General features: G+C 36.4%; 2 protein-coding genes and 1 non-coding gene across 4 annotated transcripts; 2 read left to right on the top strand and 1 right to left on the bottom strand.

Annotated features, from left to right (window-relative positions):
* The first annotated feature begins 12,648 nt into the window (after positions 1-12,648).
* On the top strand, positions 12,649-44,145 carry LOC142358177 (short transient receptor potential channel 4-associated protein-like). Of its 2 annotated transcripts, none has more exons than XM_075409635.1 (9): positions 12,649-13,514; positions 20,974-21,155; positions 21,541-21,837; positions 22,077-22,568; positions 22,801-23,018; positions 26,910-27,109; positions 41,435-41,608; positions 42,440-42,668; positions 43,458-44,145. In XM_075409635.1, the coding sequence occupies exons 1-9, from the start codon at positions 13,184-13,186 to the stop codon at positions 43,969-43,971; spliced, it is 2,637 nt and encodes an 878-aa protein (XP_075265750.1). In that variant the 5' UTR covers positions 12,649-13,183; the 3' UTR covers positions 43,972-44,145. The 2 variants fall into 2 exon arrangements, with proteins under 2 accessions (XP_075265750.1, XP_075265749.1); XM_075409634.1 differs by having other exon boundaries at positions 12,650-13,514; positions 41,435-41,797.
* A 10,250-nt stretch (positions 44,146-54,395) lies between these two features.
* On the top strand, positions 54,396-58,332 carry LOC142358178 (uncharacterized). Its single transcript, XM_075409637.1, has 2 exons — positions 54,396-55,087; positions 57,984-58,332. Exons 1-2 carry the CDS (start codon positions 54,741-54,743, stop codon positions 58,258-58,260), a joined length of 624 nt encoding a protein of 207 aa, XP_075265752.1. The 5' UTR covers positions 54,396-54,740; the 3' UTR covers positions 58,261-58,332.
* Positions 58,333-61,447: 3,115 nt separating this feature from the next.
* Positions 61,448-61,519, bottom strand: Trnam-cau (transfer RNA methionine (anticodon CAU)). The gene has a single exon. It is a non-coding gene; the product is annotated as a tRNA-Met (tRNA).
* Positions 61,520-72,089: the final 10,570 nt, after the last annotated feature.

Raw genomic sequence — 72,089 nt, 5'->3', positions numbered from 1 at the left:
GTAAGGTCGTAGAAATTTTTCCGCACGTAATTCTCTTTAGCTTGAAAATTGTGAACGATGTTTATCTGACCAAAACCTCAACTAGACAGCTTCAGCCTGGGATTAAAGGTCAACTCGACGAACTTCGTGATGCTTAAGCCCAGGAAAACAAACTTCTTAAAACAGGTTACCGGATTGAATATAACAAAATCATGGAAAAAGTTTTTAACGGTGTAATAAAGAGTGTAAAAATAAGTTTCAACGGTGTAATCTAAAGAGTGTATAAATAAGTTGTTGTTGTTGTTGTTGTTGTTGTTGTTGTTGTTGTTGGGGATTTACAGTTTTCACTGAGAGGATTTTCGTCCCAGTGGTCGTCTTAGAAAATTTTCCTATTATTTTTGCAGATCTGACAGTCACAGCATAGATGCCAGCTATAGATGATATTTTCGTCGAATTGCTCGTTTACAAACTTCCACATGAAATTTAAAACTCGATTTTTTAAGGCCTTTTTTCGTAATAAATTCAATGTATTTTTCTAATCGATTTGCTAGTCTGCATCTACGGAAAAAGAAATTGTTTCTAGCCTTTTCAGTTCTCGTTTTGGGGAGCTTGAATAATTCATTTGTTCTCCCTTTTTCTGAATTTTGTTTCAGCATTGGTAAAAAGCTATCGTCTTCTGTCAATTTTGATAAAAGTAGAATGTCATTTAGTTGCATGAACATTGGTAGTGATAGTATGTTAAGAAGTCTCAGTTGATTTGGATACGGCATGACTTTTTGTCCAAGGATCCATTTGACTACTTTTTTTTGAAATCTTTCAAGCTGTTGTAGCTCACCTCGGTTCGGATTTGTGCATGCAGAGCCATATAAGAGTACTGGCAAAATTAGTGACTTGTAGAGTCCAAGCTTGATCTCCTGATCTTTGAAGAGCTATGTTTCGTCGAAGTAGGTAGAGTACATGTTCGCTTTTTTCAGTCGTTCTTCGATGTGTGTCTTCCACGTCAGGTCATGGGAAACCTAGATGCCGAGATCTTTGATGACTTTGGATGACTCTAGTTTAGTGCCCATAAGCTCGTAATTTTGTGTTTGACCTCTTATAATCAGCTTTGCACATTTATCCACGGCTAATTTCTTTTTATTTTCGTTTACCCACTGTTCAATACCATTGAGATTGTTTTGAACTTGCCAAAACGTTTTCTTAACTGCAAGAATTTTTAGGTCATCCGCGAAGATAAATGGGTCAGAAAAAACTAATACATCAGGTAGGTCATTGATGAATATGGAAAACAGGAGTGGTCCGAGAAGAGAACCTTGGGGTACCCCACATCTAAAGTTTCCGATCTTGTGTTGTATACCCGAACGAAATTTTTCCTATTGTCTAAGTAGTCAATGATAATTTCTAATAGGCAACCTGCCACTCCAATATTTGCAACTTTTTGTTCAAGCTCAAAATGCGGCACTTTGTCGAAAGCTTTGGAGAAATCTGTGTAGAATGCTACAATTTCGGTGCTTGATTCATTATCGAGTGCGTCGTGAAATGATTTCAAGAAGGATAGCATATTTGTATTAGCTGAGCGTTTTTTAACAAATCCATATTGGTGTTCTGTTAGGAATTTTTCGAAGTGGGCGTAAAAAGCTGAACAAATGCATTTCTCAAAAACTTTACTGTCAATGCCTAAAATAGAGACTGGTCGGTAATTTTCTACTTTCCGTCTGTCATCTTTTTTGTAGATTGGTGTCACAGCTGCAATTTTCCAGGAGTTTGGGATTTTTCTCAGTCGTTTTATCTGCTTGAAAAGTACATTTAAATTCTTACTTGTTTCGCGTGCCGTACGTTGGAAAAATGCAGGCGGTATGCCATTTGGGCCTCTCGACTTTGTGGCATCTAGCGAAAGAAGTATTTCCTAGATTGCTTTCTTTGAGATTTCGAAGTTTGTACTTTCAGAATTTCTCAATTTTACATCTTGTATACTGAAAGGAATTTTGGGTGAGAACACTGAGTGAAAGAACTCGTTCATCATGTTGACTTGCTCTTGCATTTTTGTGCTCTGTTGATTTTCTTTGATTATTTGTATTTTGTAAGGCTGGGTGATTTTTTCAGGCTCTTCATGTGCTTGAAGATTGTACCGGTATTTCTTGCACGCATGATTTTCTGCTGATATTAAATCCTGTCCAGTTCCGCTGATTCTATCAATTGGTTTTCAAGTTTAAGAACTTCTTGTTTTCGATAACTAGTGGGTTTTTCGGATAAGAGTCGTTTTTGGGTTTGTAGTCTCTTCATGTTGTAAGAAGTGAAACTTGATATCCAGGGAGGTAGACTTTGTCGGTGTCTAGTTCTTTTGGGGACGTGGACCTCGAATATTTGATCCATGTACTGGTAAAATTCTTATAAATATCTTCGCACATGTTGTTTATGTTAGTGAAGCAAACTGGTTTGAAGGGTTCAGTACTTAAAATATTATTTATGCTTTCGTAGTCAGCGTTTCCGAAACTTCTAAAATTTCCAAGAGTTCATTTGGCGTCTTGGCGTGGACATTCTAGTGTTAACTGGATTGATTTATGATCCGAGCAGTCGTAAATTGAGGAAAATTTCTCGTCGAGATGTGCCACCAAATTACAATTTTTGTAAAATGCTACATCTAGAGTGTTCTGCCCACAGGTGGGGGAAGTTTATGATTTGTCTGTAGAGGGATTCCTCTAACAATTCAATGACTTCGTTTTCTTCTTCATTTGTACTTGCTAAAGTTTTCCAGTTAACATCAGGAGAGTTTTTATCCCCACATAAAACAATTGTTTTTGATTTAGGAATAATTTTAAGGAGTTTTTGAAATCGTTAACCTCGTAACGGTACGGGCTAGTTCTTGGGGGGTTGTAAAAGGCACAAATAAAAATTTTGTTCTCAGCTAATTGTATTTTACAGACAAGACTGGAATCCGGTTGCTCAGAAATGACTGTTTCGATGATGAAGGAGTTCTTTACTGCTATGAGGGCACCTCCGTGGGTATTTTTGTCTTGATCCATTTATCTGTCTTGTCGTTAGATGCAAAAGTCATTTAGAAATAGTTCAGATGATGGAATGTTATCATTGAGCCAAGTTTCACAGAGACATATAACGTCGTAGTCTGAGTTTATTACAGCATTTGCAAACTTAATTCTCCTCTCTACGTTCACAAGGTTCCTTACGTTTAGTTGCAGAATGTTAACAAAACCTAGTCAGATTGACTTGGTTTCTACGGAGGCAATCTCCACTTTCGCATCGTCGATGAATAGTTCTAAATTTCGAATTTTGAGTTTATCTCGAGGAACTCCTTCTGTCAACAGTTCTCTTCTCTTTTTCAGAATCAGGTTTTTTTTAGGGCATCTTCTTTGCTGAGAGCTGGTAGCAAGTAAATATTTCTCTTTGCTAATTCCTCTCGATGTTCAATACTTTTGGCTAAGGCTAGCCTGGCTTCATGTTTGTTAGCGACCGTTACTAAAAGAGTTCTTGGTTTCTTCCGATCTCTCTTGAATTCACCTAGTCGTTAGAGTTCCTTCACTTCAGGTGTAACACCTATTTCACTCAGTATTTCATTTACTTCGTCAGTTGTGGGGACAAGATTTTCAGCTTTTGTTTTGTTATGATCTTCAGGGACCCCTTGTATTCTCAAACTTTGTTTGATGTTGTCGACGCCTTTCTCTTTCTTAATTAACTTTCCAAGTTTCCTATCTGTCTCCTGTGTGGATTACACGGAGACCACGGCAGCATACGTTTTATTATTTTTTTTTATTTTTTTATTTTTCACAAGTTGTTTTGATGGCGGTTTCTATCTTTTTGTCTGCAAGCTCAGTCAATCTCTTTTCCATGTTTTTGAGTTGATTGGTAAAGTCCAAATTTTCTATCTTCTCGGTCATGTTCGCCATTGTTCTGCATCTTATGAATTTATCTCGGTCGTTTTTGTCCACTCATTCATTGCAGAGAAGCATAATGTTGTTTCCAAGATCTATTATCCCGTTGAAGGAGGCCGAGGAAAGTCCTGTGCAAATTGTCGTCATGTGTATATGACAGTTGCAGGCAACGTATGTATAAGTTATTCCACTCTTTTTCCACCGTTAAATCTTAAAATTACACCACTAAAATTACACTTTAACATGCAATTCCAACCTTAATAGGGCGGGCACTAACGGTGTAAAAATATTATTTTTACACTCTTTACACTCTTTTCCCCGTTATTTTTCGGCAAAATCCTCTGCCCGGGAAGTGTCAGGTGATGATCGCATTTGAGAAACCGACACCGCAACCGACACAGTCTCCCAAAAAACCTTGCCAAGCATTGAAACCCCATCCACTGATTATTGAGCATTCTTGCCCAATATTGTTGAAAAGATTGATCAAATTGATACGAAAGTTTTGTATAGGAGAGCTCATTTTGCTCAAGAAACAAAAAGCGGACAAAATATTTTTTGATTGAATCAACAAAATAAAAGCACTTTGCTGAAAAACAAAAATTACAGGGATATAATGTAAGGTCGTAACGTGCGAAAATTTTTCCGCACGTAATTCTCTTTAGCCTGAAAATTGTGAATGATGGTTATCTGACCAAAACCTCAACTAGACAGCTTCAGCCTGGGATTAAAGGTTGTATTGGAAAACAGGCTTTGTCTTAAAGCTTTAACTCAACGTTGGTTCTGAAAGATACACGATATCAAACACATAAACAAATGCAGGAATAACAACAAGGAATGGTAGATTATTTATAACGACTATCACAACATTCTCCCCCGCTAATGTTGCTCCTCGTACTTCCAAATTATCTCGTCTTCGTCGAAAGTCTCAGGGATGATGCTGCTGTCTACAGTTGAGCGTAGGCGTTCTGGCAGACGCCTTACTCTTCCACTGCGACGAGTGCTCTGGCCTGCCGGCTCCCTTGGCTGGGAAATGACGGGCGGTGACTCCTCACCAGTACGTGGCATGCAAACATCTTGCTGCGATCCTGGAGCCAGCGTTTCCAGCGTTTGCGCATTGTTGTCCATAATCGACGTATCCGCTATTACATCGCTTCCCTCCTGCGGCTTTTCCGGGACATTCACGGGATGAGGCAGGGAAGATCTTCGTCGAGGGTTTGGCACCACGCTGCCGCGAGATAACATGGACGATGAAACTGTGTCGACTGCTCCATTACGCCGCCTAATTCTCGTAAATTGATTGTTTATTGGCTCCACAACTTCTGCAGGCTGAACTATAGGGTCGCCTTTTTGCAAACAAAATTCTTGACATACACGGGGTGACCCGGCGCCAGCCATGAAGGGAGATTCCATTTGGCAGGCGCCCTGAAACCAAAAAACCGCTCGTGAGGTGTTTCTTGTGTAGATGTACAAGTGAGTGCTCGGATTGACGCCAGCACATCAGGCAGTATATCTTCCCACCGATCGGGTTGCAGACCGCGAGAATGGAGTGTACAGACGACGCCCTTCCAAACCGTTCCATTAAGGCACTCACATTGGCCGTTGCCTTTGGGGTTATACGGTGTGGTTCGGGAGTGTGCGATACCCGTATCGGCGCAGAATTTATCGAAGTCGGCTGACATAAACTGTGTCCCCCTATCTGAGCGAATGAAGCCCGGTGTTCCACAAAGTGAGAAGATTGACTTGAGAGACCTTCTGAATGACTGTGCACAAATATCCTTTAAAAGTATTGCGAACGGAAAACGACTGTACTCATCAATTACAGTGAGAAGATAGCGATTTCCAGCTGGGGACATTGATTTTGGTCCTACCAAATCAGTGCTAATACGTTCGAATGGCCGAGTAGCCTTTATAATATGAGTTTTCTCGGGACGGTAGAACTTAGGCTTCCATTCGAGCCAGGTGGGACACTCAGAGCAAGACTGTCGTACTTCGTTCAAAGTAAATGGTAATTTGTGTCGGCTGACGTACTCCCTCATTCTTGTAATTCCAGGATGGCACAAGCGTCTGTGAAGGTTGTCCACTGTGCCGGAATTATCAATTGACGCAATGCGTGAGAGTGCATCAGCTGCGATGTTCTCTGACCCCTTCTTATACTCGATTCCATATGACAGTGTGGAGAGTTCTAATCGCCACCATATCAGCTGGTCATTCTTAACCTTGGACTTATTGCGAGATAAGATAAAAGCAACAGCCTCTTGGTACGTTTGAATCAAGTTATGGTAAGCTCTCGTGTATGGCATCCACTTACGGCTACACTCTACAATGGCCAATGCTTTACGTTCCGCTGCTGACTGTTTACGTTCCCCAGAACTGAGAGAGCGCGAAAAGAAAGCAATGGGCTGCGAGTCTTGCGTGAGCGTTCCTCCTATCGCAGTTGCTGAAGCGTCTGTCGTTATAATGAGCGGCGAACCAGGTTTAGGAACAGCCAAAACCTACTTCGCTATAGCATCTTTCAGTTTCCCTATAGCCTTGACCGCAGACTCTGGAAGAGGCAGAAGGCCTGCATTGAAAGCGTCCAGGAGCGGTCGGACTTTGTCTGAGTAATGCGCAATCCACTTCGCGTTGTAGGCAATGAATCCAATGAGCCTGTGGAGTTCCTGCTTAGTGGCCGGTAACGGTTAGTCCATAAGTGTCTTGAGTCTCTCAGGGTCAGGCCGCTTTGTACCCTTTTCCAGAATATGGCCAAGCAACGAAATTCGTTGTACGTTGAACAGACACTTGTCTTTGTTGAGAGTGATTCCGTATTTCTTCACTGTTGATATTAACCTCTCCAGATTACGGTCATGCTCCTCTTGAGTTGCCCCCGAAATAATAACATCATCCAGATAGGCTCGTGTCTTTTCTAGCTTCTCCTTGCGAATGATAGAATCGATCACTCGTTGAAAAACAGGAACTGCGTTAGTTAGCCCAAAAGCAAGTCGAGTGAACTGATACAACGCTCCATTTGCTTCGAAGGCTGTGAATGGACGATCTGACTCCTGAATAGGTACTTGATGATAGGCAGATTTCAGGTCCACGCGAGAGAAATATTTGTCCTGTGCAGCTCCGTCGAGTATTGTCTCCACTTCCGGGAACGGGTATCCATCGGGTTCCGTATAACGATTTATCGTTTCTGAATAGTCTATAACCATACACGGCTTTGATCCACGTCTAACCACAAATGCTTGGGCCCGCCATGGCGACGACGAAGGCTCTATGATGCCAGCTTCTAGTAGGCGATCGATCTCTTCAGTAAGATATTCTTGGTTCTCTTTACTCGCATAGCGAGATTTAGTTGTGATTGGTTTGGCCCTTTCCTTGGTTATGGTTGAGAACAGAATCGGTGGTTCAATGTCCAATGCTGGGAACATAACTGCAGCGTGTGTGCCCTGAGCTGCTTTCGAGAATGAGACAGGGCCACGATCCCCCTTTGTTTCCATCTGTACCACTGAGTGTTGCCCGAGAAGATGCATGCCGATTATGATATCTGCAAGAAGACTCTTGGCAATTTTAAGACGAGTGGAGTAGGTTTCCGCGTTCACTTGCATCGTCAGATCGATATGGCCAAGTATTGGTAATTTGGTCTTGTCTGCAAGTTGAGTAGCGGATGCTGTCATAGTTATTTTACCGTCACATTGACGTGCAGCTTCGTAGGAAATGAATGACTCCGATGCTCCAGAGTCAACAAGTCCGAGAAATTCCTTCTTCCCAACCTTCACCAAAGCGAAAAAGGCATCGGAGCTTCTTCCGGCCGCGAGAAGTACCGACGACAGTACCGAAACGGATGACTCTTCTGGCTGAGCTTGTTGTGTTACTGCCAGCTGGCTCCGACAAGCAGTCGCCCAATGTCCTTTCTTTTGGCATTTATGACAACTGTCGTTCCGAGCTGGGCAGTTTCGACGCGGATGGCCATGAAGTCCACAAAACTGGCATTTATTTCGAACTTGTCCTCCTTCATTGAGAGTACTAGTTGGCGGTCGACCTGTGGCGCACAACTCTGATGCCGCCTCCGCAGATGGCACAGACGAGTCCAGTCCTTCAGTTCCACGAAAACTTCGGTTGTAGTCTGATGACAGTTCAATAGCGCTTGCAAGTGAAATGCAATTCTCCAGAGTTGCATCTTCGTCCGTTTGCTCCAGAAGTCGCATGCGAATGATATCCGATTTCACGCCCGCAACGATGGCGTCCCGAATCAGGAGCTGTTGATGTTCCTGAATATTGACGGCTTTGCATTCGCACTTTTGCAGTAGAATTTTCAATCTATTGATGAAATCCGAAATAGACTCATCCGATTTCTGACGGCATGAGAGGAGCTGATGACGGGCATATATGATCCTAGTGGGTTTCTTGAAGTGCTTGTCCAGTATGGAAATGGCCTCGTTGTATGAAGGAGCGTGTTCCAAGATGGCAAAAAAATCCGAACTCACATGCGAAATCAAAAAGGTCAGTTTGTGTTCGTCTTCTGTGATTTCGTTGATATCCAATCCCTTGGAGAAACAGTCTTTCCACCAGCGCCATTGTTCTGGAGTCGGACTCGAAGGAAGTTGTGGCGGCTTGAACTTCATGGCATTCACAACGTTGAGTTAAATTGTAGTGGAAAACAGGCTTTGTCTTAAAGCTTTAACTCAACGTTGGTTCTGAAAGATACACGATATCAAACACATAAACAAATGCAGGAATAACAACAAGGAATGGTAGATTATTTATAACGACTATCACAACAAAGGTCAACTCGACGAACTTCGTGATGCTTAAGCCCAGGAAAACAAACTTCTTAAAACAGGTTACCGGATTGAATATAACAAAATCATGGAAAAAGAAAGACAAATATCCAACGCAGTTAAATGCCTAACAGGCGCGTTCTCCCTGGGGATGCACTCAACGAAAGAAGCAATCAACGGAACAAGTGCACTTGAAGTTCTCAATGAAAAACCTCCAAAACCTCTCAAGCCAATCCAGACCATTTTGTTTACCCAAAAGCCTTCAGTTCTATTGTTTACCATCAAACTATTTTTATAAAAGTCAAGATTACGGCAATAAAAAACGGCCTTGAAGTACCCTGGCAGCGAAGGGCCGTCATCTTTAGACGCATATGATTGTTTTGCACCATCTGATATTTTTAGACGGCACTTGCTTGCAGTCCCGAGAATGCATCAGCCAATGAGATCCTATTGTCACGGCAGTGTATGGTATAGCCATGCTCCCCTTGGTTGTCCTGGTGAGCAACTCAAAAATAAAACGCTGAAAATGACAGTGCAGTATGAAGATTGAGCATTTTGCTGAATTTCTTCAGGGCTTTATCCTGTCATGGCCAGCATTTTGGAGACCTAACAAATGCTCAAAAATGCCAATTGATTGTGAAGAAGAAGCTTAATTCAGGAGATCAAGAAAATTTCACGAGTCACTGATGTCGATATTTCAGATGGCTGCCATGGTGTGGCAGCCAGCTGTTCAGGTTTGTGTGACCGTTCCTTGCCAATACATTGCATATGTTTTCGGATCTGCTTCAAAAAAAAACAGGACATCTGTGAAAACATCTCAGGAAAACGCATGTTCATGTTCTGCTGCTCCTGATCAAACAATGAACGCCCAGAACGTTTTAATGGATTTATTGACAAAAAAATAAGTTTCTGTTGTCATCTATTTTCGGCGTGTCCGTCACAGACGTTGCACGAAGTGCTCAATATAAAACCAACCACGAGCTTGGACTCAATATCAGTTAAATAAAAGAGTCAATAAAATACGACACTGAATACTCTCCGTCGCTCGCTTCTGTCGAAGTTTTACAAATTGACGATCTCCTTGTACATACTTGAATATTCACCTGGTACATCATAGGACTATGTAAGACGAAGGCAATTTTCTAATTTAGACAATGGAAGCCTGGGAAAGGTAAATTGACGCACGTTAAATAAAACCAAATATCACGTTGTCGGCTTGGCATCAGAGATGGCATCAGGAGCTTGGGACACAATCAAGGCGTGCCACAGAAACAGTACGGTTTTAATTTGAAAAAATTGGAAATCCAGCACGCTTTGTGCAGTCGTTACTACCTTGAAGCTGAAAATACACCTACAGACTGCCTTTTTTCCGGACAAATTTACACTAACACATGCTCTCCCCCGGGGCAAGGGATTATGCCCTCATGCACTTAAGGAAATTACAGAAACGTTTGCAAAAAAAGCATGATGTATGATCGATGCCGAAATTGAGCCATCACTTCATTTTCGAGAAGTTGAAACCTTTTGAAAGAGTTCTAGTACTGATGACAGCGATGAACTTGATATCAAAGGAAACATTGTGAGGGTCTCGATTCAGCCGAATTATCTTCAAGGCGCTAAAATTTTTAATTGCTAATAGTTATGCCCAAAAGAAGCGAATGAAGAGTGCAAATATTACGAGGCGCTTAAAATTAAAAATATCAAAAATTAACATTGGAAATTGATTAAAAACAATGTTTTTGTGCGGGAGGGAAGGCTAATCGAGTAACTAGTATAGCAAGATTGCATCCTTCTGACGCGGCTCCTTGAGCTTAGCATTTTGTTGTAAGCTCAAAATACAATGCAATTAATTTTATTACGCTGCTGTTGCGTGTCGAATTGCTGGTTCACTATTCGTCCGTTGGGTGGAGTATACCCTCGGCCCCATATTCGCTGGCTGCTTTTCTTATGATAGCGTTTAATGAGGAACCTTTTTTGCTTTAGAAGATTATCACCTTACTTGGTTTTTAAATCTTTCTCTATGTAGTAGTAGTGCAAGATTTAGAGTAAGACTCATGGGTTGCCCTCAAATTTACAGTTCAGATTAGTTTCATCTTTTGTAATATGTTACAGTTTCCACATCTACAAATCATTCTCCAAGTGCATTTATTCTCTTCCATATAATGATTTGTGAGAAAATTCCTGTATATTTTCTGTGGGGTAATTTTGTTTAGGGTCTTTCCATTATCATTCGCAACTCTAGAAACGTAGATGAAGAGCAGTTTCGTTCTTCTTAAAAAGTTATCGTTAGTTTTATTATTTCCCGCTTTTGTGATTCGATATTCACCCCGTTCAGGTTGACGCGTTGTTTTTACTGCTTTTTCAATATCGTTAACAACTACATCATTATCCCATCAAATAATGGGTAATAGAAGCAAAAGATCGTGCATTTCTACATAAAGACTCAGTGGTATCAGGTTTACGGTCACTATGTGATTCCGATAGCTCTGATTTGAGTTGAAAATTCATTTTGTTGCATTGTGTTGAACTTTTTCAAATTTGTTGAGTTCACTTCTACTTGAATAGCCTCCTTTGAGAAGCATAGATGGCAATCTGCACAACATATCCAGTGTATGCATTTAATTACACTTTCCAGTCACATGAGCTTGACAAATTATGTTTTATTTGAAAGAGTGCGCTCACTGCTTTCCTAAAACTACTAGGGCAATTTCCATTCCAACTTAAGTTTTGCTGCATAATGAGCACCAAATCACGTTGAGACTTGACTGATTAGAGATCTTTCTCCTCTTGATTTTTGCCTTGATGTTCCCTTTTAGTCAATATTATGAGATTTATTTGTATTTAGTGTATTTTGTTGGTGTCAAGCCATATTTGAATAGTTTCTGTTGCCTTATTCATTTTGGCTGCGCGCTATTGCTTTAAAATCATCAGCGTAACCGTAAATTTCATCTAATTGTATCATTTCGGGCAAGTCATTGATGAACAGGAGAAATGGAAGTGGTCCAGGAACTGACCCTTGAGGTACACTGCTTGTGAAATTTTTGAGGGAAGATTTTTGGGCCGTTTATTTGAACAAATTGCTTTCGGTTCGAGAGATACGACTCTATTCGTCCCTATATGCTTCCACCAATAACAAAAATTTCAATTTTTCAAGTAGGAAGACATGCGAAACAGTGTCAAAGGCTTTGGCGAAATCAAGATACTGTACACTTAATTCTCAGGTTGCTTCATAATGGTTGTATTCAAAAATTTGATCTGGAAAAGTGATCAACTGAAATGTGGCAGATCGTCGCTTCCTAAAACCATACTGACTTGGGTGCAACTTTCTTTCAAAAAAGTAGTAAATTTTGTCAAATATTAGTTTCTCAAAAACTTTTTGCGGAACAGCAAAGGAGACATATTGGCAGATAACATGTCACATCAGCCTTACTACCTTATTTAAGGATTGGCGTTACCTGGCTTCTTTTCGAATATGTATGAAACCACTGTTTGTTTATGCATGTCTGGAAGAGTAATTTCATTGATCTACACAAAGTTTTGAGGCTTTTCTTTAAAATAAGATTCCCAATTCGATCCGGTACGATGGACTTGTCTGGATTTAGATCAAATAAATATCGCCAACTTGCTTTTTGCTAGATGTCAGTTTATTTAACTTTTCATTAGTATGCGTTGTGGTCACATTTTCAAACTTGCTAAATACAAACGAAATACCGATTGAGTAGTTCTGCCTTTTCTTTGTCAACGTACGTCTCCTCATCATTTAATTTCACTGTTGGTGGTATCAGGGCAGTCTTCCTGGTGCACTTCAGATATTTCTGAGTCTTACTAAACTTTCTCTCTTCAAAAACAGATTTCTCGAAATCTCATTGTTACTCGACTGTTTGATTTGTTTTTCTAGCCTTTTCATGTTGGTTCAATTGGTTCTTTTGAAGGCATACATTGAAGATTTTGTTACGGACAAAGTTTTAAATTTGGACGATTCAATTATTGTTTCGAATTGGTATGTTTGGTATGTGCATCTTCCACGTCAGGTGATCTGATACATAAGCCCCTGATCCATCTGTATACATAGTTATTTTCCAAATTTTCATGCCTCTTAATTATTTACGATGAGGGGGGTTGCTATATCTTATCTGACACGTAAGATGAGGGAGCTATAATAGGAAAGACGCATTTCTCAAATTTCATATTCATCGTCGCCCTAACAATTCAGTAGTCTCAATTCCACAGTTTCCGGGATTTATCTTTTGACAATTACGAGTAAAGGGCCCAATATTGAGAGACCATGGAAAGGATTTTCGTTGGTTGCTTCATTGATTCGAAAGTTTGATAAATTATTTGCACACTGCGTTAGACTTTCTAAAGTGTTCAACTATTGTAGCAGCTTACTGACATTTTCTGAATCAGTGTTAGAAACATAAAGGACCGCTTGTAATTACCGTAGTTTTGCATCTAAAACCCTCAAATTTGTTTGTTTTTTTGCCAACTGGTAATTAATAATTTCACAAATTGCTTTCAATATTAATTTTTATATCTGTTCTGAGATCTTGTTTCAGGAGCATGTCGCCTACGGAGCCAAGCAAATTGGTGTCCGTGCATCAAAAAATCTTCTTGAGAAGATTTAACGGTGGGGGTCCGAGCTCTCTTAGCTGTTTAGGATCTAGTTTTATACCACAGACAAGAGCCCCGATAGAAACTGGCTCGGAAGTTTTGGAATGCCTTACATCACTCAACACATCATTTTGGGGCGAATATGACAATACCTTATGTTTGGACAAAATGCACAAAATTTACGAACTAATCGTGGATGACAGAATCGGGAGAGATACAACGGATTCGAGTTATTCAACTTCTAAAGCGAGTCCTAATGTGGAAAACCTAGTGTCACTCGGTGAGTTTATTTTAATCGTTTTACAATTTGAAAGAGTGAGAATTAAGTCTTGCTCAATTTGCGAAATCGTTTTCCTTCTTTAGAGTCTGAGTTTGCTTGACCTAAAAGAAAAGAATTGAAATATATATCTTAACGAATTTGTACAAGAGTTAATTGCACGTTTTCGATTGAGCAAGCAATTGATTCAATGGTTCTTTTTCGAGTTTGTTTTTCGTAAATTTATTGAGAAATCAGTCTTCTATGACACACTTATGGGCTGCGAAATAAAGCGGCATACGAATTGAACGATTGTCAATTCTTTATTCCTTTTAAACTTGAAGATATTTTACCCAAACAATGGGATCAGTTTACTGAAAACAGAAGTCAGATAAGTCCCCAAGGGCCAGCAAGTTAAGCCAAGCCCCCTCCCCGCCCCCCAAAAATTAGGTAGCTCTACTATTTAATGTAGCAACTAAATCAAATTCATCACTGCTCCATGTTTTTTTTATTTTTCGTAAGTTTTTCTTTTCGAAACCAGCGATTCTAAGGCTTTGACAAAATTTTTGTTCGACGAGCCAGAGACTGATGGAACGAAAACAAATTGGCGTTAGCAAAAATCGCCAAACTCTTCCCGCTTCCGTAATTTCTGGGAAAGTTGATAGATCTCCAACTATTTCTTCAAAAATGTTATCCATCCAGTATGGTCAATCTTCGATATGTACACTTTCCGAGGTTCAAGAATGCAAAAGTATTTCTAAAACCATACAAAAAATGGCCATGCTTTTTCCATGTATTTTCTTAAACCAAATAAGTATTATCCTCATGTCTGCATAACAATGGAAACATTTTTATACTTCTGTTTGCTTCCTAACTCGATTTCCGAGGTAAATAAAATGCAATTTTGAAGGTATGCTGAAAATTCTCGTTTTACAAAGAAAATGAGGGAAAAGTTTGTTATCATTCCCTATTTTGCGAATCAGGCAATCTGGTAGCTCGGGAATTAACTCAAGCTTTAAATGTTAGATCATCTTAACGACTGAAAAATAGCAGAAGTTGGGTTGCTGAAAATTCCTGGCACTGCTATCGGATACTTAAAAAATCAACTCCGATAGTTTTGTACTATTCAAAACACTCCATGTAAGAAAACTGGTACCGCTTCTTTAGTAAGCGCATTATTTGGTTATAAAAATGTAATATTACCTGAATTACTGAAACCTTAGACTGGGATTCTGCCAAATGCAACCGCTGTAAGAGTTCGACGTTTCCCGTCTTGTATTTTTTGGTCAGGTCAAATTGTTCACAAAATGTTTTTACAAATATCTCAGAAACGAAACGGCTGGGAGAATAAAATGTGTTCCGAATGGAAAAATTTATTTCGAGCAAAAAAAACTAAGGAGCGACCGTACTCATCTTCGAGAAAAACACGGAAAACTAACATTTTTTGCAAGTTCTGACTCAACAAAGTAGATAATTTCTTTTTTTGAAAAAATGAACCAGCTAACCACACGTAACTAATTCGTATTATGTTGTTATGTACCCCAAAAACTTTTAACTGAATAGTTTTTTTGCTAATGCAACCAGAGTGACAAATTTCTTTTTATCAAGCTTGAGACTATTTAAAAAGGTGCAAAAAGACGCTAACGAAAATCTCCCCAACATTACCCGATTTTTAGCAATATCCCGCCAAGTCGTTTATTAATAGCCGCACAGCGATAGCTGGGGCTATTATTGGCCTTCTCTTGGTTTTTTTATTTCGTCGTCATGATTTTTGTTACGACCATATGACGTCACAGCCACTTTTTGTTCATTCGTTCATGCAATCTCAACTGAATTGCATGTGTGACGTCATTTTTCGCTCTTAGTGGAGCGAGTTTTTTGTTCATTCGCGTGATTAAATTTTTGGTCACACTTGACTTACCTCACTCTCAAAAATGACTTCCTCACTTTGAAATTGACTTTTTTTTAATTTAATTCAAAGAGATAAGGTCAAATGGGTGTGTGTCACTCTAAATGAAGGTTATTTGAGATCAGCCAATAGAGGCAGCAATAAGTTATACAGATTTTTAATCAAAATATAACAGATCAGTCTTCAATGAAAAGACGAATTTTTTTGGTCTGTCTTTTTACTGTTTTTTTAGACTACCGATCTACGAATCTATTGCGGCTATTTTCTGGCAATCTGCCAGCTATGTTTAGCCATTTTTTAACAAACAATTCAAAAGGGGAACCTTTTCTCCTAATTGCTGTCCAAAATAAACTCAATAGAGCAAATAAAAGAGGTTACCGTGTTGGAGTAGAAATTATCAGCAAAAATTTAAGGTTTTGGTATTTTTCTGCAATTCTTGATATCTTCCCAGAATATACTACGTCACTACTCAAGAATGTCATGGCTTAGCAAGGTTAATTAAAACTTGAAAGCTCGAGAATGTTTAATACTCTTTGCTTACACTTGCATTTTTTGCTTATATATATTATTTCTATAAAGCAATTGTTTGTAATTTATCTTTTCACAGATAATTTAAAGTTTTCCGGCCGTCTCTGCGTAATTAGATGATCTGATGTGCTCTCCGTTCAAAAATTGATTGTTTAATTGCTCTCAAACGAAGTTTGCAGCAATTATATTATTCCTGTCGGTCTTTTTTATGTGATTTGTTGCTTGACCGATTTTTCGGTTGACCCATTTGACTTTTCGTCCTCCGGGATAAGCTGGTAGCGCCCACTGGGCCTTAAGTGGTCTTAGAGCCTTTCAGCTCAGACAACCTCCTCTAGTGTTTGGTACTAGGTTACTGCTTATTTTCTAGATGTAATTGATTGATCTTCAAGATTTTATTATCACGAATTTAAGCATTTTTTTTTTAATAGGATGTTTATCGCTTTTATAGGAAGTTAATAGGATGGTTATCACTTTTGTAATGACTCCAGAATTTGCAATTTTTCGATGAAATTTAAATTCTTTTTCAAGTTTTCGGGAAGTTATCATGTTATCAAGGCAAGTTTTTGGATCTTTATGGTCCCGTGAAACTATTAAATGCATGAAATGGGAATACTTGATAATCTTTTGAGACAATGAAATGGTTTTGAAGACTTTAATATCTTGAAATTTGCAAGATTTTTTAAAATAAAATTTGCGATTGTTTTCAAAATTTGTGAATATTTTTGTCCTTTTCCGAGTTCAACGATCATTACTGGTCAACAAATCTTTTTAAGTCTTGCGGTTACTTGAGAAAACTCTAAAGACAAAAAATGGCTATGAACATTTCTTCACTGCGAAATTGGGAAACTTTTAAAGTTTGCAATATTTTCCAAATTTTTAAATTATCAGTTTCTTACTTGATTTATTTATTAACAAGGCTAGAAAACTAAAAGTTGCAGAGTCGAATCAAGCTAAAGCTAGCCTGACAGAAGGGTGGCTAGCTACTGATGAAGGCAACCGCTCGCCAGTCGTTTGAGAGGCATTGGCCCGACGTTAGTCGGTTATGTTACTATATGTCAAGAATGCTAAACCCAAACTTTGAAAATTTTGAATGACCATTATTTTATTTTTCTTATTCTTTTTCTGACACCAAATAGTATTTTTCTTATTGCGGCTCCATAGGTTAATATTTTATTTCCCTGGCGCCGCAAATCTTGGCTATGACTGTTTCTGAGGTAAAGAATGTAGAAAAATTAAGTTTGATATTTTTAAAGTTTACGTTTAATTTTGAGATTAAATGTCTAAAAATCTCTTTAGTGGCTTCAAAGATAATAGTTTTTCACAACATCTTTGACATTATCTTGAAAATTGATTTAATGAAGCTTACAATAGTCTTCAATGCGGATACTCGCGACGTGAAAACCACTGAAACTAAAGTTTCAAAACTGTTGCTCATCGAAAATTGTTTCTCACATTTTTCGATGTGAAATTTGCAAAAAGTTGCATTTTGTGAAGCTTCTAATGAAAATCTTTGTTTTTGTACTATGTTGTTATGTACCCCAAAAACTTTTAACTGAATTGTTTTTTTTGCTAATGCAACCAGAGTGACAAATTTCTTTTTATCAAGCTTGAGACTATTTAAAAAGGAGCAAAAAAAGGCTAACGAAAATCTCCCCAACATTACCCGCTTTTTAGCAATATCCCGCCAAGTCTTTTATTAGCCATTTTTTTACAAACCATTCAAAAGGGGAACCTTTTCTCCTAATTGCTGTCCAAAATAAACTCATAGAGCAAATAAAAGAGGTTACCGTGTTGGAGTAGAAATTATCAGCAAAAATTTAAGGTTTTGGTATTTTTCTGCAATTCTTGATATCTTCCCAGAATATACTACGTCGCTACTCAAGAATGTAATGGCTTAGCAAGGTTAATTAAAACTTGAAAGCTCGAGAATGTTTAATACTCTTTGCTTACACTTGCTTTTTTTGCTTATATATATTATTTCTATAAAGCAATTGTTTGTAATTTATCTTTTCACAGATAATTTAAAGTTTTCCGGCCGTGTCTGCGTAATTAGATGATCTGATGTGCTCTCCGTTCAAAAATTGATTGTCTAATTGCTCTCAAACGAAGTTTGTAGCAATTATATTATTCCTGTTGGTCTTTTTTATTTGATTTGTTGCTTGACCGATTTTTCGGTTGACCCATTTGACATTTCGTCCTCCGGGATAAGCTGGTAGCGCCCACTGGGCCTTAAGTGGTCTTAGAGCCTTTCAGCTCTGTTTCAGCTCAAACTGTTTTGGAGACCTATACTTATGGTGTGAAGGGCGGTTCTTGAGGTTGAAGACCTCCCCACTCTAACCCCCCACTATTGCCCCTACCCCCCCCCCCCCCCAATCAGCCCCCGGTGACCCCTTCCCGGCTAGCTACTGACGATCAACCGCTCATGGCTTCGATTCACGTCTTTCCAGACAAAGGGACCAGAAAAACTCCTTAAGGGTTTGTTTAAAAAGTTACTGAAAAATTTTTATTCGCCATAGAATAGTTTTCGACTTTTTACTATCACAAATTTTAGTAATTTTTTAATAAAACTTGCATTTTCTCAAGTTTTTTTGAAATTTTATGTCATTTTTCAGGTTTCGCCAGCCTTAAGAGCCAGACAACCTCCTCTAGTGTTTGGTACTAGGTTACTGCTTATTTTCTAGATGTAATTGATTGATCTTCAAGATTTTAATATCACGAATTTAAGCAATTTTTTTTAAAAAATTGCAATTTTAAGTTTGTCTTTTTGATTATTTTTTTGGCACCAGGGTTGTAGGGACCTCCTGGAAGGATTGATAATAATCTGTTGCAGAGTTTTTAGAGCTAATAGGATGGTTATCACTTTTGTAATGACTCCAGATTTTGCCATTTTTTGATGAAATTTAAATTCTTTTTCAAGTTTTCGGGAAGTTATCATGTTATCAAGGCAAGTTTTTGGATCTTTATGGTCCCGTGAAACTATTAAATGCATGAAATGGGAATACTTGATATTCTTTTGAGACAATGAAATGGTTTTGAAGACTTTAATATCTTGAAATTTGCAAGATTTTTTAAAATAAAATTTGCGATTGTTTTCAAAATTTGTGAATATTTTTGTCCTTTTCCGAGTTTAACGATCATTACTGGTCAACAAAACTTTTTAAGTCTTGCGGTTACTTGAGAAAACTCTAAAGACAAAAAATGGCTATGAACATTTTTTCACTGCGAAATTGGGAAACTTTTAAAGTTTGCAATATTTTCCAAATTTTTAAATTATCAGTTTTTTTACTTGATTTATTTATTAACAAGGCTAGAAAACTAAAAGTTGCAGAGTCGAATCAAGCTAAAGCTAGCCTGACAGAAAAGTGGCTAGCTACTGATAAAGCCAACCGCTCGCCAGTCGTTTGAGAGGCATTGGCCCGACGTTAGTCGGTTATGTTACTATATGTCAAGAATGCAAAACCCAAACTTTGAAAATTTTGAATGACCATTATTTTATTTTTCTTATTCTTTTTCTGACTCCAAATAGTATTTTTCTTATTGCGGCTCCATAGGTTAATATTTTATTTCCCTGGCGCCGCAAATCTTGGCTATGACTGTTTCTGAGGTAAAAAAAATGTAGAAAAATTAAGTTTGATTTTTTTAAAGTTTACGTTTAATTTTGAGATTAAATATCTAAAAATCTCTTTAGTGGCTTCAAATATAATAGTTTTTCACAACATCTTTGACATTATCTTGAAAATTGATTTAATGAGGCTTACAATAGTCTTCAATGCGGATACTCGCGACGTGAAAACCACTGAAACTAAAGTTTCAAAACTGTTGCTCATCGAAAATTGTTTCTCACTTTTTTCGATGTGAAATTTGCAAAAAGTTGCATTTTGTGAAGCTTCTAATGAAAATCTTTGTTTCAATGAAAAATTTCTTGAAAGATTTGACGGATCCATCTAATGGGTAAAAGAGATACTTGTAGTTTGGCAGGTTGCAGCCCTTAAAGTTTAAAATGTTCTACTGCGGAAAGGCATCTCAGTGGTCCGGTCTATTCAGCTATGTTTTTCTAAGAACATGACTAGTGTCGTTGTTCAGTATTTCCTGTGGATTTAGGTAAGGCCTGACAACTAATTTTGTGGAAGTTGTTTGTAGAAGTTGAGCTGAGATATGTTCATAGTTTCACGCCGTTTTTATTGGAAACATTAGCAAATAAAGGAACAATCAGTCATGGACACGATAAAAAAGGAACATCGAGTTCCGAGTCAGAATTATATAATAAATTAATATAATTCACAGCTCGACAGTGTAAATGATTGCAGAATTAGTTAATAATCAAGAAATCTAAAATATTAAATTACATGGAAAAACGAAAGTAATAGTGTATTCCAATTTGGTGTTCTTTAAATGGTCAAAAAACGCAGATTGACCGAAGATCGGGAAACAGAAAAACCAACCAGAAAAAGCCTCACTAAAGAGATTTTTTAAACTTCAGAATGATTATTTTTCTAAAATAATTTTCTAAGATAATTTGGTGGAGTTTTTGAGGGAAAAACTTTGTCGCGCTATGACAACTGCTGCTGAAGTGACCAAGATATCATAAAACTTTTGGAAACTTGTAGCTTAATGTCTTAAATTTTGGCAACAATTACTGGACTTGTTGCTAAAATTGGCCAAAAAGTTGCCCTCGAATTGTTCTCGAAAAATAAGTTGTTCTATTCTCAAGTCCATTGAATTCTGGACGAATAGAGCGTAAAATTGTTGCAGCACGTGTCCTTTTTGCATATTTCCAAAAAAGTCGAAAATTGTCATGAACTTGTTTCTATGAACTTGTGAAACGGTTGTCTTGATATTCATTGGAACGGAGATTATATGTAGCTGCTTTCTCATCTTTCGGTTGTGTTGTTCCAAATTTGAAAAGGACCATTGTCATTCTGTAATGATATGCTGATGATATAATTTCATGAGATTTTCTTTTGACTGACTTGTGATTGTTTATTAGCTGTGTTGTGGAAAATCAGTTTGAGTTTAAATTTTTTTCACAAATTTTTTTTGTTTCAGGTGGAATTCAAATTTTTCACAATTTCATTTTGGAGTATCCGTTGAAGTTTGAGACCGCACAGAAGTCAGAGGTTCAGAAGCGAAAAGATCAGGATGCGTATGACAAAGTGCGCTTCCTCGCAATACAAGCTTTGCAAACGCTATCTACCTCAAGTCCTCTCCGCAACAAAATTTTGTCACAAGTAGGATTATTCTACATTTTATCATGAGCTCATCAGCTCAGTTAACATCGCAGGTGCACTTGTAGAAATTGTGGTTATTTGTACCACAGAGAACTATCCGCAAATCAGAACAAATTCGATTTTTGGCTTGTGTAATGATAGTTGAATTATGGCAAAACTAAAGAGCCGCGTAACAGCTCAAAATGCTTTGACATGACATGACGGCAAATGGATTGGATAAACGAATTCGTATTGCAAGCATACAATACAAAAACTTGTCTATCTATAATTGCATGAAAAAGTGTCTCAGCGCTAACTGTCAAAGCCTTTTCGCGTTCACTTCTGTTTTTGACATTAATCAATTTTTTAGTTGCCTGCTATTATGCTGAACCAAATTGTGTTATAGCTGGCAAATAACGTAGACCTGATTCGGAAGCTTCTCGATTCACTGTCAAGCAGGCTTCTGGGCTATGTCTCAATGCTCCTCCTGGAGGATCTCATGGTGCACAGAGATCACCCTCTGGACCTGAGGAGTCTGGACATTGACAGATTGTTGATCAGTTTAAGCATTGACCAGATGAGCAATCTGTTCAGGGTTTTGTCTTACACCGTTGTGGATATGGGCTCTGAGCCCGAAGAGCTACTCTGTGCAATAGACAGTTCAAAGAGAAAATCGAGGAGAAATAGCGTCGCCTGTGAAAGGGTACGCATAAGTTAGGATTCTTATATACAAAGTTAGGATCGTTTAAAAATGCAAATGCAAACTTGGCTTTATTTAGGAAGTCTTCACGTTCTGTCAAGGATCTAAACTCAATGATTAGCTATAAAATCAGTCAAAGATAATTGAGTAGTTTTGTTACAACGTGAACAGGAAGAGGTGCAACTTACGTGTGACGAGGTGTATAAATAAATGGTAGACAACTCAGTCAATTTATGTTGTAGAACATAACATACCTGGCGTCAATCCCGCGACTGTTGGTGTCAGTGGTTGAAATAATTGTGAGGAAATTTGAGCCGAATAACAAGTTATTCATGGAATACCTCGGTGTTGCAATCGACATCTTAGAAGAAACGTCATCACCTGCAAATGCCTTAATTGCCCAGCTGCGAATGACACACATGGGCAATCATGACAACACAGGACAGTTCCCGCCTTTGAACACAAATCCAGAACAGCTCGTTAGCGCTATGAACAGAATCGAGATCAACAAAGACTTGACTATGAGAATTGAAGGTTGCATATTGGTGACGGGATTGCTGTATGGATCAATGCGAATGCAGACGATTGAAAAACTGAACCAGTACAGATTGATTCCTAGAATCAATGAGCTGTTCTCCTTTTTCTTTGCAGTTGATCCTGATACGGGGACGTTGACCACTGATCAGTATGGTTTCCTGGAAGGCGAATCGTTGATACAAAGTCTGAGAATACAGGTAAATTGCTAATCAAGAGAGGACCTTCTTCACAAGATTTTTGGAAGCTTTAGCGTAACAGCTGTAAGAAGCCTGATGTTAATTAATGGTTTTGAAAAAATGAGATGAGCTGAAGACTAGCTGGTCATTTTTGATAAATGCGTTACTCGGTTGCTCTGAAATCATAGAGAGTTCAATTACTAGACTCAGACAAAAACCAGCACTAAAAAGTAAGGTGGGTTGTTTGGTTCAGATCTTAAGAGTGATTCACAGTATGTGTGATCAAACTCTTAACAACATTTGCATGCTGACTTCAACGGAGTTCGAGAAGCTTCAGCGAAGCAGAGATCCCTACCAGGTGTTGGCACCAGTTGAGTTCTCAGAAAAGGCGGGACAGATGTGCCGAGGTGTATCAGGATTGCTCACGAAGATGAACGATTTGGCCAAAAAGGAGTTGGCTCCTGTTTACCGGTCAGTTAATGTTTCGTGGTCCTCGAGGTCTGTGATGAGTAAATTGTTGCATTTTTGGAGAAGTTTTCATGAGAGAGTAGAGATCTACATTGGCTCGTATGGTAGTCCACATTAGATACTTACTAAAGAGCTTTTTAATTGCCTTTTTTATGCATTTTTAATTGCCTTTTTTGTGTGTCTTTTTTATGCAAATTTTTTGCTTGGGCGTTTTGCGCTTTTTCTTCTAGAATAATCTTTGACTTCTCAAGTGACTTTTTCACGCACTTCTTAATTTTTGAGTGATTTCAATTGCTCTTACTCTGAAATAAAGTTTGTTGTTCGAACAAATCCGATAATTAGAGACGCGATGACAAGGACCTGATAGCCGAGTGGTTGATACCTCCATCGAGTGAAAGGAATCAGACTCAAGAGGTCGGGGTTCGAATCATAGCGTCGGCTGATGTTTTCTTACCCATATAGAAAAATTTATGTAGGCTATAGCCCATGAATTAAATTGCCTCGCCTGTCATTCGAGAGCAGTTTTTCCGACGTTAGTCGGTTCATGTCATGCTATATCGTTCAATGTTTCCCGGAAATTGATTAGCTTGTCGGCTATCGTTGATAGATTTCGATTGTGAGGCTGTTATTGGTCTCATCCTGTTTTTTAAGACTCGAAGAGGAGTATCCGTTTTCTTGAAGTTTTTTTAGAGGAAGTTCTATTTGTTCAGGCGGCCTTTTGACCTGCAAGCGAATGTTGCTAAATTTGTGTTGACTAATTGTTGCTTAGCGGGAGAAGTTCATGCGCTGCGTTGAGTGAATGACTTTGGACTTTGAGAAGTGGTTTTTGAGAGAATGGAGCATATAAATTAGTGTTTAACCGTTTTTCGTCCCTTCGACTCATTTGTTTTGCTTGTCGTTTGGTTTTTGTACAAATAGTAAACCATGGAATTGATACTTCCGTGCTTTGCAGAGCGTAATCTGTTCTTATTTTTCAATTTTTGGCTCTTTTTCGATAATTTGTTTTGTATATTTGAGTGGACATTTTTGTGACCAATGCATATCGAACGGTTTAATAATCCATGCATTGAACGCCTCTATTTTCGTCAAGAGGTGTTATCTGTTATAGAATTGTACATACACCTCCAATTTTGTTTGTTTTTGTAATTAATAGCCGCACAGCGATAGCTGGGGCTATTATTGGCCTTCTCTTGGTTTTTTTTATTTCGTCGTCATGATTTTTGTTACGACCATATGACGTCACAGCCACTTTTTGTTCATTCGTTCATGCAATTTCAACTGAATTGCATGTGTGACGTCATTTTTCGCTCTTAGTGGAGCGAGTTTTTTTGTTCATGCGCGTGATTAAATTTTTGGTCACCTTTTATTTACTTTAATTCAAAGAGATAAGGTCAAATGGGAGTGTGTCACTCTAAATGAAGGTTATTTGAGATCAGCTAATAGAGGCAGCAATAACTTATACAGATTTTAAATCAAAATATAACAGATCAGCCTTCAATGAAAAGACGAATTTTTTTGGTCTGTCTTTTTTACTGTTTTTAGACTGCCGATCTACGAATCTATTGCGGCTATTTTCTGGCAATCTGCCAGCTATGTTTTTCTGTATTGTTTTATTTTTGTATGGTTTACTTGAATTAGGCTTTCTTTCAACGTCAGGAATTGAAATGTTGTTTTGTCAGGTCAATAATTTTACGGCGTAAGGTCTGAAATTCAATAAAAATGACGTTTGATGTTTTGACTTTTTCAACAATTATTTCAATCATAGAATAATACTCGCTTTTCTATAATTTTCAATTTGATTTTCAGTTTTCAAAATTATGAAGATGCCTTAACGGCAACCTTCACAATCTAGCATTAAGCAGCTTTTCGTTTCTCAATTTTTATGCCGATTTATATTCAAAATGCATAGTTCTGTGAGTTAAAAAAATGCGGGCTTTTTTCCTTAGATTTTAAAATTTTGCTGTTTATTTCTTTGAACTTAATGCAGTTCTTGACGTCGTTGCTATTACGATTTTTTATTATGAATTTTCGGGTTGATTTTCATTTTTTGGATTGGTTTTGATATTTTTTTTAGTTTTGACTGATATTTATTCTTGCTAAATTTACTCTTGCTAAATTTCTATAATATTTATTTCTTGGTGCTTGGTTTTTGCAAAACGATTTCTTGGCTCCGATTTCTTTTTCCTTTGCTTTTTTGTCGATAACTTAATTTTTGGGATAGTTTAAATTCAGTTTAACAAAGTTATCTCCAAGAAGAGAGAACTATCTGTAAATTGTTTCAAAGTGCTGATGACTAAACAAAAAAAATTTCTTGAGATTTAGTTTCTGTTTTTTTTTCTAATGCAGTTGACTTTCTAAGAATGTTATTTGTCTTATTCGTTGTCTTATTCTTAGAATGTTATATATCTTTGGGGTCGCAGAGTTAAGTGCGGAGATTTGAATTTGGGATGGTTATTTCGTGATAAGGATTCGGTCGGTCATTTGTTTTAGCTTGCCAGTTTTTCTCCATATTCGAAATTTTGTCAATTTTTTAACGTTACAAGTTATAATATTATTGTCAATAATAACAATTCAAAATTTTGCAGTTTCTGGATTTCAAATTAAGTTCTCCCGTGTTATAGTGCGAACAAAATTTTTGTCATTAGATTGAAATCTATTATATTTTTTGTATGATTATTGTTTTCATGTTTGCTTGATTGACTGATGTCCATGCTGAATTTATAATTGTTGCGACAGGGAATGTAATTGAGACACTTAATATAGTTATCTCTGATGAGGCGATGAACGTTTTTCGGACAAATAATAGTTCAAACTGCAGTTACGTTTTTGTAGGTAAAGGCCCTACTCTTCGAATTGCTTCTGGAATTCTTTCGGTTGTTTTTTATTTCGGCGTCTTATCAATACTGAAAGTTAAAAGTGAGTTAGCACTCCCTACTTTTACGATTTGAATTTTCGTTTTTAGTTGAACTATTACTCCAACTTGTAATCAGAGTTTAAAATTTGTTTAGACCATTATCCCCAACTTCAGTAATCCTGCCTACCTGTGAAACTCGGATAATACTTAAGGGTAACTCGAAGATAGCCCAATGTAAATTTGATCAACTCCATCCAAGTCTTACAAGAAAAAAGTCTGGATATCACATTTTAATTACATCTTTTCTTCCTCTAATCTTTAGCACAAATACAAACTCAATCATAGTTGAACAAGCGTAAAAAACATTTCAAATTTTGAGACAATTTTCTTTTTACTTCAAACTTGGAAGAATTTCATCAACTTTACTTTGGACTTTTTGGTAAATGAACGTTGAGTTTCATAGGTAGGCGAGAGGTCTTGTAGAAGGGATCAGTGATGTAAAAATGTTTTCCAAGTGTAATTTTATTTTAGAGTAATATTGCCTCAAAAACTGAATTTTTACTTCGTAAAGTAGGAGTGCTAACTTACTTTTGCCGTTCAGTATATTTTTGTTGCGATCATATGATCACGCGTCATGAGGTCAAGAATGTGCCGTCATGCAAATTTGACATCATCGCTAATGCGTTCGGTATATGTTTTTAGGTCAATCGCGTGATAATTTTTTTGTCGTACTTGGCTTAACTGACTCTGCCTCTCTCTGTACTTCTGCACTCTCTGAGAAGGTCTAAATTGAGAAGATACCCTCTTTGAACTGAAACTCGATTGAAAATGAATAGAGGTCATCCATGCGTCAATTATAGGGCTATATTACTTTACTGCTTTTAAAATAAAGATAATTTGAAATCAGAATCTATTCTGAATCGCAGTTTCTTTGCTATTAGTCTTGTTTTATTTTAAAAAACTAGCGGGCCTCAACAGTTTATTTTGCAGCTATTGTCCAGCAATCTTCCAACTATGTATTTGTATTTCATTACTTGCAGGTTTTGGTTGCATCGAGCCATTGAGAGCTTCTTGCGTGGGAAGGCCCTCTTTCCGTACCAGGTATTCATGAGTGATGCGGGGCTGATCGAACACACAGTCGAAGGCATTCTGGATTTGAGTTACTCTGGTCTTCCTCATCGCAATGGAGAGGCCACATCTGCTGAAGGCAGCAGTGACACTGCAACCTCGGTTACTACACGTGAGTCTTATTTCTCCTGATATGCCAACTTTTGCAGGAGCTCAACCTGTGTTTTTACCTGAGCTCAACCTCTCGGTAGTGTGCCTTTGCCCATTATTACCCGAATTATCCTATCCAAAGCCTCAAGTTCTTCATGTTATTAAAAATATAAACTCAATGAGGTTTTGAATCCTCTGCATCTAGTTTTTGTCAAACCATATGTTTGGATTTCCGAGTCTTACCGGTATTGTTTTCGGCTTGAAGGAATTACATCAATCAGAAATTTTATTCAAAAGTTTTAAAGGAGCCTCAATTTGTTGGCCATGAAGTTGGTCAAATTGTTGGTCAAAAAACAAGAAGTGTCCCTTGTCTTTTTCCAAGCGGTAATGTTCTCTTTAAAGAAGTCCCTTTAAATAAAGAAGAAATTCTGTTAGTGAACTGACCCCGAAGATGGCCAGTCCTCTCTCAGAAACTGGTTTTTTGAAGCTCTTATCTTGACAGAAAATGATTCAAGTTTGCCTGAATGCCCAACAATGTGCCTTTACGTGTTGAAATATTTCAGTAATTCATAAGTTCTATCAATTTTTAACTGAGTGCACCATAAGATGTACAGCTTTGGCTGGCGATAGAGAGTCGTCTGCAGAGTGACGCAACTTTCTAAGGAAACTTTTTAAGTTAGTGGAATCATTTTCTATATTGAATTATTTCCATAAGTGGGCAATTTTTTCTCAAAAAATGTACAAATTAGAGAAAAAAAAATTTCTGAAACAAAATTGTTTTTTTTTTCTAGAGAAACAAAAATCTTTTCTATCTGTTGGACTAGTGACTGTCCAGTGGTGCAGATAGGTTACATCAAAACCGTTTTATACCGTTGTCATCAGTGACGGTTGATACCATTGCAAATAGAATAGATTCGACTCCTTAACTCGTGTTTTAAGCAGATATTCTTTCTTGAAACTCAAATGCTTTCGAGTAATTCATGCATTTTGTCTCCTTAAAATGTCTGCTGCCAAGACAAAATGTTCGCTGCCTGCGTCTAGTTCTTTTGACTGATTTGTCCTCTGATAACAGTCAATTCTTTTTTTTTGTTGCTTAAGTTTGTTTGCTTTCTGAAAAATAATCAAAAACTAAGTTGATGTTCTTCGGATCATTCTCATGCTAAACGAAGTTTGTAGCAATTATATTAGTCCTGTGGTCTTTTTTACGCAATTTTTCATCTTATAGGTCCTATGAATGCCATTCACTAAAATTGTTTTGAGGAGACGTTTTCATGATATGAAGAGGTGTTCTAAATCTTATGTTTAACCACCCTCAGTCACCCCCTCGCCCTCATCCCCCTCTCAACGCCCCCCTTGTCTACCCTCCTCCACTTGTCGATTCGAACCCCCCTCTTCTCATCCAGCACTCGCAACTCTACCCCCCCCCCCCCACCTCCACGCACACCACATACACACACAAACTCTGGTCATCCACCCTAATGCTAGCATCACTAAACCACAGCTGGATACTACCGGAGCCAACTGCTCGCCAGTCGTTTGAGAGCAATTCGTCTGACGTTAGTCGGTTATGTTTTGTTACTTCATCTGACCGTTTCTTTTTATAATGTTTTTTATTCAGGCCGCCAACCTAAAAACAGTTTTGTTCACACGCTCATGTCTCGCGTTCACTGCTCGTTTGCTGATTTTATGTGCGTGACTTCATATTTTGACTAATTGCTGGTAAATTATAAGCTAAAGTTCGCCATAACTCGCTCTCTAAAATATTTTGAGTCTTAGATTAAAGTCAATTAAGGTTTCTCTAAACCCCTTCGAGGTGAATAAAGGAGTAAAATAATGCTTGACGTTAAAAATAGCGTAATTATTTTATATTTTGTTTGGAAAAAAGGTAAAAGCTTAGTTTTTTAAATGGGTGGTATTTTTTGCCTTAACAACATCATCACCAACTCAATTTTGTATTTCTTGCTCTGCATTTTCTACAGCTTATAGTTTGCAGCTTTTCTGGTAGTCGTGAGTGTAGGTTTATTTTGTTAATAGCCGCCGTCAGCCTCTCATCGGTTTTTATTTAGGCGCTCTTTTTAAGATTCGAAGAGTAGTTTTGGTGGAGCGTCTTTGATCGGTAATTTTGGAGTGTATTTGAATCAGGAAGTGAAATGCGTGGAAACTATCTATGTCAAATTATGCCAAATTACCGAAGAGCTGATAAAAGAGAGAGTGCTTTTCGAAAGCATTTTTAAAACTTAACTCCAACTTCTCCTGTCAAAGGTGTTTCTCTCAATTTTCTAATCTGGTACTTGTGCGTTTGGAAGCTTTTTTGAACATCTGATGCAAATTTTGCACTTTTTGTGTTAATTTTAAGCTATATTTAACCATTTTGCCTTGTTTTAAGTATTTTCACAATGAAAAGTAGACAGCGAACTTTTCACTGAAATAAGTTATACAATTTTCTAATTTTTTTCCTGTCTTTTCTTTTTTAACTTGTTTCAAAATATTTCTCTGCAAATAAGGGGTAGATGACTGATCTAACAGAACTTTTAATGGAAATTTTTCTCCTAATAATGGTTGGATTTTAGAGAATTTCGTATGAATTTTTTGAAGAATATTTTCGGTATCAACCTTCCCAATGCTCGTCTTCTTTGTCCGTATGAACCTGTTACATTGTCAATAGGTAATATTTTGTTGTCAACTACCTGTTTTTCTGTATTACAGGGAGTTTCCAACAGTACTTTTGCAGGCGCAACTTGAATTAAATTTTATCAAAGGCTTTTTCAGTTTTTGGCAGTTAGTTTTCACATGTAAATGTGCCTGTTATGGTATCAAAATGTTTAGGCCAAGTTCAAAAGAGTGATATCAAAGGCAGAAGAAACGGCATGAACCGATGGGGCTCGGTCGGGAGGTTATATTGCATTAGGTTATCAATGTTCATTAGAGCGGTTGCTAGATGGCAGTAGTATTAAATTTTCTAGCCTTCAGTTTAGAAGCTGAATTAAGTACATTTTTGTAAAGTTTTATCTTTTTTAATTGATCTCGAAGAGAAGCAATTATTGTAAACGTGTGTGTCTTTTTAATGCAAAATTTTCGCTTGACCGTTTTTTGCCTATGTGATGGTTTCAAAGAAACATCAAGAAACTTAGAAGTTTTCTTTATTAAAGTTTCAAAGAACGGAAGAAGAACTTACCTGACGAACTTTATTGCTGTGTCGATAAGTAATGGCCACAAAACTAAACTCAATTCTAATTTTGTTTTGACGCTATCATTATCTTATTGACCTATCAATCATATCAATCATATGTCAGAAGCAAATTCTCCCACCAACAGAAACCTGATTTTAACATCCACCGACCTCCAACTAATGAACTCGATTGTACCCAAGCCATATATGATTCTCATGAAATGTTGATGAAAATAGAAAATCACCTCCGGGATTCGGAGTTAAGATCTATTCACATGCCAATCATGTAAAATATTTTTAGCTAATCTTAATTTTCTCGGTATATTTTCGCATAGATAACCACTATAAATACAAGCTAATTTTTGTATATTTTAAGTTCAAGATTTAATTTAAAATTCAGCTTATTGAATTCTTTGACCCGTGTTATCGACCACAACAATGGTGTCCAGACCAGCTACAGACAGACAAATTTTGGATCTACAGAATGCAGAATCAGCTACTGCGTGGATTATGTCTTTTGTGGCGAAATGTCGCGCAGAGAAGAAAGAGGACAAGGTCAACAACGACGGTACTGTACAGGACCTACAGGTAACCAATCTCTTCCTTAGTATGTGCGGGCAAGATGCAAGTATTAAACTTAGGAGCCTAATGAGTCCTAGAAATTTGATAGACACTCCGTATAAAGACATCAGATTGGCGATTCAAAACTATATTTCTCCTAAAGAGAGTAGTAACGGCAGAAAGGGCTAAATTCCTGTCCGTTATACAAGGTGTAGGGGAGTCAGACGACGACTTCCTAGCACGTCTTAGAGAAGAAGCACGCTATTGTGACTTCGAAAAACTGAAAACAGCGGCCAACCCCGAAGAGGAGCTGGTAAAAATAAAGTTTATCTCAGGTTTGAGGGACCCTGAAGCAAAACTTAGACTACTAGACGGTATTAAAGCAAAACCAGCAATGTCGGTTACTGAAATGACTGAGAGCTTACAATTCAGAAGTCAAGCAATGGCTTTTGCAAGTTCTTCATCAGGTAATAAGCCCTTTAATGTGAAAGAAGAAGTTGGGTTCAATTTCAAAAAGACCTTTCGAAAACCAAATGAAAAAATTACGGCTAATAAAAACAACAACATGTTCACTAGGTGTGGAGGTCAGACACACTCTAGTAGACCCTGTCCAGCGCTAAGTAAAAAATGCAACACCTGTGAAAAGGTGGGACACTTCTCAAAAATGTGTAGAAGCAGACCCCAACCAAATTCAGGTAAGTACAATAAACAGAATAACTTTTGCGAAGAAGAAAATGTTTCTTCAGAGCAAGCATCTCAAGCATCGGAGATGGGAATGTTTTATACTAAAGAACAAATCTTTAGCATGTCTGTGACATGGGAATATATCTCAATAAATAACTGCAAAGTAAAAATGCAGGTAGACACAGGTGCAGATAGCACAGTGATATCATCAAAAATATGGACTGAGCTTGGTAAACCTCAGTTGGATGGTAAGATAAGACATCTTGAAGCTTATGATGGTCATCAATTAACGCTTCTGGGATCACTTACTTGTGACGTTGAGTGGAACGGAAGCAGGCTCACTCAAAAACAACTTGCAGTTGTGCAGTCTGATAGAGAATTTGGACTACTTGGTAGAGACCTTCTACCCAAGCACGGCGTGAACAACATCACAGCCGAGCACCTACCTGCTGTGAAGGGTTACAAAGCTCATGTGAAGTTGATACCAGGAACACAGCCAATGTTCTGCAAAGCCAGAAAAATACCTCTACCTCTTCAAGACAAGGTCACAGAGAAGCTGGAACAAATGGTCAGACAAGGCATCCTTGAACCGGTACAGCCAGGAGGAGTCACTAATGCAACTCCAGTGGTGTTGCAGAGAAAGAAGAGTGGAGAACTGAGACTTTGCGTGGACTTGAAAGTGCACATCAATGGCAAGGTCATGGATGAGGACTACCCAATATCGGACATGGAAACGATCTTCCACAACCTACATGGGGCCTTATACTTTGGCAAAATTGACCTCTCAGATGCCTACTATCAAATTGAACTTGACGAAGAAGCTAAAGATATATGCACAATCAACACATCTCAGGGACTGTTCGAGATGTGCCGACTACCTCAGGGATTGAAAAACTCTTCTTCAATCTTCCAGAATTGCATCGAATCAACACTCAAAGGAATTAAAGGTGTTGTGATCTTTCAAGACGATGTATTGGTGTATGGAACTACCAAGGAGCAGTTCGACAAGAAAATGCTTGCAGTCAAGAGTCGACTACGTGAGAAAAACTTTGCTATTAATGAGAAAAAATCCAACTCAAAACCAGTCGATAGCGTTAGCTTTTTGGGATACTCCATTTCAAAGGAGGGAATAGCACCAGATCCCAAACATGTTGAAAAAATAAAAAATGCAAAAGCACCAACTAACAATAAACAACTCGAATCGTTTGTTGGGCTAGCTAATTTTTACAAGAATGATTCCTTATTTTGCAACAAAAATGCTACCCTTAAATAACATGAAAAATAGCAATTTCTCATGGGACAAAATGCAACAAAAAGCTTTTGAAGACATAAAAAATGAATTATGTGCTAACCCACTAGTACAGCCATATAGTCTACAAAAAGAAGCAACAGTTACTACTGACGCCTCTGAGAAAGCCATTGGCGGGGTTCGCAGGAAGGACATCCAATCATATATGTATCGAGAAAATTGACTCCAGCGGAGCAAAACTACTCGAACATAGAACGGGAGGCACTGGCAATTGTGTTTGTGGTCACAAGACTAAAACAATTCCTTCTTTGAAGACGATTTACCCTACAGACTGACCACAAACCACTCAAATATCTCTTTGCACCAGACGAGGAGATCCCGAAGACAGCATCAGCGAGAATCACAAGATGGGCAATAGCTCTAATGGGTTTCGACTATGAGTTGAGGTACACACCAGGAGAGCAGATACCCCATGCAGATGCTTTGAGCAGAATGGATTTTGGCGAAGACGAATCGGACAACAATCGAGTGTGCTTCGCAATCAATAACATCTACTTCGCCCACAGTGATTTGGTGACCCAAGCAGAAATCAAAACTGAACTTGGAACAAACAGACTCTTCCAGGACATAGTGAAACGAATCAAAAGCGGCAATTGGAAACAATGTTCAGAAGCGGAAAAAGGATTCGAACAACAGAAAGATGCACTTACTTTACATAATGGAATCATCTTCAGAGGTGTTGTTCCTTTCATTCCACCCAAACTACGACACTTGGTTTTGGCAAAAGCGCATGAGACACATCCCGGAAAGAATACAACTGAGGCATCAGTCAGAATGATAGCATGGTGGCCTGGCATTACCCAAGACTTCAACACTTTGTTAGTAAATGTAAGAATTGTCATTTCAACAGGCCTAGCCTGGGAAAAACGGTCTCTACGTGGCCAGAAGCCGACGTTTGGGAACGGCTCCACATGGACTGGGGTTATGTTAAGGACCAAGGCAATATCTTAGTAATTATTGACGCGGGTTCTGGTTGGATAGAAGCCTTCCCCGCGGGAAATAGAACATCAGAAACAGTTAAAATATATCTTAGTCAAATCTTTGCAAGATTCGGAATACCAAAAACTTTAGTTTCTGATAATGGTCCAGAATTTGTAAGTGGTGACCTTAAACAGTGGTGTGAATCACGGAATTAAGAAATTAGAATCACCCGTCTATCATCCAAGAGCTAATGGACTAGCTGAAAGAGCAGTTCAGACAGTGAAGCGGGCACTTCAAGCGTGGAGTCCCAACCTTAATGTGTCATTTGGAGGATTCCTGCAAAGGGCACTGATGACACATCGCAACACTTCAAAGACGAGGAGCAAAACTCCAGTTGAACTCTTGTTGGGACGCAGAGTGAGACTACCAGCAATAGCAGATTTCGACTTGTGCGAACCCATTCTATTCAAGGCCAACGAAGACACAAAGACAGTTCCTGCTACCTTCATCATCAGGAAGGGCTTGAACACATCTTTCATACAGCCCGAAAACTCAGCACGGACTATTCTAGTGAGCGACAACCAAATTGCGAGACTAGACGAGGACAATGTGAAAATTGAACCAGCAGTGGAGGAAAACATATCTCAATCAAAACAACAACTTCAGAGTACAGATGCGGGACCTTCACTTCAAGATGAAGCTTCTGCAGCCACATCATCTGCAGAGCACCAACAACCCGAAACCTCAGAGCCTTCACGAACATCAACAAGAAACAGAAAACAACCCGACAGATTTGGAGAACCTATACTCACAAACTTGCTTAAAAAAGGAGGAAGGATGTGATGGTTTCAAAGAAACATCAAGAAACTTAGAAGTTTTCTTTATTAAAGTTTCAAAGAACGAAAGAAGAACTTACCTGACGAACTTTTTTGCTGTGTCGATAAGTAATGGCCACAAAACTTAACTCAATTCTAATTTCGTTTTGACGCTATCATTATCTTATTGACCTATCAATCATATGTCAGAAGCAAATTCTCCCACCAACAGAAACCTGATTTTAACATCCACCGACCTCCAACTAATGAACTCGATTGTACCCAAGCCATATATGATTCTCATGAAATGTTGATGAAAATAGAAAATCACCTCCGGGATTCGGAGTTAAGATCTATTCACATGCCAATCATGTAAAATATTTTAAGCTAATCTAAATTTTCTCTGTATATTTTCGCATAGATAACCACTATAAAAACAAGCTAATTTTTGTATATTTTCAGTTCAAAATTTAATTTAAAATTCAACTTATTGAATTCTTTGACCCGTGTTATCGACCACGACAGGCTATTCGAGTAACTTTTACGCCCTTGACTTTCTGCGCTTTGCATGATCTAAAGATCTCCCTCGTTCACAATTTCAAGCAGCTGAACTCAACTCAATTAGCGGCAACTTAATTCTAAAAGTCAAATGATAAGTGCGCCAAAATCTTAATAGTGGTATAGATTAACTTCTAATGAGGTTATTTGAAGCCCCCTAGTGATTTTCTTAGTCCGATTTAGGCTACCCCGCGAGTGAAGCAGGTTGCAATTGATTAGAGCTCCCACTAGTTGTTCGAGAGCAGTTCTTTCGACGTTAATCGATATTTTTCTGTTTCAATGATGTGCGTTTTTCTGTTTCAATGACATTTACCGCTGTTTTTGAGGAGGATTCTGGTAATCATTTATTCCTCCTAGTCAGGATATTGATTGAGTGTGCAGTTTTGAGTCCTCAAATGTTCCTTGGACCATTCAATTTCATGAGGTGAGAGCCGTTCTATTTTTTTAAATTTTATGAACAAAATAACGTTAATTCAATTCTACTTTTGTTTCATTCTAAGAAATGATGGAATTGACTGATCGGCTATCGCGGATAAACGCTTTTTTTGAAATTTCTTTTTATAGCTGCGAAGCTGTAAGCTGAGCGAAGCTATATTGCGGTGCTCTTGGTTTTTTACAATTCAAAGAATTTGAATTGTATTGGGGCGCTGTCTTTTTTTCTTAAGATCTGTTCACACATTTTCATGTTTTTTGAAGTCAAATTGGAGTAGTGATTTTGGTCACGCCGAAACAGGAAATGGAGCGAAAAAGCGAGTGGCTTTGCGGCGTGAATTTTTTTTGCTCTAATTTTAAAGTAGAGTGAGAAAACGGTGTTTGAACAAAAATTCGGTTTCTCGGTAGTGGTTTTTGTTCACATGCGGCAATTTCACTCTGATTTTTACTGTTCGTTTTTTTGGATTGGATTTTTTCTAAATGGTTTTCCCAATCCATTCACAGCTCATTCTAGGCCTAGTTTTTTGTTTGAATTAAATTTTCATTTCTCTCTAGTGATTTTTTTTGTTCACATGCGGCATTTTGACATTGATTTTGTTTTTTTCTTATTTTTTGATATGATTTTTTTGAAAATGGTTTTCTCAATTCACTCATAGTCCATTCTAGGTCTAGTTTTTCTGTTTAGTCAATGAAAATTCCTTGAATTGTACGTCAGGACTTGTCCTGCTATGTTTTTTGTTTCGTCGTCTGACGCTCTTTTTTTCGTTTTACATTTGTTCACACAGCAAAGCTGAAAAAGTCAAATTTTCTGAAAGACTTCTTCCTCTCACTAACGGCATTTGCGCGCGTGACGTCATTTCTCACTCGCTTTAGCAAAGGTTTTTAGTAGGTTATTTGCGTGATTAGATTTTGATCATACGTGACTTACCTCACTCAATAAAATGTCTTTTGCACTTTAAAATTAAGTTTAATTTAGATCTGTATCTGTTTCTATCTCTATTATATGACACGCAGGTCTATTCTTTCGCAGCTATTCCGGCAATCTGCCGGCTCTGCTTGAAGTGGTGAAACGGGGTCAGTTTTCAGCATCTCGAAAATGTTATGGATACCCTCATTTTTATACTGCAGAGGAGTAAATTTATTAATTTTTCATTGTCTAAGCCTGTTTTGGGACAGCGGAGATGGTCCTTGTGCATGTACAGTATTGATTACGAATTCGTGTTTTAGCAAATGTCTGATAGCTAACCTTTTTCAACTCTAAAGCGAGCAATTATTTCGGCAAAGTTTTGCCTTTTTTCTGACTTTCATGATTATGTTGTCAACCGTCACTTTGGATGCTAACTGCAGCTGAGAGTAATCTAACGAAAACAACAAATTAGACTAATTTTCGTGTTGCCTATTCGAATTTTTCTTTGGCTGTTTGATTTCCTAATAGTCACGAAAATATTTTAGCTGTAAATTATCAGGATCTGATTTGTAATTATAAGTAGAAACTCTGATGAAATTGATGCCTTATCAATGAGTAAATCGACAAGACAAACTTTTTACTGAATTACCGAAAGTAAATGTCTATTTTACATAGATAGCAATTTATGGCAGTTATCACAACTATATTAGTCAAGCTTAAATGATTAGTCTATGGGGAACAGGAAACATTTCAAAGCAAATACAACCCTGCTAATGCGCCTTACCAAAATTTCTCAAATGATCCATAAAATTGAGGAGTAGAAAATTGTGTTTAAGAATGACGAGCGATTCTGTAGTTGTACGACGATTGCATGCAGATTGTTGTACATGTACTTTAGGCCACTATTTGCACTCTCAAAACCTTAGATTCTTGTGCTGCATTTGTTGCTGCCCTTGAGATATAGCGACAGTCAAACTTTTCATCTAATAGCACAGTACTGCAACATCATTGTACACATCAACCTCTTTGCGATATACGAATCGAAGTTAAGAACCGACAATATACAACAGATTTGAGCGGTATTGAAACAAGTCGAATCGGTATTGCGAGTTACAACTTAATGTTCCGACCCTTCTCTTCTTTAAACCTCGGCTCAATTTTCAGCACATTGAACATATCAGATAAACAATTGAGGCAAAACAACAGTTAAATAAGTCGGAAGAGATTAGAACTAATCTACGTCATCGTTATTACTGGGAAGCAGAATGAGGAAATCTCCAAAGCACGGCGGCAAAATTTACTTCCGAGAAAGTATCTTAAGCAGGAAGGAAAATGTTTGAAACCCAACTCCTGGAATTGTCGAAACTGTGGAAAAGTAACTTTCTTTTATATACAAATGATTATACGATCTTCCAGCATATAAAAAAGAATTTCTCTCTACAATGAGAATGAAACAATATGACAGGTCAAAGCAAGCTACGTTTGATATTAAAAAGAACAATAAATTTTTAGCTGATTCGTTTGTTGCACAAGCCATTCCAATTTATAATAGTTTTCCTTCTAATGTCATTAAAACAACATCGAGAGCGTCCTTGAAAAAAAGAATTGAAAAAACAGTTTTGGAAAGAAGTTTTGAAGGACCCAAAAGTAATTGATATGCAAGATGTCATTGAAAGCATTCGATTTTCGTTTTTAATTACATTGTAGATCTTCACGTTGTACATAAAAAAATGTGCAAAAAATATTTAGCTCGCTTTTACTAAAGATATCTACCTTTCGTCTGATAGTTCTTTTCTGCTGATCATTTGACTTTTCGTCCAGAAAAACGGAATATGCATGACGGCATAAGACGGTGAGCAGCTGTTCGAGAGCCTTACCTCTCTCTAAGTGTGCTATTCACCGAAGCTGCGGATGAGACTTGAATTAATGCATGGTCTGAGGTGTAGTTTTTTTGAGGTTTAGACCCCCCATCTCTGCTGTAACCCCATCCCACTCATCCACCCCCTTCTACAACCTCCTTTTACCATCCGTAACCCAGAAAGCTTGACCACTCTTGAGATTACCCTCGACGCGCTCACTTCCCCTCCTATCGTACTCCCTTTGTGAACTTTTTCCCCTCTCAGTTAAATTAAAGCTAGCTTCCCTAAGCCCTAGCTTGCTACTAACCAATCCAAACGCTCGCCATTCGTTTGAGAGCAGCTTGTCCATTAGTCGGTTATGTTTAATAGCCGCACAGCGATAGCTGGAGCTAATATTGGCCTTCTCTTGGTTTTTTACAATTCAAAGAATTTGAATTGTATTGGGGCGCTGTCTTTTCTACGACTCGAAGAGGAGTATTGGAGAAGTCCCTTTTTTTTTAATCAATTTTATTGGAGTGATTTTTGAAGCGGGAAATGAAACGCGTGAAAAAATTTGGAGTGATTTTGGTGCTGAACAAAAGTGAAGAGCTGAGCGAAAAGAGAGTGGTTTTTTGTTCATATCGCTGTTTTCTAGAGAGCGAGAAATTGAGGTGTGAAAAAAATTTCTGTAAGCGAGTGAAATTTTTTGTTCACGTGCGGCATTTTAAAGCGATTTTTTTCCATTTTTTTTTGGTAAAGAGGTTTGGTTATGATTTTCTTTAAACTTTAGGCTGGTGCTGGTAGTGATTTGAAGGTTTCTGGAAAGTTATATGAATTTTATGCTAATTCGGAGGTTTTTCATCTATTTTGCTGATTTTTGGGCTAATTTTTGCGATTTTTTGTCTTTTGTTTTGTTTTACTGCCTCAAATGGGTATTGAAAAGACCCCTATTACTTGAGAAGTTTTTAGTTAACAAATAGTTGCAGTTTTGTGGATATGAAGCAATTTTTTGCTGTGAAATATGACAAAAAATAGCGAAAATTGGAACTATTTTTCTTAATTTTTTGCAGTTTTTCGTTTTTTTTTCTGTTCTTTAGATAAATTTCTCAGCCTATTATGACTTGCCTATTGCCTTGCGATCATCTGGATACCATATTGGCTGAAAAAATTTTCCTTTGGATTTGTGTGCTTTTGAAATTTTAAAAAAATGAACTTTTTCCAGTTTTTTTAGTCAAAGTTGTTAGTAAGAGCTTATTTTTTCATGATTTCGCATCAAGTATTTTTAAAACTTCTCATACGTGGTTTTGAGTAGGTACTAGGTTTGTTGAAGATGTAATTTTGACAAAGATAGTTATTTCGGAGTCTCAATTTATGATAAAAATTGATCACTTTTTTTATCATATTTCAATAGATTTGATTTTTTTAAACTTTTTTGTTTGTATTATATTTTTGTTTCAAGATAATCTTAATTTAGTGGAGGTACGGTTTGTCTGATGAGTAGTTGGATGCCATTTAAGTCGATTTCCACTTCGAGTTGTTTCCCGAATTCTTCCGGCTATGTATGTTTTTTTTTAAGATCTGTTCACACATTTTCATGATTTTTGAAGTGAAATTGGAGTGGTGATTTTGGTCACGTCGAAACAAGAAACGGAGCGAAAAAGCGAGTGGTTTTGCGGCGTGAATTTTGCGCTCTAATTTTAAAGTAGAGTGAGAAAACGGTGTTTGAACAAAAATTCGTTTCCTCGGTAGTGGATTTTTGTTCACATGCGGCAATTTCACTCTGATGTTTACTGTTTTTTCAATTTTTTGGGATTGGATTTTTTTCTAAATAGTTTTCCCAATCCATTCACAGCTCATTCTGGACCTATTTTTTTGTTAGAATCAAAATTACATATCTCACTAGTGGTTTTTTGTTCTCCCTAGCAGCATTTTGACATTGATTTTTGTTTTCATCTGATTTTTTTCACCCATTAATTCCCATTAATTCCCATCAATCCCCATCAATTCACCCATTGTCCGTTCTAGGTCTAGTTGTTTGTTAAGTCAATGAAAATATTTTGAATTGTACGTCAGGACTTGTCCTGCCATGTTTTTTATTTCGTCATGATTTTTGTTACGACCATATGACGTTACAACCACTTCAAATCTGCTTTTTGTTCATTCGTTCATGCAATTTCAACTGAATTGCGTGCGTGACGTCATTTTTCGCTTTCTTTTTTACTGTTTTTTTAGACTGCCGATCCACGAATCTATTGCGGCTATTTTCTGGCATTCTGCCAGCTATTTTCTTTTTTGTTGAGAGTTAGAGAGTTTCTATAAACAGTAAGAATTGAAAGGTTTGACAAAGCTCGCTAATTTGTATAGTTGTCACCTTAGCGAAGTTTTTCTGTGTTTTACTGTTGTTCACTTCTGACATTCACTGTTTGTTATGGAAATGACTAAATTTTTGAAAGTATTTTGACTCTTAGAGTGTTACATCGGTCTGAAATCGAATGCCACTAATCCCAATATCTCCTCGAAAAAGACAAATTTCGACCGCCAATTTAATTGAAATATGTTCAATTGGCTTTTCAATAACACTATTGTTGTCTATCTACTTGAGTTATATTGATCGCCCAAAACTGATCAAAAAGAACCTTCAAGTATGTAGTTCCCCTCGCTTATGTTGATGCCAAAAGATCATCAAATATTGATTCTGAAATTTTAATAGTTTCCTCGAGAAAAATGTCTAGGTTTTTCTTCCGTTTCAAGCTGGGTATTTTTTCAGTTTTGTTGAATCCGAAAAAAAATTGAGATTTTTATCGGCAGTTTCTTGCACCATCTTGACAACATTTTTCCTTTTTCACGTCCGATCAAAATTCGGTTTTCTATATTTCATGGTTTATATAAGTTGTCATTGAATTATCTAGCGAAATTTGGCTGGGAATTTATATGCAACAGAAGCTGTTGCAATTTCGATTACAGCGTTGCTGCTAAAGATGAAGAGATACTGATCAGTATAGGAAAGCTGCCAAAACGCTTTTAGCAAAGTGTAGCTTATCAATTAACTGCTTTTATCTGCAGAAAAATAATGGTACAATTTAATTCATATAATCTGCGGTTGAGTATAATTGTGCGTGTTAGTTTGCGGTGGTGATTAATAACTGATTTCAGAGGTCGGGCACAGCTATGAGGATATGATACAGTGCAGTTTCGACCTGCTCGCCCAGATGGTCAAGTTCAACGTCTCTTCACTGCAGATCCTATCAGACCGTCTGTTCACCAACAGAGCTCAACCCCAGCCATGTTTTGCAATGGAGCAACCCTTTGACACCCCATCTACCAGTGGTAGTTACAATCCCAGTAGCAGTAATAGTATTAGTAGTAGTAGTAACAGTAACGGAGGCAATCGACCTTCAACGTCGTCGTCTTCCGCCTACGGGTCTCAGAATCGGCCGACAGTGTCATCTTCGAACGTAGTGTCCTATACGGCTTCCTTGAGCCTAGACTCGCAAACCAACCCTATCACGCCACGGGGTAAAGCTGTGATTATACATTTCATCACTTATTTAAGCGGCTGCTATAACTTGAATGTAATATTAACTGCACATGGTCGAATCGCGTTAAAATGTTTATGAAATTTGGACGTGGCGTTCTTCTTGAATAATTTTTGGGATCAAATAATTTAATATGTCAGCTTTTGAACAAAATGATGCCATCGTTCAAGACGAAATCGATATTTAGGTAAATTTGAGGCAATTAATTTTTTTATCAGCGAATTTAATAACATTTATACAACTGCGTGTTTCTAAATAATTTTTGTTCAGTTAAGATTTACCAATCTACGAAATTCCTGTTTCTGAACCTGTATATTTGGGAACCTGTAATTGTTCCCAGTGGAATATTTCGCCTTGAATTTGATTTTATTAGCTGAGTGATTTCTTTTCAAAAGTGTCAGCTTGCTTCGAGTTTTGAATAGTTATTACGGCTCGCCCGCTATCATTGGCGTTGGTGGTTTATAAGAGTCGACAATGAGAAAACTCCGTTTTTCGATCAGTATTTTTTGCGGTGAATTTCAAACTAAGTGTTCCAGCTGAATAGATTCAGGCTGCATAAAAAGTAGTTCATTTCGGGAGGAAGATTCAGTCATTATCAAAATGTAAGATATAATTTTAACAGGGCCTGGTGCAATCTCGATCTATTCTATAATAGTCGACAATGGTACTTCAATTGAGAGCTTCAGAAGCCAAGGGTCGTCAAGTTCAGACCCGCTTTCTCCGGCATTGTCATTTAGCGATTTTGAAAGTGGCTCAGCAGATACAGCTAATCAGTGTGTGGCCGAATCTAAACTCCAGAAGTTTATCAACATTGTGTTCAACAATATCATCGACAGCAACATGTTTGTTCGGTAGGTGTTCACCTTTTTTGACATTGACTTCAAATTGTTATAGATCGTGTTTAATAGCCACCCTCATCTGCTCACCCGGCTATTATAGCGCTCCTAATTTTATTACGATTCAGAGAATTTGAATTGTATTGGTGCGGTCTTTTTTACAATCTAAAGGACTTGGATTGTATCGGTGCGCTGTTTTAAGATCTGTTCGCACTTTTTTCGATAATTTCGATCTAATTTTATCTTTTGAAGCTGCTGAGCTTACTTGAACAGGGCCTGGTTAAAGCTGTTTAAAACACAAGTCTAGCCAAATCTGAGACAATTTTAACGATGCAAACTTCAATCTAAACGAGATAATTGATCAAGAAAAACGCTAATAAGTTGCTTTTAGCTACCAAACATTTTGGTTGATGGCAGTCAAATGCCAAAAGTTTGCGGTTCGTTTTTTAATTGCTCTCAAACGAAGTTTGTATCAATTATATTAGTCCTGTGGTCTTTTTATGCGATTTTTCTCTTGACCGATTTTTTGCCTGACCTATTTGACTTTTCGTCCTCAAAAACGGGATCAAGAAGTAGCGCCCAGAAGGCATAAAGTGGCTGAACAGCGCTCTTAGAGCCTTACGCTTTACTAGTCCCTAAGTATGCGATTGACCGGTTTCTTAATCTTTTGAACCCCCTCTCAGTCCCCCACCCCCACCTGGCGAATCCAACCGCTCGTCAGTCGTTTGAGAGCAATTCGTCCGACGTTAGTCAGTCGGTTATAATTCATTTAGTGATAAATTAAATTGCGCTCGTTTCCTTTAGATGCATCATTTTGTCAATCAACAAGTTTGAGAACCTCGGCATCAACAGCAGTGCAATGCAGAAAATGAAAGACAATGTCCTTCTGAAACGGTTCGCAAACTTCAACACCAGAATCAAATACATCTGCAAGATTCTAAGATGCATTAATGTCGACACACTCACTCAAGATAACGTCTCGTGTCTCAACACAGCACTCGTCATTCTCCTTTTTGCAAAAGATCGAAACCAACTTTCAGTGTATCTTGAAGCTATTAATAAAATCGATCATTTGTCTGAGTTGACATTTTACTTTGAAAACTTACACCATCTGTGTAATTTCTGGAAGCAGCATTATTTACCCCAGAGTCAAGATGTGAAATGTCTGGTTGAGGGTTCGGGAATTGAATTTTCACGCTGGCTTGACTGTGTCAATACAATGACCAAGATAGACTCAAACTGCAATACATCATTGGCATTCTATTGTTCCAATCTTGCAAAGACGAATGCAGAAAAAATTGACGTTGATGCTGATTAAATATGTACAACTAATGCTGAGGCCACCGCCATCACCTAATACTCTTAGTTCGGTGCTTATTGATGATCTTCATAAACTGTTTAGTTAGTATTAATTGTAGATCGTTCTTGAAAAGATGGTAGCCGGTTTGTGTTGACATGCGACAAATGCACTCTGAAAAAATTGCAGGTAAATTAATTTTAAAATGCAGGTAAATTTACTAGAATTTGTAAGTAAATTGTTCTTGAATGCAACATATATTGCATTTACCTGCCAACAATTTCCCTTGATTGAAATTTTAGTAAAATTTGGACTGCAATCTGCCTAGAATCTTCCTACCAGAATGTTACCTGCAAAAAATTTCTAGGTAATTCACCTGCAAATTTTTCTTGCAATTTGCAGGAAGAATTACTTGTATGTCAAGTTATTTTACCGCGAATAGTGAGTGAGTAGTGGAATTTGCTTACATGCAATAGGGTCGAGTTTAATTAAATTATCAAGCTGCAAATTGTAAGTGAATTTACCTGGATTTCACAATCATTATACCTGCAACTTAGGGCACAATTCTGATGAACATTTCCTGAAAAGCTTCGTCAGGTGTGGAAGAAACCTGGTATCACCAGGCTATCATTTTCCTAGCTGCAAAGCTGTAAGCTGAACGAAGCTATATTGTGGCGCTCTTGGTTTTTACGACGCGAAGAGGAGTATTGGTTTTCTTAAGGTTTTTTTTTACCGGAAGTACTATTCGTTCAGACGCTGTTTTGACATAAAAGCGAAAATGAACAAAATTGCCGTGGGAACTATTTTTCTGAGCGAGAAAAGTTTTTTGATCATGCGCTGCGTTTAATGAAAGACTTTTTGACTTTGAAAAGAAGTTTTTGACTGAATGGCACATATAGATAACCGTTTTTAGCCGTTTTTCGTCAAATGGCCCAGTTTTTTTGCTTGTAATTTGATTTTTTGTGGAAATAATTTTTATTCGATGCTATATTGAAATATAAACCTCGAAAATTGATACCACAGTGTTTTGCAGAACAGGAAAATGAGTTTCAAGTTCAAAATTCTCATATTCTTGATTTTTTCAGTTTAATTTTGCCTTTTTTTCTATTAATATCTTCATTGTTAGATCATTCAGCCAGCTTTTTGTCAAAAATAAGGTACTGTGGCAACTTCCTTTGATACTTCATGTACTCAACGCCTCTTTCTTCCTCGATGTAATTTTGTTTTTATAAAATTGTACATATGCTAATCCGATCTTGGTTGTTTTTTTTTCAATTTTTGTCACTTTATTGTTAGTATTTTGGTTTTGATTACGAGAAATAGTCTTTTTGAGCCACATGAGAGAACTTTTATTTAATTTCAATAAAAATTCAACATTTTTTGGCGTTAAGTGTTTGAAAAACAGTTAAACTTTTTTTGATAAATGCAGTCTTTAAAGTTTTTTGACCATTTTTTTGCAAAATGATTCGTATGTTTGAATTCTGCTTTTTTTGTTCTGTTCAGGAGGATGAATCTTTGTCTCAGATGACTCGTTGTCTTTTCTGTCTTGAATGTTGAACAATGAAATGTATTCGGTTTTCTTCATTTTTTTAAATTTGATTTTTAACTTTCAAAAATCAAGAATTAGTCTATTTTTTGCAGTGTTCCTTACGTTGTGTCCATATTCCTCACATCCTAGTTCGTATCATTCTAGCTTTGTCCTCGCAACTACATTTATTTTCGTTAGTTTGATTTTTTCATTTGTTAAAAAGTTGAATGTTTTCAGCTTTTTCTTGGATTTTCGTCATTTCTTTGGTTTGCAATTGATTTCTTTCAACATAAGGCAGTACTGAAAGTTTGCTAGAATTTTTTTTCTACTTACTTATAAATTTCTTTACTTAACTGAAAATTTCCACTTACTACTATTTATTGTTTTTTTCTGGCCTTGGTAATGTTTTTAAACGATTTTTGCCTTTGAATATTATTCTGTTGCTTATGTCTTTTCTATGATTAATTTATTTTTTGAATTAGTATGAAATCATTTTGTCTAGAATATATACAACATAGAAGAAGTATGTGTTGTTTTTGTCTTAATTGCAATGATTAGAAATACAATTGTAGTGGTTTCCTGATTCTTAAATTTGAGCATTCTTTTTAAAAAATCAACATAGTTTCTAAGATTTATCTGTAGTTTGCTTTCGCGATCTTATTGAGATTAGAGTCATGAATTGTTTTAGGGCAATTGATAACCTTGTCAGCTTTTTCAGCCAGTATTTTGACCGTCCTAATTATTTCGGACTTTAACGTTACCAAATGTTTTCAATAATATAAAATTTTGCTGCATTTTGTTTCTCTTGGTGACAGTGGTTTAAATTTCATCAATTTTCATTATTAATGTCATCACCTGGGGGGGGGGGGTAATGATTTAATGGTTTAATACAAATGGTAATGGTCTCAGCTGCAATTACGGTTTTTGTTTTGACGCCTCGAGTCGCTTCCGGAATTTTCCGGCAATGTTTTTTGTTTCGTCGTCTTACGCCCTTTTTCGTTTTACATTTTGTTCTAGAACATTCTGTCGCTTCACGTTTTTAGTAGCTGCTTCACGTTTTTGCGCGCTTGATTTCTTGTTTCGCGTGACCTAAATTGCTTGCATTGAGAATTTTTTCTGTTGCTAAAACAAAGTTGGTTGTAATATAAGAGAACATAAGGGACGTGTAGCCTTGTTGTTAATGCAGTCTGGGGATGGGGATCGATCCTCTTCGTCGTCGCAAGTTTTTGCACCCAAAATTGTGTTCAAATGTACACCCCCTTTGAATAAAAGTTGCCGGCGATAACTTCGTTTCTATCTGTATTTTACGGCACGCAAGTCTATTCTTTCGCGGCTATTCCGGCAATCTGCCGGCTATGTTTGCATTATCCATCATGCTCCAATTTTAACGTGGGTCTCAGCTCGCCACTTATATAATAGTACACGACATATACAAATCCACCGGCGTGAAAGGTCCATAGAGCTCCAACAAAACGATGGAGAACAGACAATTAAAAGAGTTACATAACTTAAAACAATGCACAAGAGATATTGCATGCTTTATTAGATGTTACATGGTTTACTCTGCAAGTCATGAGCTCCGGAAAGGGGAGCTGCCGGCCATTCACTAAAGTTCAACTCGTCGTCTGTCAGAAGTAAACTACAATTTTAAACACGCTGGTCTAAACAAAAGCGCAGTGGAAACTAGTCAGAAATACGTTCTTATGGTTCAAATAAGATTTCCCAAAATTCTAAATTTTGAATCAAATTAATCATTTTAAGAACAGTAGCACTAAATGTAAAACTATTTGGAATCATTTTTAATATCAATGCAAAACAGGAAATTAAACTACAGTGCTGCTTTTAAAATTCACTGTAGCAGCAAAACGATTGTGAAGATGATCATTAAAAGATTTCGATTTAAAAAGGCACAGGTACAACTAGCCGAAAGATCAAATATATTACCAACGTTTTGATCAAGCGGCTTGAAATCAGCTTTACAAATGATAGCGAAATTGAAAAAGAAATTTAGTTGGAAAGTTTGTTGGTTCTTACATTTCAAAGTGTTCCTGCATGAAATGTTTAACTTAATTAACTATTAGAAGTTTCATACAATTGCGCTTCAAAATTTTTGTTTCAATTGGAGGGACCTGGGATCAGCAAAGTTTGATGAAAGCTAACAGCAGACGCAACCTTTTTAGAGCTGCAAATTAAAAGCTGAAAAAGTATTAAAAACTAAGCAGAACAGTAGCTTATTGTTGCCCTAAAGATTATATTAAAAAAGATATACATAATAGTCAGCAAGCAACACAGCAGATGTTTAAAGTTCAACTAAGGTTTTGATTTCAAAACTTGTTGAGAAATATAAATTTTTTGATTTTTAAAATTTATTAGCATAAGACGGTAACATAATTCCATGTTTTACGCAATATATAAATGGGATTACTGTAATATACCTACATAAACATGACATTTATAATTCGATACTATTTTAACCTCTATTAACCAGATTGATATAACCTTGTAATTAAATATCTAACAGATGCCCTAATGATTTGAATAACGAAAGTACTCAAACTTAAACTATTCAATGTCGTATTTATACTAGCATTTTTAACCTTTATGTTAATTAAACTGCAGCAATATCTTTTGATTATGTAAACTGTTGTCAATAAGAGTTTCTAAAATTCAAATACCAATTTTAACTGAATTTGCCATTATAATTAGAGAGAGGATAAGTACATTGAAAGCGGTCAGTCTTCAATCGATCAAAAATATAATTGTCCGAACGCGCTCCGAAGTTCTTACAACACCCGCTCAGGCTTTAAAAACGAAAAATTGTGCGTAATAAATTTGAAAGAGTTATATACATAAATGCTGACAGGAGTGATGGCAGTTTAAAATTTGAATTCAAGCGAAATTTAACTTAGTTTTTTATTTCATACGAATCAATATTAGATTCCAAAATGCCTGACGTTAAAAACAAAACCACAAAATAAATCGATTAACCAATTTAGAAAAAAAATTGAATTTTGATTACTTCGACGAATGATAATGCGAAACTTTGAACTTTCACAAGAAAAAAAAGTCTGCAACGAAACTTGGAATATGGAATGGAAAACGACTGATTTTATCAAATGCAGGGTGTTGGAAAAGTGGATTTGTAATCTTTATTGTGCTGGAAAGTGGAACTAAACTCCTAATGTATCGAAAGTGGATCTAAGCTATCTTCAGTGCGGATCTTAGCTATCTTCAAGGGATACAAAAAATGAGACTTGGATTTGTAAATGAAAATACTTAAACTCAATATTATTAAGTGCTATTTTAATTTTACTGACCAAATTTATACTCCTTGCTCTTAAGTTACCCTCCCTTAACTTGCAAACACAATAGATGAAATGATTTTTCCTCGCATATCATTAGTGCTTTGCGGTGAATTAATTCGTAAGATAAAACTACCGACAAATGACTGTCAACGCACAGGTAACGATGGAGCCTTATAGCTTTGCAGAAGACGAAAATTTCCGAGAAATTGAACAGTTGTTTCTAGGAATGATCTGTGTTGCAGCAGCCAAACTTCCTGCAACTTCACTTACGTGATGCAGCCTTGCGTTTCTTTTCAACCTATGCTTAACTGCGCTTCAAGAACGTTTTTTTAGCGTACAATTGCAGAGTTCGTATTTTAATTTCAGACCAGCAGCGTTTCGATCCGAAGAAAGATACCCCAGAGAGCTTCTTAGTCACACCGCAGACACGAATAGCAGGATAAGGAGGAGAGGCCGGCCGTGAAGCAGCCGAACAAACTAGATTTGACCTAGAAACAGTCCCACAAGACGAACGTTTAAAAGAAGCCGATGACTAAGACAGCCCAAGTAAAATGTTTTTTCATAATTGATATAACGGGATGGCTTTGGTCGGAAGTGATGGAACAACCAGCTGCAGCGACTTTAAACGACTTATGTACTGTTGTCAGACAAATTTCCCTCCGAGAAATGTGCAGAACCGAAGATTACCCTGAAGATGGCCTCATCGCTATAAAAAATGCGGTATCTGACCATCTGATAAATGCAGTAAGTTTTTCTGCAAATCAGAAGGCAACGAAAAAACGACTTCAGAATATAGCTGAACGACTACAAGACAAGCAAAAACAACAATCTGGCCAATAACACAATAATACTCGCAACAGTTGTAATAACTGATTTTCCAGTAAAACATTTGAAAACCGTTATCAGCAAAAAAGTCAATTCACACAATTTGTTCAATATCGAGTTAATTTTTACCAAAATAGAGTGAACACAATTTAATCAATGTCGGGGTTATTTTTTTAAATCAAAATAGATGAATTTACGGAGAAACATATCGAACTTACGGATATACCAGACTACTCGACATACGAAATCATTTTTATTAAGAAAGAGCACCATCTTAACAGATGTACAACAATCACCGCCGCAAATCATATACAACAACCAACACAACAACCAGTCAACACAACAACAATATCAATTAAAACAACAAAGCACAGTACAGAGCCAAACACGAGAACTGAACGAGCCATATTTCCCGGTCACCATCTAAAGTTTTGCTGTTATATTTGAGGCTACCCAAATCACAAGGCAAATCTGCGTCATGCGAGATATCCGAGCTTCCCGAGGGAATAAATTTCCTTTCCAGTACCAGCCAAATAACTGATTAAAGCACCCATAAATATCAAATCACTCACTTTCACTCAAACTCTAACGGAAAGAAGAGTAATCCAAACCAACACTTGAACTCCACAATATTAGCCAAAAGGTGGATCCACACTATCATACCTTAAAATAGCATTCGAAGCAAATATAACAAGACGAGCTCTTTTAGACACTGCTGCATGCGCAAATGTCATTAGTGAGCACTTGTACAAAGAAATTCGAGCAGAGAAACCCACTTTTCTTCCTTGAAACAAGAGAAATTTTTGAAAAATTCAGTAGAATAGTAATACCGAACGATCATAGAACGAAAATCAGACTTAGCCATAACTTCAGCTTTAGGCACAGTTGTGACAGACAACATTTTCTATTTAGCGTTAATTAACATAACTGAGCGCAAATTGAAATTACCTAAAGGAAATGAACTTGTTAAATTTTTCTTCCTAACTCCAGAACAAGTCGATCCAGAATTGATTGCCTTAGCAAAAAATCAGTTTGATGACATTGTCGAATTGAATTAATTCGTTCAAGATTTCACGACTCAAGGAAACAATCATCCGCAGCGACCTCAACCAGAATACAATAAATTATCATTTCCAACACCTAAAACATGTTGAGCCCTGAAAACTTTCTACCCCTTCAACGGGAAATCTTATCAAATACTACGATTCCGGAAAATAAAAATGCAGAACCTAACAAACAACATGCAACACATGCATGAATTTCTCGAGCGATTTCCATAGCAAAGTTCTGTTCTAAATTTGGAAGATCGAATTTTTATCGGTAATTTTTTGCGTGAATTCCGTGTTATATTCTCAAACCGTTTCGATGGTTATACTGAGCTTAACGTAAGTTTGAGACCTGAACACTCGAGACTACTCTATGTACAGGGATCTACAACACCGGTCAACCTTTGAGATGAAGTGCATATTGAACTTGCTCATGCATTACGACGGGTTGATCTCAATCTATATATAGAAGCCGGCTTTTCGCCCATCGTAAACCATCAGAGAAACAGATTGCTGATTGATCTCCGCCGTGTGAGTTATCTCTTGAAGAATGACTATGTCATTGCCAATTGTCCAATATTCAATAAAACTGATTCTACCAATTACATTTTTCATTAAACGAGTCATGATTAAGCTCACAGATCTACCATTGTGTTCGGATGGCGGATGATTTCACCATCATTTAGCATTCAACTTGTCGCGCATACGCCTACAAATGTTCGGCACATGGCCTCAGATTATGTTACTGGATTCAGTGCTTTCATTCGACACTCTTTTGATCCACGTCTTGCAGTGGACCTCAATTTATGGACGACTATGATTGTGGAGTTGAGACATTCCAACAAATAGAACCAACCTTACGGAAACTTTTTGAATGTATTAGGAAATCAGGTTTAAAACTTTCACCAGAGAAAAGCCAAGTAGCTAAAAAATCTATGGAATCTTTGGGCAATGTTATTACCCCTAACAGTATATCACTTCAATAAGAAAATATCAAAAGTTCATAGATAAGTTAATTACTAACTACTAGACAAATTAATCGAATATTCGGATTTCTCCATTTCTTTAAAAATTATAAACCGAATCTTGGAGAAAAACTCATGCATGGCTACAAATGTCTTCTCAAAGACTTGCAAATTGAATCAGACGACACGCTTTATTAAAACTTGAAATTCTAGAAAATGAACTTTTGGACGCAACAAAGAAAACTCTGAGACTTCACAAACCTGGACTTCAATACGTCGTTTTGTTAGACGGTAGTTATGCGGCAGAACTCGCGCGGATGGTTGAAGATTGCTTCATAGATCAGAATTACAAAACAATTTTTTATGTCCCGTTTCTTTCGGATAGCAGCTCTTCACTACTGCTCAACTCAAATTTTCTGTTTATTAGAAGGATGATGAAATGATGGAGGACATCAGGAAAAAATATCAAAATTTCCAACGCCGTCCTTCAATGAGGCGCAACTGTCAGCCATAGCAGTGGAGACTGCATATACATTTCAAACAATCAGACTCCAATTTTCCGACAATTTTACATCATCTGATTCGGCTATTATACAAATTGTTCTATGGATTTTCTCTGCAGTTTTTGCATTTATACTTCATACTCTGATAACCTCTGCATACCTTAAATACTCACAAGTTCACGCGCAATTTTCTTTTAGGTCTGATTTCAGAGTGAGGACAATATTCTCCAAACCCATGACGATGGTCGATCAAGACGACTACAAGTATTTGAGGAAACACCCAAACTTCCCCTCGTGGAAGGAAACGTTTGTACTCACAATGTCTAGAGCAACCGCTTTGAAATAAGATATGGCCAGTATTCACGCCCCGGTAAACCTTTTTTCTTTTTTGTCTACTCAAAATTGGCTACGTTGAGGAACCAACAAGTACTCTTACAAACTCTGCCAAACAGACAAAGGCTTGAAGTTTACAGATGTTGATCAGGAGACCAGTGCACCCAAATATAGTGTTATTTAGAAAAAAAAGAAAAACTCAATTGTTTTCCAGAAAAGAGACGGCAATTCAAAAAAACAAACAAATGACGATGATTGGCTTAAACGAACGAAACTATATTTTGTATGCAAAATTTTCCTGTAGGGTCCTGTAGTGTCATATATTTGAACATATTTTTTATTATTCACAATGAGGAAGGAAAAGCAGATAGAACTAGAATAACGTAAGAATTGCGATAAAAATTTCTATAGGCCGAGAAAGAAACTGGGAACTGATAAAATTTTTTATTTCAGTTGACTATAGATATGCTACTAATGAAGAAAACAGGCACTGATAGAGAATTAAAGGAGAAGGATACTACTCAATTTTGCCTTCAACGTAACTCCACATTTTCTTATTTAACTCTGACAAAATTATTTGACTACTTAGTCTCTCTTTGTAATTGCTAAATACTGTAAAGGGAATCATCCCTTATACTCTTTTGAGTAAATTGTATTGCCCCATCTTAACATCTCTTTAATTGCAGTCTGAAGAAATAAAAGAAGCACGATCGCCGGCCCATGCATCCAATTGCAGGCCTTACTTATTATTGTATTAACATAATACTCGCAACAATAAATTCCTTCTTAGCGACTTCAAATTGATAGCCCCTACATATGATGCCTATACGGAATATGCCTAATATCAGCAACAGTAATTAACAACGAGTAATTACCAAAAGTAGACAGAGGTGCCGTGAATAATAGCCGAAAGGAAAATTATCCGAATGGAGTATTAGCCGAAAAAGAGATATTGACCAATCAAATTTGAAAAGGAGATGTTGACCAATCAGATTTGAGAACGCGCAAATGTTATTGTGAGAACAACAAGTCGTGATAATTTGCTCGGTTGTGATAGATTCATATCAACTCCCATAGGCTACAACTCCCAGAGGCATTGCCGTGGCCCGCGAGGCGGCATGGCCAAATGCGATAATTTCATGTGTAAGCGAGTTAGATAATTGCGCGTCCCACCTAGGTTTGCTCACCGCAATTACCTCTTGTAATTAGTTCTTCTACTTTTCCTTCTTTGAACTTTTTCAGCTAATTTTCACGTCGGCTAATATTCCGGACAACGTAGACAGAATAGGTGCACTGCATATATGGTTATCACAAAGTTAATTTAATTGATATTTGAATGTAGGTATCTTTAACTGTTGACTATTTAATGAGACCACGGGTTGAACTATGAGTTTATACAATTGCTGTGGCAATTAGCGCCGTTGCTTAAGAAACCTCTGGTACAGAACAGTAATATAGACGAAAAGATATTTGTTGCATGTTAGCTGAAAACGTATTCTGGTCTGTTTTTTCTGAAGAAGGTCAATCAATGCCCTTTAATCAGGAGATTATTTGGGTAAAGTAGAAATTTGTCGCATGTTCAATTGGATGATTATTTCATTCAAAAACTCAACCTTTTGAAAGCCACTCACAGCTTCATCGAATTGATTAACCAACCATTGGGGGTCAAATGAAAAACTTGTTAGATAATCTCAGTGTGACTGTTGTATGTTGTAAGCTGCATATCGCTGGTGTTGCTTTTAGTTTTGTATTAGCATCGTTTAACTGTTCGGATATAGACTATTTGATCTAATTATGTAGAGTTTAATTCTTTATAGATAATTTATATTTTCTAACTGCCGCTTTTTACCAGAACAAAGTATCGTTGAATTGGATTAATTGAATGTGTTTCGAAGGAATTTATATCTTGATAGTTTTTCTGTGACGCAGTTGTGTTATGGTATTTAATACATTTCAGGTGCTCGCATGAGTGTTTCCAAAGTGAGGTAATCAAAACGTCTCTTTTGGAGATGTTTTATTACCGCTTTCTTCCACCAAGGCAAAAAGGTCGACTTCTGCTGCACTGCAACGAATTCTACCCCATTCTCTTCTTTCTTTCTCTTTAATTAATTCGCTTAACTGAGATCTGATCCTAAAACGGCATTCAATTTGTAATATCTTTATTAACAGCTTATTTTTCCTAATTCTCATTCAAATATTATACCCAAATCAGTCCGAGCCAGCCCACACAATCTGTTATTGACATACAATACATTTGGGTATTGTTATCAGCGAGCCAAAACACAATGAACAGCATTATTTTGCCTTCGGCGCCTCGCCCGTCCTCTGGAACCTACATGACTATTAACCCCTTAACTGTCCTATGTCTTCTGGATAATGGCCTGGTTGTAGAAGTGGAGATAACTCCCAACACGACATTCTCAGATCTCTACAGGGACACGATGACTTTAGCTAAACAGTCTCCTCTCTACTCCTCAGCACAATTTGAGAATGTAGAGTTCACTATGCTTTATTACACACAATCGGGTGAGGAGAAACACGGGCTGGGTAGTGAAACTTTATTGTCCACCTTAGACGGAGAGAATGTTGGACCGCTCCTGAACGTGATCAAGTTTGAGAAACGATCGTCGAGGTTGGTGATCAACTGCACTTTTGAAACTTCATGACTGAATTCTTGCGTTTTGACTGAATGCTCTATTAATAGCCGCGAAGCGATAGCTGAGGCTATTATTGGCCTTCTCTTGTTTTTTAACGACTCGAAGAGGAGTATTGGTTTTCTCTCGCGTCTTTTTTTTACAGGAAGTAGATTTGTTCACGCGGCATTTTGACCTAAAAGCGAAAGTGAGAAAAGCTGTCTTGGTGAACAGATTTTCGCTAAGCGAGAGAAGTTTTTTGATCATGCGCTGCGTTTAGTGAATGACTTTTTGACTTTGAAAAGTAGTTTTGAGTTAATGGCACATATAGATAACCGTTTTTAGCCGATTTTTTCTTTTTTTTTGCTTTTATTTTGGTGTCTTGTAGAAATAAAGTTAGTTCGATACTATATTGAAATGTCAATCTAGGAAATTGATGCCACAGTGTTTTGCAGAGCCTGAAAATGCGTTTCAAGTTGAAAATTGGCACATGTTTTTTGATTTTTTAGTTAATTTTTGGCTTTTTTTCTATTAATTTCTTCATTTTTGGATCTTTTAACAATTTTTTGTCAAAAATCACTTAATAAGGCAACTTCTCTTTGATAATTCATATACTCAGCGCCTCTTTCTACCTCGATGTAATTTTGTTTTATAAAATTGTTCATATGCTGATCCGATTTTGGTAGTTTTTTCCGATTTTCGCCAGTTTTTTTGTATTTTGGTTGTAATTGCTAGAAAGTCTTTTTGTGCAACATGGGGGACTTTAATTTCGTTTCGATAAAAATTCAATCATTTTTTGGCGTTAAGTTTTTGAAAAACAGTTAAAAGTTTTTCATAAATGCAGTCTGAAAAGTTTTTTGACCATTTTTTTTGCAAAATGTTTCAATGTTTCGTATTTATGAATTCTGCTTTTTCCTATTTTTTGTTCTCTTCAGGAGGATAGATCTTTGTATCGGATGACTAGTTATCTTTTCTATGTCTTGAATGCTGAACAATGAAACGTATTCGTTTTTCTTGAATTTTTTGAATTGATTTTTAAATTTCGAAAATCAAAAATGTCTTTTTGTTACGGTGTTCCTTACATTGTGCCCATATTCTTCACATTCTAGTTAGTATCTTTCTAGCTTTGTCCTGGCACTTACATTTATTTTCGGCATATTGATTGTTTCAGTTGTTAAAAATGAATGATTTCAGCTTTTTCTTAGATTTTCGACATTTCTTTGGTTTGCAATTGATTTCATTCAACATATGGCAGTACTGAAAGTTTGATAGCAAGCCTTTTCCAAAATTTCCACTCATGATTTTTTACTGCAACTTTCTTCCGGCTTTGGTATTAACTTAAACGATTTTTTGCCTTTGAATATTCTTCTGCTGCTTATGTCTTTTCTATGATCAATTTAGTTTTTGAATTGGTATGAAATGATGTTGTCTAGGATATGTACGACGAGGAACAAGTGTGTTTTTTTTGTCTTAATTGCAGTGATTAGAAGTGTAATTATAGGTGTTTTCTGATTCTTAAATTTGAGCTTTCTGTTTTGAAAAGGTTTAACTTAGTTTCTAACATCTTGCGTTTTCGTTTGCGATCGTTTCAATATTAGAATCATGAATTATTGGAGGGCAATTGATAACCTTGTCAGTTTTTTCAGACTATCATATTTTTGACCGCCTTTATTATTTCGGTTTTTTAACGTTACCAAACGTTTTCAATAATATAAAATTTTGCTGCATTTTGTTTCTATTGGTGACAGTGGTTTAAGTTTCACCAATTTTTAGAGCAGACCTGGAGAGGTAGTGAGTAAATGGTTTGATACAGAAGGTAGTGGCTTCCGCTGCAATTACTGTTTTCTTAGTGAAGTTTTGACGCTTCGAGTCGCTTCCGGTATTCTTCCGGCTATGTTTATTTATTTCGTCGTCACGATTTTTGTTACGGCCATATGACGTCGCAACTACTTCAAATCTGCTTTTTGTTCATTCGTTCATGCAATTTCAACTGAATTGCGTGCGTGACGTCATTTTTCACTCAGGTGAAGCTAGTTTTTTTATTCATTCGCGTGATTGAATTTTTGGTCTTACGTGACTTACCTCACCTTTAAAAATGACTTCCTCACTATGAAATTGACTTTTCTTTGCGTTAGTTCAAGGAGATAAGGTCAAATGAGTGCTTGTCACTCTAATTGAAGGTTATTTAAGATCAGCTAATAGAAACAGCAGTAAGTTATACAGATTCTTAATCAAAATTTAACATCACAGTCCCTAATGAAAAGAATAAGTTTCTTTTTTGGTCCATCTTTTTTTACCTTTTTTTGAGATTACAGATCTATGAAGCTATTGCGGCTATTTGCTGGCATTTTGCCAGCTATGTTTAATGAAGTCTTTGACCTCAAGCATGTATCATAGATGGAAATTTGGATTTCACACAGGGATCATTTATGATTTCTTTGGTTTCATAGTAAGATCGTACTAAGAAATCGAGTATAGGCATTACGAATTTATATATGATCCGTGAATGAAATCAATTAAATTTCAACCTGGGTAGTTGTAAGTCGTTTTTGGAATGAGAGGTTAAACATGAAGAAAAAGCGTTTTCTATGCTGAATGTTTCCGTGTGGGTAGATGGATTAACTTTACTTCTCAATTTCAGTTTAAAATTTCCTCTGGAGATGATTAAGCATCATGAATATTTGTTCCATTGCTTAATTTCCAACCTCACACAGTGTTCAACATCGATTCAAAATGCTTTTTGAATTTGGGTGATCAAAATCCTTGTTAATTTCACAGTTATTTTGATTCAAAGTTAAAATTAGTTGAATAAATGATGTGATCAACTTCAATATGTTCATACTGTCGTAACCAGAACAATGTATGATTTTAAAATTAAACGTAAGTTTCAATTAGGAATGACGAGTACACTCGAATGGCGTCAATTCTGCACTGTGACGTAGAAGACATTCAGTCCCTGATGCAATTGCAGGACAAGAATGACCGGAAGGAGATAGAGAACGAAGTGCATCACTTCAGACGCACATCCCACATACTAGCATTCGACTCTGTCCTCAAGAGGATAGAGACGGTCAAGGCTGAGAAGGTGGATGCATACAAACATCTCGTTTTCCTGAGGACTGTCTGTCCATTCCAGCTACCTTCCAAAATACCCAAACTGGTTCGAGCTTAACTTCTATCATTTTATATAACCGCAAAGCGATAGCTGGGGCTATGATTGGCCTTCTCTGTGTTTTTTTACAATTCAAAGAATTTGAATTTTATTGCGGCGCTATTTTAAAAGATATGTTCACAGATTTTCAGGATTTGTCAAGTGATGATTTTGGTCACGAAGAAACACGAAGTAGATCGAAAAAGCGAGTGGTATTGTGGCGTACATTGTTCTCACTCCAATTTCAAATTACACACACTGACAACAGTAAACGCACAAAATATGGTAAATTGCCTGTTTTTGAAGTCAATTTTACTCAGCATAAATTTGGTCTACTTGTTCCTAAAATTAAAGAGGCATGAGCAAGTTTAACAGATTTCACGTGGGATTCAAATTACAGCTGCTTATGGGAAACTTCTATCTGAGTTTTTCCGTAAGTAAGCTTGTCAGTTTATCCAAAAATAGATCTATTAATTTTTTGATGATTATGCGTCGATTGACATAAAAATCAAAAGAGACGGCCAAAGTTATGTTGACTAAAATTGCTTTCAAAAAGAGGCAATTTACCATGTAAAACTGCATTTTGTGCACTTAATTTTGTCAGTGGACGTAGAGTGAGAATACGGTGTAAAAATAAAATTTAGGTTCCCCGATTGTGGTTATTTAATAGCCACAAAGCAATAGCTGAGGCTATCGTTTTTCTTTTTTTGAAGTGACATCATAGCCACGTTAAACTTTAAATCTGCTTTTTAATCATTCGATCATGCAATTTTAACTGAATTGCGTGCGTGACGTCGTTTTTCGCTCTTTTTGGAGCGAGTTTTTGGTTCGGACTTTATCAAAAGATTATTAATCAAAATACAACATCTCAGCAAATAAAAAATTATTTATCTTTTTGAGATTGCAGATCGACGAAGCTATTGCGGCTATTTACGGGCAATCTGCTGGCTATGTTTGCTTACACGTGGCAATTTGAATTGTTTACACGTGGCAGGTTAGTGAGTGCCACTCAATTGAAGGTTATTTGAGAGCAGCAATAAGTTAAAACGATAGCAAAAATTTTCGTTTTGTCTGTTTATTTTACTCTTTTTGAGACTGCAGAACTAGGAGGCTACTGCTGCGGCTATTTTCTAGCAATTTGGCAGCTATGTTTTTCATTTCTAGGTCTCTGTTTAGTTTTTTCAATGTAAAGTCTTTGAATTGTATTTTAAGAGTTGTCCTGCTATGTTTTTATTTCGTCTTTATCTATTTCCTGTTTCAAGTTTAGTCTTTTTGCTTCTACTGTTCCGCAGCTGAGCTTGTTTTGTGTGACTTCTTTAGCTACCGCATTCTGTGTGAGTTTTAGGTCAATCGTGTGATGAATGAAATGTTTGAACATATTTTACGTACTCAACCAAAAATTGATTTCTGCTTTTACTTTTTCTATCTAAATTGAGAAAGTAATTTCTAATTGCAGTTCAGTGGAGGTCACTCGAGCTAGAAAGTTGTCACGCTTTCTTAGTTGAAAGGTTAGTTTTTTATTTGATCTGAAGATGTGATGGAATTTGAAATCTGAAAATGTGATGGAATTTGAAATCGGCTATTTCATGGCTATTTTCCGGCAGTCGACTAGCGGCCAATATTCAATTAAAGGTATTGATTTCGGGAGTATTAATGCAGTTTAGAAAAAATGGTTTCATCATCTTCATTTATCAGCTTTCAACTTTTTTGTTAATGAATTTTTTGATATGTTAACATGCATGGCCTGATATTTACGTTGAATGTTTATCTGGTCGAAGTTACTTTTTTGTTGCTGAAAAGAAATGTCCGGATGTTTTCAACAACAGATACTTCGAACTGAGGTAGGACCTTATAACCAAGATTACGCCACCAATCAACATTCATATCATACTGAAATTTTACCTCTCAAATTTTTCCTGGAAAAGTAAAAGATTCCGTTTTCAACTTCTCATAGCTCAAGATTTCATAAGCTGAAGATTGATTTACAAACTCAGCGAAAGCAGTTTATGGATTTTTTCTAGCACACAACCCGAAATTTACTCAAATTGCCTTATTAATAGCCACCCTCATCTTCTCAGCCGGCTATTATAGCGCTCCTATTTTTTTTACGACTCGAAGAGGAGTATTGGAGAAGTCCTTTCTTTAATCAATTTTATTGGAGTGATTTTTTAAGCGGGAAATGAAACGCGTGAAAAAATTTGGAGTGATTTTGGGGCTGAACAAAAGTTGAGAGCGGAGCGAAAAGAGAGTGGTTTTTGTTCATACCGCTGTTTTTGAGAGAGCGAGAAATTGATGTGTGAAAAAATTTTCTCTAAGCGAGCGGAATTTTTTGTTCACGTGCGGCTTTTAGTAGTAATATAGTGAGCTACACTCCCCGGGGTGGGTGAGGTCCCCCATGTATTAAGATAGGGTATAGTGTATTTTCCGGGATTTGGGCCCTCCCTAACGTATTAAGATAGGGAATGAATTAGCATGTATTAAGATTAGGTATAGCGGGGTTAATGTATTAAGATAGGGTATAGCCGCCATGTATTAGTTATAGCCGGCGACATGTATTAAGATTATGCGCCGACATGTATTAAGATTAGTAATAGCCGCCGACATGTATTAAGATTAGTAATAGCCGCCGACATGTATTAAGATTAGTAATAGCCGCCGACATGTATTAAGATTAGTAATAGCCGCCGACATGTATTAAGATTAGTAATAGCCGCCGACATGTATTGAGATTAGTTATAGCCGCGGACATGTATTGATTAGGTGCCGCCATGTATTAAGATAGGGTATAGGTTTTGTGTATGTATTTGTGCATGTACATTTTCTAGTAGTATAGTCGGTGCAAATGTGGGGGGTAGGTTCGGAGACGCTCCTGATAGGCTGAAATTTTGAGGGGAAAATATTAATGTTTGTGTAGTTATTAAGTGATTACGTGAGAACAATAGAATTGGCGTGGGTAATTAATTGCTGTAATTATGTGAGGGGTAATTATGTGACAGGTTGAATTTTGTTTACAAATTTTATGTTATTAAATTGTGAAATTAATTGGTGGGGGTTTTCAATTACCCTAGTTATCTGAGGGGTAATTATGTGACATGTTGAATTTTTGTTTACAAATTTTAGGTCAATTGCAAAGATTGTTCCCCTAATTGTTTGAATCAATTGTGTAACAAATGTCTTTTGCGCGCTCATTAATTGGAAAAAGTCAAGATAGCAAGAGGTAGTTTTGATCTACCGTCCTCTGGGTTATGGGCCCAGCGCGCTCCCACTGCGCCATCTTGCTAATTACATGCATATATGCATTATTTTTTGTACATTATTTGAAAAAAGATGTTAAATAAAAGAAAAAAATGAATTAAAATAGTATAAAATGACAGACACAGTACAAATTATGAGCATCAAAATACAAAATTACTCAATCATTTACAATAAATTGTATAAAATTCAATGAACATCAAGGTACACTTAGCCGAGTGGTTAATAAAGTTCGATAAAAAAAGTTTAGAAAACTCACGAGAAACAGTTACGAGAAACATATACTATCGACTTTATTAACTTCAGCTTACTAAATACCAAAATGAACACTACTACATATAGTTACTTATAAAATTTAACACGTGTACATCATGAATATTGTTCAAGTTGGTTTGGAAAAACTTAAATAGTTGAAATGCTGCAAAAATTGCGTAGAATCCACACAAATTTTGCATCTTCTGAAGTGGTCGATGTATTATTTTTTGGTACTTTTTACCTAAAAATTTGTAATGTGTTACTGATCGAGCCAGAGAATCCGCATAATAGTAACTTCTGTTGAGTCGAGCAATCAATATCCAATGTTCACCGACTTCTTTACTCGAAGCAGTGTTAATGATTGCAAAGCTGAATTTGGGTAAATTTGGAATGAAATCTGCTGGAAATGATCCAATGTATTTGAATTTTAGCTCAGGAATGCGTTCAATAATTTGTTGAAGAGATTGATTATCCATGACAAATAATCTTCTGTTTCAATTCGCAAGCTCCGTTTGAACAGGGATTTCTCACATTACAATCAAGTTGAAATGATTCGTTCTTTTCAATAAAGCAACAATCTTTAGATTGGGGAATTTTACGTATCAGACCTCCTGTAGATTCACTTACTCTGTCTTCACTATTACCTGTGACATCGGGATGAAAGATAATAATGATGATTAAAAGTCCCAGGAATACTGCACAAATAAGGTATACATATAAGTTTGGAGTAGGTCTACCCCAATTTTCATCCATTCCCTATCTTGATATTATAGTGTGGAAAGGGTTGCAACTGGGCGATGAAAGTACATATCCAACAAATGTTCCAACGCAGAAGGCAATAATATAAAAACCATAAAAAATTGAGAAGAAAATTAAAAAATCTTGATTAATGCAGAGTTCTTCAGACATTCTTAGCAACTGTTCCAAACTGATCAATTTTAACTGTTGAGATTCGTTCTCCGAGAACAATTAACTCGGTAACATTGGTTAGCGGACGTTCAAAGAACATTTCTAAACGAAGACTTTCCCCACTGAGTTCAGGATAATGAACATTTTCACCAGCATCTTGAAGTGATGTGAGATCGAATACAAGCACATAATGATCTGTGAAGAAATCATTCGGTAACGCAGGAATTTCTTCGTTGAAGTTCATTGCCTTCATTGTTGTAACATAAGCTCTACAATTGTTGGTTGTATCAATTGAGACAACAGCTCTCCCCCCTCGAACAATTCTCAGCTCCCGCAGTCCAAACTTTCGATAATGAAAAGGATTTTCTTGAAAATGTCCGGTGAATGCTGAATTAGTGTTCATTGCTATTGCAATTCGTCTGATTGGGGCATTATTGAAAACATTTTCCTGAATAAATTGATTTTGTCCAGAAGGAATAATAAATGTTCGCGCAATTGTCTCCATAAAATTATAGCAAGCTGGTTGATGTGTTAGTTGATACTTGATTGTCTGGTGATAGACCTCATTAACGACAACACGTCTCGTAAAAAGTGAACAGTCAAGAACTCTAAGGGAAACATGTGGATTGTAGGAAATCATGTAAAAATTTGGTCTCGCTCGAATCAATTTGAGTCTAATTTTTGTATTTGGAAGTAATATTTTTTCACATTGAAATAGGTCGATTGCAAGTTTACCATATAAGGTAACCCCATCTTTCAACAAAAGCTCTTCTTCCCTATCTATGAACGGACTTTTTTCATAATCACTAGGATCTTTCTCAAATTCGTATCCATGACAAGCCAAAATTCCTTCATTATTCATTGTAGAAGCATTGAATTCATTGGATATCAGAGCTTTGTGGCCATAGAGTCCGTTAGAGTTGTACACTTGTTGATTGTTTAAATACACTTCGCAGTTGGAGAAAAGAGTGTAACAAGTTGTTGACATGAGTCAAATATTGTAAATCATCATCAGTGAAAGTCATACCCATATCTGGTTTTCCATGCTCCTCTTTTTTCATGAAATCGTCAAATAATCTTCCCTTTTGTAATCCAACTTTAATTTGTAAATGAATATCTCTCATATCGAGATAAATACTTCTATCTGTTTCAAATTCAAATTCAATGCTGCTTTCATCCAATGAAGTGCTGGGATAAACTTCTTGAATATGGGATGATTCAATTGGTTCCAAAACCGGAATTTTGTCAAAAATCTCCAAGCAAGAATTTGTAAAGTGTCCATAACGGAAATTACTGTCATTTGTTGATCTGGTATTCATTTTAGTTTGGTAAAAATATCCCTCCTAGTTCGACGACGTCGACTGATTTTTGGCGAGCGTTTTCGAATAATACGTCGTTTTCTAGGTTTTCCTCCTCCTAGTTGTTTACGTAAAGTTTTCTTTCCAACATCTGTGGCTGCAGATTTGAACTTTTTCCTTCCAGCTAATACATTTCCGATTTCTGGCGCAGCTAATTCAATCAAGTCAGCACCAACTCTTTTAGCTGCTGGTACAACATATCGTCTCAAAAAAGGAATTGCAGTTCTCCCAATTGTTTGTGCTAAAGCTCCAAATCCTCTTCCCCTTTGTCTTGAATAACCACGAAAATACGGTAAATCACTGTCTGCAACCATTTTTTGTAAACTTAATTTTAAAAATGATTGTCTGAAGCTCTTCTGAACATCAATACAGCTCTTGTTACACCTACTGAATTGAAGGGAACTTTTTCACCGTATGAGTCGCGGAGCTCAAGTTTAATGCTGTGGAAAGAATTTTTAAGAATTTTTTTAAATTGTAGATTTGGGAAGTTTTGATAATTCATATATTGTCCAGTAGATATTATGTCTCCATTCTTAATTTTAGAAATAAACGGAATACATCTCAAAAGCGCGGCTTTTGTATCACCTACAATATTGTATTCAACAATATCGCTGTATATCATGAGAGTATGAATTCGAACAATATCATAGGGAAATTTAGGAAAATGTGGTCCAGCACCACTCATAAAAACACCCATTCCGTAAACAGCTTCCTCACACCCAAATACGTGACAGAGATCAGTACTGAAGATAACTAGTAACGAGTTTTCATTAGGAAGGCTTAGGGATATTCTCTGTGTAATTCTGTTGACTTTTAATTTGATTGGGGTTTTCTCATACTTTTCTCTTTCCTGAATTTGTTTGTTCATTTCGTTCACAATATCAGATATTGATGGATATAGTCCTGCATCAATTGTATAATAATCGGAAGGTTTTGTATCTGGAGTTGCAGCATCTAGATAGAAAAATTTTCCATCTGTAATATTCTGGTACAAAGATGGATATGATATTTCGGTTATTGCCACCTCCCATTCTCCTTCAAGGTTAATCTGTTCGGGAAGGAAATTGGTAAAAGAACTCAATGTATTATTTGGATAACAATCAAAGGATGCGTTGGAAACCAGCTCTACCGTAAAAGAGTTCATCACTAAATGATACACTTTGAGAGCTCTTGTTCATAAAATTTTCCTAGTATTTCATCACCCTGCTCTCCCTTGAGGTTGTATGTTGGAGGTTTGTACGTAGCAATCTTAACAATTTCAAAGATTTCACTCGTGAACTGTGACTTGTATCCTTTTCTAAAAGGAATATCGTATTTCGAAATTCGTACTTTATCCCCTACTTTAAACCGAGGTTTTTTGTATTGTCTGATCGGATTTTTGTAAAAAATTGATAAGAAGTCTTTGTTTTCTACCTCTTTTGGAGCTTTACCTGTAGATCTATTTACTCTACTATTCATTGTATTTAGGAAAGATCCCATTTTTACGAGGTACTTATGCCCGTTTTCTTCCATGAAGCGATAAATAATGTTTTTCAAAGATCTGATAGCTCTCTCAGCTACGGCAGCTTTTGTTTCACTTCTCGTTGAATAAATTTTAATTTTCTTTTCTCCACAAAATTTCCGAAATTCGCCACCAAACTCTGTTCCTTGATCAACCCATACTTTTTGTGGGATGTTGTTTTTTCGTAGCATTTTTTTGAAAGCTGCTACAGCATCTGTAGAATACTTTGATTTCATTGGTTGAACACGGACAAAACGAGAAAATACATCAACGCAGATTAATAGATACTTTACTCCGTTATTAAACTCTGACAATTTGTCCATAAAAGCTAAATCAAGACACCAAATTTCATTTATCCGCTTTGCAAATGCAGGTAATCGTCTAAAATGTCGATTTGCTTGACGGTATTTTGTATAGGAATTTTTAGTGTGGAGAAAGGAAATAACCTTGCCTCTTGATAAACCGCTCGCTTTTTGAAGATTTCTAACCGATCCAAATGCAGCTTTTCCTTCTTTGTATAATCGTTGAAGTTTCGCTTTTTCAGATTTTGAAAGGGATCCAACTCCCTCTGTCTTTGCTTTTGGCATCCTTGTTTACAATTTTGCTCGGACTTATCCCTGTAGCATCAAGTATTGTGTAATATATATCAGGAAATGCAATATTTTTTCTCTTCAATGCGTAAATAAAATCGGTAAATGCTACATTTGTATCTCTTCCATCCAGTAAAATGGAGTCACTGAGGGACAGCTTGATTCGAGGACATTTGAGTATTTGATCTACAACTGACTCGTTTTTGAATGATTTTGTGTTAGTGGTGATGTCCTTGTGAAGAGAATCTAAATTTTGTGGAACGAAGTTAACTTTTTCCTCTCTCGTCCAATTTATACACATGTAATTTGAATTTTTGTTCGTAAAGCTGTTGAGGAATCGAAACAAACTGATCCATTTCAAGAAAGTCGGTTAATGATAGACGGAGTTAGAATTGATATAAGTTCTATTCCTTTCCTTGAACTTAAAATTGCTCTCCTTTTATTTATTCCAGTTCTTTTTAGAATAAGCTGATGAATTTCGTCTTGATACTTTTTTACGTCTCGTTTTTGAATATCTTGCAGTTCTCCTCTGAGCATGTTTACGATGCACTCGTTTAGGAACTGAATAAATTCTTTCGGACAATTTTTTAGGTAAGTTCTTTTGAAGTTCCGGGAATAACTTTGGAACGTTGTCAGAGTAGAGAGATGTTGTGTGCTCATCACTCAAAAATGTGGTCTGCTGTTTATGTTGTGGAAGGAAAAAAATTGAAGGAATCGATCCACTATTTGTACAAAATCGAAGAGAGTCGACTGTTTTGGGAGTTAAATCAATAAGTAAATGACCATAAGGAATAGAAGTTGCTTTGGTATACCAATCTTTTAATTGTGAACCTAATCCCAACTGTTGGCTCAGAGTGTTTATTTGCAGTACATCTCTAGGAGATTTGAACAAGACGATATGAGTTTTTTGTAACTCTATATCTCTTCCTAATCTACTCTGATGAAATAAATTGTGTTTGATGTATATTGTGCTGAGTCCTTTATGTCTTCCAGCTGTTGCAATTTTAACGAAATCTTTAGAGCTGGAAATCTCCTCACAAGAGTCGTCAAAAATTAACAGATACTTTGTTCCGTTATTTGGGAGGTTTTGAATAAACTCAAAGTCAACTCCTTCTATGAACTCAATATTTTTAACATCTTTAGACATTAAACCATAAAGAGATTGATAATGTTGATAGAAGTAGTAAATTTTGTCGAACTCTGGTTGAAAAGTTCCAATTGTTAACCATTCATGTATAAGATGAGATTTCCCAGATCCGCTTGGACCAACCAATGAAATAAAAATTCGTTCTTTTGTGGAAATTATCTTGTTCATAATTTAGGTGAAGGTAAAATATAACCAACTGTACTAGAAAGGATTGCAATCCAAACTGTTGTTTCTTCACACGTTGTAGCCAATGTTATTCGTACTATACAACAGACCAGAATTACGAGTATAACAAAAAATTGGGACAGAAAAACGACTAGAGACCTATTACAAGTCTGTCCAAAACATTTCCATGATTGTCGTTCCTGATTATTATCATCAAAGACAAAATTATCCAAATTTAATCCTTTATCTGTATGCTCAGTCATTTAAACGTAATCATTGAGACGATAGAGAAAATGTTTCAACTGAATTGTGATGTAAATAAATAAAAAAATGAGATAAGCTTCTAAACATAAAAAAGAAACAAACAACAGCGACAGCCAAAACACTGTCTCTTCACAGGAATTAATAACAGAAAGCATAAAAAAGGAGAATAAATTCAAAATTAAGAAAAACGACAGAATTGAAATGAAGAATAACTGTGTAACGCTAGGACAAAATTTGTTCAACTTTCTCATTTTTGAAGCAACTTTTCTATGTTTTGTAGGCGAAAAAATGATTTTAAAAATTAATTAAAAGACAATATGATACATTACAATCAAAGTATATAAAAATTTTTACAAATATTAAATTTTGTCAAAAAAATTAAGAACCCAAGTTCCATAAGCATAAGCTTTCTTCTCTGCACAGTGCAATGTTTTCTTGTGTCGGTAGGGGTAGTTACTACATTCCCAGATTGTATCTTCGTTGGAAATCAACTTAGAGGCTTTCGGACATCCAAAATCGTCCAAATTTTCCACATCCTTACACAAATAATTGGATAGGATTTTACATTTCTCCAATCCTTTGGCAAAGTATTCGGTTGTAGGAGAACAATGTTGATGAATTATGGTTGGAAGATCTGAGTAATCAACTTTTCCATTATTCCAGTTTATTCCATGTAAATTCTTTGTGTTCCACTTTGCTTGAAATGTTGGCTTGTAGTCATTCGGTGGGAGGAATGTATATCCTAACACAATTCCGTCCTTGAAAATTCCCAGCTCCTTGACAACTGTTCCCTCCAAGCACTCAATATCAAACACAACGAGAGTCATCCTCTTTTTAGCTGAGATAATTGACAAATGATTAACAATCTAGTATTTTAAAAATATGAGGATGACAAACTTTAATGTAGAGACAAAAGAATAATCCAGTTATATGACCTAGAAGACAGGAGCTGGGTAATTGCGGCAGCATGTAACAATAACCTGGTCCTTCGTCTGTTGTTGTTTTCACAGCTCCAGCAGAATCATGTAAAATTGCATGTAGACGAAAAATTTTTGATCTAGCTAAGAAAAAGTCCAAAAGAGAGTTTCCATATCCAATTCTTCCTCCGTGAGGAAACTTTTGATCAATTTCGTCCAAATCGACATTTCGGTCCCAAATTTTACACGCTGCGAGAAAACAGTTCTTACGTTTTTCGTTCGTAGGGAACATTGAAAGTATGCTTCCGTAACAATTGAAAATGTTTACCAGAGTAACAATATTCATTAACTCTGAGTTGTTTCGTCCAAAATAATGCAAGTCTTTTTGTAATTTTCTATATAGGAAAGAAGTGTTGGTAGATGATCTACTAGATTTTTATACTCCTCTTTTTTCAAATCAATCTTTGTGAGAAAACTCCACTGATATCCGTTCCAGCGATGTTGAGAAATGGAAATTTCTTGTTTGTCAGAACGATATGTTAGAGTTGTTCTGCGCAGCCCATTATGAATAACCCACTTGAATTCAGAAATTTGGGACTCTACGTCTAAATTATCCAAATTGGGAAAATTTTGCGCTTCAAGAACTGTATATGAATACCTTTTAAGCTCGTGATGTAACCTGACGTGAAAAACTTTTGATTTATCTCTGAGACTTAAGAAAATGTTTCTAGAGCATCCAATATCCCAACTCATTCTAAGAAGAAAAAAGTTTCAAATGAAAAAAATGTTTGCTGAAAGTCAAATACATATAATCACCAAATATTCATCATTCAATATAAAAAACATCATAATATTGCGCAGCAGTAGTTATTGAAATGTACATTGTTCAATATTAGAAAAGTCTTTAAGATTTTCAATAAGTTCCTTGAATTCTTCCATTTTATAGCTGACGTAAGTCACTTGCTTGAACTCATTGCTCTCTTTGCGACAAAATAGTCGGATCTGGACATAAACTGAAGCTGGATTGTCCTGAACGTACTGTATAAAGGTAACGTAGAGTCTTCGATTTTTTCCAATGCTGATCTCTCTTGCTTTGTGACATTGTTGCAGCACGTCTTCCATTTTTGGGTTCCTCTCAAATTGAGCTGGATTTTCTCGAATTTCCCAGTCCCCATTCAGCAGATCGTTCTTCAGAAGACAAAATTTCTTGAATTCGTAATCTCCAATTCTCAGTTGTTGGTACTTTTCAAATGTTCCACATTTATCTTTTTTAAAGACTTGAAAAGTTGGTTCCGAGTAATTTTGTCCATTTCTAAATATTTGGGACACAGTAAATCTCCCAAATCTGTTTGGATGAGAACCAAAGTCAATATAAAATGGGACGTAATCAGTACCCAATTTAGGTTGTGAATCTGTAAACATTGATGGAGCGCTCGAGTAACAAGGAGATACTTTGGAGAGAGACATTTACGTAACTTGAGTAAGCTGCGAGAAGTTGATTAAATGATTTGCTTAAAAAATTAAGGGCCTCTACAACGCAGAATTTCCTTTTATGTTAATGACATCATTGTTTTCGCACAATTTCCTAAAAAGGAAGAGAAAAATGTGTCTATTTAGAATTCTTCCTTAAAAGGATTTCTAATCAGAAATTTTCAATAAAGAAAACTTTTGAATCATTATAGAAAAAGAGTCTTTGTGTTTAGCACGTCTGTGTTGCATTAGAGAGAAGTAGTGACGAAAATATTTTGAACAAGTAAAACATCGAAATTTATTAATCCGCTGTTTCTTGAATTGATTCATAGTTCAAATGAGATTTTAAATTGCACATAACAATTTCATTGGTTTCCTTATTTGGAATTTGAATTTCTTTATAATTTATAAGTTGATTTCCTTATTTGGAATTTGGTTTTATTTATAATAAATAAATTAGTTTCCTTATTTGGAATTTAAGTTCAAATAAGGAAATCAATTTCTTTAGAACTAAATAATATTACAGAATGGCAGCAGTTATGTGTCAGGTTTTACCACACTTTTACAAAAAATTCTGTGAAAAAGCGTTGTTTATATCTGTATCTGTCAAAGATTATAGACCATATATTCTTACAAGTGAATATGTTGTTGCTTCACACAACAGTTTCTGTCCCCTGAAAACCTGTCGATATCACATTGTTCTCATTTCTTTCTCCATCGGAGACTTGCTTCAAAAACTGGAAGATCTCTCTTATTTATATCAGACAGTTGATTGTTTATATACATTATATAAACATCAATTTTTTGGCAATATTTTGGAAGAATCGGGACTTGTCTTTACTCAGTTAGACAGAGCAGTACAACACAATTATGAGAACAAATATGTTGAGAAGTTACCTAGTGTGTCTAAAAAAAGATTGAGTAGAAAGAAGTTCAAGAGACATCTACTGCGCGATGAACAAAGAAATGTAAGCACACAAACAATGGGATCTTCTTTTCTGGACAGAATTCAATCTCTTAAAAACTCAAAATATGAGGGTGAATTGATAAAAATTGTTGACTGTTTGTTAGACGGTCATGGCTTAATTGATAATTCTCTGTTATATCTTGAAATTAGAAAGTAATAAATTTGTAATTGCATCACAATTATTTACATAGTATCAGTTTTATGTTTGGTTTAAAAATCAAGAAAATTCAATTTCTCTTTTTTTACAATCTTTTCCTTAAATGTTTAAATTGATACCTCTAATCTGTTAAATGTCAAGTTTTGTAACAAATTATTCTTTTAAAAGTCGAGTTTTCGCACAAAAATTTTTGTTAACTGTTGGGTTTTGGAACAATTTATTTTAATAAAAGTCGAGTTTTCTCAACGAAATTTTTGTTAAATGTCGAGTTTTCATTCAATCTTTTTGTTTAAATATCAAAAAACAGTTTCCAATTGGATGCAATAAAGCGCAAATTTTTTCCTGATTTTCACCAGTTTACGGTATAATTTAGCGCAAAAAAGGAAGAGATTTTTAATTTGTAAAATGACAAGTTTTCTTTTTCTATAACAACTTATAAATCGAGTTTTCATACAGGTTTTTTTCTTAGAAATCAAATTTCTGCTCAGTTTTTTTTTCTTAAATATCAAATTTTTGATCAAAAACTTTTGTTAAATGTCGAGTTTTGATAATGCTATTTCCGTTAAATATCAAGTTTTGTAACGAAGTTTCAAAATTCAAAATTTTGTTTGATTATATCCTTGTGAACTGGTTTAGAAAAGAAAGCTCACATGAGAAAAATTATATTATAAAGAATGTTTAAATACATCACCAGGAAAATGTATAAATCAACATACAACTTTTCCGTTAAGAACGATTACAAATGAAGCTGCAAAATTGTACCAACTCGAATCTATTCAAACAGAGTTCTCACAACATACTCTGGTAAGTTTTGAATCTCATTCCCAAAAGGTCTAGAACGTTCAAATAATACTGGAGGATCAGTTGATTGAACGCTGATTGAAGTTGTTGAATTTTC

The sequence above is a fragment of the Convolutriloba macropyga genome, unplaced genomic scaffold (genome assembly GCF_964194025.1).
Source record: "Convolutriloba macropyga unplaced genomic scaffold, txConMacr16.3 SCAFFOLD_499, whole genome shotgun sequence".
NCBI lineage: Eukaryota > Metazoa > Xenacoelomorpha > Acoela > Convolutidae > Convolutriloba > Convolutriloba macropyga.
Note: the sequence above shows the minus strand (reverse complement) of the source record. Positions and strands in the feature narration are given on the sequence as shown.

Excerpts from the sequence above, each read along its gene's own strand:
- LOC142358177 (XM_075409634.1), top strand. The coding sequence starts at position 13,184 with ATGTCGCCTACGGAGCCAAGCAAATTGGTGTCCGTGCATCAAAAAATC. Across the intron at positions 13,515-20,973 it reads GGAAAACCTAGTGTCACTCG|GTGGAATTCAAATTTTTCAC; the intron begins GTGAGTTTATTT and ends TTTTTGTTTCAG. Across the intron at positions 41,798-42,439 it reads CAACCCTATCACGCCACGGG|GGCCTGGTGCAATCTCGATC; the intron begins GTAAAGCTGTGA and ends TAATTTTAACAG.
- LOC142358178 (XM_075409637.1), top strand. The coding sequence starts at position 54,741 with ATGAACAGCATTATTTTGCCTTCGGCGCCTCGCCCGTCCTCTGGAACC. Across the intron at positions 55,088-57,983 it reads TTTGAGAAACGATCGTCGAG|GAATGACGAGTACACTCGAA; the intron begins GTTGGTGATCAA and ends AGTTTCAATTAG.